The 60,948-nt window shown below is 37.6% G+C and overlaps 1 protein-coding gene and 1 pseudogene across 1 annotated transcript; both read right to left on the reverse strand.

Moving 5' to 3' along the window:
• Window positions 1-5,821: 5,821 nt before the first annotated feature.
• Window positions 5,822-7,862, reverse strand: LOC141495702 (large ribosomal subunit protein uL24 pseudogene; annotated as a pseudogene).
• Window positions 7,863-39,623: 31,761 nt separating this feature from the next.
• Window positions 39,624-57,625, reverse strand: LOC141495692 (uncharacterized). Its single transcript, XM_074197313.1, is given in 5 exon segments — window positions 39,624-49,470; window positions 49,472-51,344; window positions 52,095-52,190; window positions 52,985-53,111; window positions 57,099-57,625. Coding segments are annotated over 5 exon segments (2,502 nt in total). The 5' UTR covers window positions 57,432-57,625; the 3' UTR covers window positions 39,624-49,397.
• Between the last annotated feature and the right edge of the window lie 3,323 nt (window positions 57,626-60,948).

The raw sequence follows: 60,948 nt of genomic DNA on the forward strand, positions 1-60,948 counted from the left end.
TAGTAGAGTTTTGCTGTCTATGTCTTCCTGTAATTATTTCAGCTTCTCCTCTAAGAATTTGGGTGGTGACCCACTGGGTGCATATATATTCAATATTGAAATGACTTTATTGCCTATGGTACCTTTTAGGAGGATAAAGTTTCCTTCCTTATCTCTTTTAACACTATCTATTTTTGCTGCTGCTTTGTCTGAGATAAGGATTGCTATCCCTGCTTTTTTTTACTTCAGCTGAAGCAAAATATATTTTGCTCCAACCTTTTACCTTTACTCTATATGTATCACTCTGCTTCAAATGAGTTTCTTGTAAGCAGCATATGGTAGGATTCTGGTTTTTAATCCACTCTGCTATTTGCTTACGTTTTAAGGGAGAGTTCATCCCATTCACATTCAAGGTTATGATCACTAATTCTTTATTGCCCTCCATGCTATCTTCCCTCTGTATTTTCCCCCTTTATCCATATTCCCCACTATTTTGTTTCTGAATACCATCCCCTTCAGTGTGTTAGCCCTCCTATATCACACCCTCCCCTTTCTTTCCCCTTTCCCTTTTTCCCTTTTCCCTTCCCTTCCTTTTGTTATTTCCCCTTATTTCCCCCCACTCCCCTTCCCTTTCTCCGTCCCCCCTCCCCTTTCCCCCTTTTAATACTTGAGAGGTTAGATGTTTTATAAGTTAACTGAGTATGTGTAGGTTGACTTTTAAGCCAAGTCTGATGAGAAGAAGATTCAGGTGTTTCTCCTCTGCTCCCTTCTTCCCCACTATTACCATAGGGTTTTTTTGTACCTCTTAGTGTAATGAGATTTACCCCATTCAATCCCCTCCCTCCTCCCATCTCTTTCCTGTCCCCCTTTTTAGGGCAGTAGTGTTTTTTAAGACCATTCTATCTAAGTCATAGAATATTCTAAGTCTGTCCCTTTTAGTTCTGTATATTCTATCGAATAGAGTCAAAATTCCTGAAAGTTATTAGAATCTTTCTCCCAAGTGGGGTTAAAGCCAGTTACATCCCATTAGATAGTAGTCTCATGGATAGGTCATGAATGTCCATCATTTCTGGCTAGGTGTATTCTCTCTGTTAGAGTTACATTTCTCAAGGTTTATGAGAATCTTTTTTTTACCCCCATGCTGGGATATAGCCAGTTTCAACTTAGTGGATTGCATTTTTTTATGTGTCTCTTGAACCTCCTGTTTGATGCCCAAATTTTCTGTTTAGCTCTGATCTTTTCATCAGAAATTTTTGGAATTCTTCCATTTCGTTAAATGTCCATCTTTTTCCCTGGAAGAGAAGGCTCAGCTTTGCAGGAAAGTAGATTCTTGGCTGCATTCCAAGCTCCCGTGCTCTTCAAAATATCTCGTTCCAGGCCCTTCGATCCCTTAAAGTTGATGCAGCCAGGTCCTATGTGATCCTTGCTGTGGCTCCTTGATATTTAAATTGTTTCTTTCTGGCTGCTTGAAGGATTTTCTCTTTTATCTGATAGTTCTGCAGTTTGGCCACAACATTCCTTGGTGTTTTCATTTTAGGATCTTTTTCTGGTGGGGATCGATGTACTCTTTCAATAACTACTTTGCCCTCTGATTCCATGATATCATGGGAGTTTTCCATCACTAGATCCTGTAATATTAAGTCCAGGATTTTTTTCTCTTCAATGTTTTCAGGAAGTCCTATAATTTTCAGGTTGCCCCTCCTCGATCTATTCTCGAGGTCAGTGGTTTTGTTGATGAGGTATTTTACATTTTCTTCTATTTTTTTCTATGTTTTATTTTGTTTAACTGACTCTTGCTGTCTCATGGAGTCATTAGTTTCTGTAGACTCCATTCTTTTTTGGGGGGGGGAGTTTTCTTCAGTAACCTTTTGCAACTCCTTTTCTAATTGGTCAATTCTACTTTTGAAAGAGCTTTCCATTTGACCAATTGAGGTTTTGAGAGAATTAATTTCTTTTTGCATTTGCCCATTTGAAGATCTGAGAGATTTGTTTTCTTGTTGCAAGGTATTAATTTTACCCCCCAAATTTTCTAGTTGATTTTTAAACTCCTTATTTCTTCAAGGAAGTCTTTCTGTACTGAAGACCAGATTGTATTCTCCTCAGAGGTTCCAGGTCTCTCTCAGTTAGTGTCTTTCCCTTCCAAGAATTTTTCTATGGATCCACCTTTCTGCTGACCCTTCTTCATTTTGCTAAGACCTGAGTTTTGGAGGGGCTGGTTCACAGGGGCTTGGGATTGCTAAAGGCTTTACTCACTGAGTGCAGTTTCTCTGGCTGGCCAGGAGGTGCTGGTTTCTTTCTCTGGAGTGTCTGTGACCTTGGTTGAGGCCCTCTCCCTTTCCTTGAAGGGAGGAGTTGGAGGTATTGAATTCTTTTGCCTTCAATCAATGGTGGGCTTTACCCTGGCCTGAGGTCATTCCTCAGCTGGGCTGGTTCTTCTGCTCACACACCTGGGCCTGAGGCAGAAGTAGTTTGCATTTGTTTGTTAGGGGGGAAGTCTGAGTTGTAATGGGTCTCAGACCAGAGAAGCCCAGGGATGGTGTCCACAGCTCCCCTGCTCCAGAATTCTGACCCCATCCTTGTCCGGGATGTCCAGGGGGACAGCTCCAACACCAGCACCTCTGCTCCCCCACAGACTCATGCCCCCGTGGTCCAGCCCCACCTCTGATCCAGCAGGTCTGGCTCTCGGGCCCTCAGACTCCCGGTTCCTCAGACTCCTGGTTCCAATTCAGCTGCTAGTCTGGTTGATTGGGGCTAATCCTCCCTCTGGGCCCAGACTCACCGGCCCGAATTCAGCCACAGCTCCTGATGGAGACAAATCCCGAGGTAGATGTTCTTTCTCTTGGCTTTTCTTTCTGGGTTTTGTGGGTCAGATTTCTTTTAAGAGGTTTGTTTCATGTGATAGATGGGGAAGAGATCAGGAAACTTTAGAACTGTGCCTGTCTTCTCTCCGACATCTTGGCCAAAGTTTTTTTTTTTAAAAAAAGAAGAAAAATTGGGAAAAGGAATGAGAGTAAAACAAGACAATTATATAAATTAGTCAACAGGTTGGGAAAAGAAACACAAAAACATGGGAAAATATCCAAAACTTCACAGAGGAATTGGCCAAATGATAAAGGAGGTACAAAAGCACAGTGAAGAAAAGAATTCCTTAACAATTAGAATTAGTTTTTAGTGGGCAAAAAATTAGAAATTAAGGGGATGCCAAATAACTGGGAAATGACTGAACAAGTTATGGTATATGAATGTTATGGAGTACTATTGTTCTATAAGAAATCATAAGTGACTGGACTTTTAAAATAGCATGGGAAGACTTGCTCGAACTATTACTGAGTAAAAAGAACAGAATGAAGAGAACATTGTATACATTAACAACAATACTGTGAGATGATCAATTATGATGGAAATAGCTCCTCTCAGGAGTTCAGAAATCAGGGACAACCCTGAGAGACCTGCTATAAACAATGTCATCCATATCCATAGGGGGGAAAAAAAACTAGAGTCTGAAAACAGAGCAAACCATAATATGTTCACTTTTTTTAAAACTTCATTTATGTTTTTCCTTTCACCATTATAGTTTTTTCTTTCCCCTTAGTTCTAATTCCTCTTTGACTAATTCCTCCATGACTAAATAGCATGTCAAATAGAAATATATTTGTACAATTTTTATGTGACTGTTCACTGCCATGGGGAAAGGAGAGGGAAGGGAAGGTGGTAGAAAATGTGGAACTCATAAATATGTTAATGGATAAATGCTGAAAAACTACTATTTCATGAAATTGGAAAAATAAAATAAAGTTTCAATTTAAAAAAGGTTAGAATTGGGTAAATGAAAGCTACTGAATCCTTTAGACTTCAAGAAATAGTACAACAAAATCAAAAGAAGATAAAATTGTAAAATTTGTTATTGAAAAAACAATTGACCTGGAAAATAGGTCCAAGAGAAATAACTTGAGAATTATTGGATTATGTGAAAGCCATCATCAAAAAAAAAAGACCCTAGACATCATCTTTCAAGAAATTATCATGAAAAACTTTGTGGCCTTGGGCAAGCCACTTAACCCCATTGCCTTGCAAAAACTTTAAAAAAAGAAAAAGACAAAAGAAAAGAAAAACTACCCTAACATTCTAGAACCAGTGGGAAAATTGAAAGAATACCCTGACCACCACCTGAAAGCGGTCTGAAAAGGAAAATTCCCAAAAATATGATAACCAAATTCCAGTGTTTTCACATCATTTAGAAAATAGTGGGGCAGCTAGGTGGTGCAGTGGATAGAGCACTGGCCCCTGGATTCAGTAGTACCTGAGTTCAAATCTGGTCTCATATTTAATAATTACCTAGCTGTGCGGCCTTGGGCAAGACACCTAACCCCACTGCCTTGCAAAAACTAAAAAAAAAGAAAAGGAAAAGAAAAAAAAAGAAAATAATGCAAGCAACCAGAAACGAGTCAAATTACATGAAACCACTGCCAGGATTACATAGGTTGTAGTAACTTCTATACTGAAAAAGCAGAGGGCTTTGATATTTTTCAAAGCAATGGAATTAATATTAGAGCCAAGAGTCAACTATGCAGCAAAACCAAGTTCATTCAAGGGGAAAAATGGAAATTTAACAAAATAGAGGACTTTTAAGCATTTCTAATTAAAAAAATAGAAAAGTAAAGATCAATTACTAATGAATATTGATGCAATAATTTTTTAGATAAAATACTAGCAAGAACATTACAGCAATGTGTGTGTATGTATGTATGTATACACACACACACACACACACACACACACACACACACACACACATCACAAGGATCATAGACTCTGACCAGATGGGACCTTGTACCAAGAATTCAGGGTTGCTTCTCTATGAAGAAAACTCTTAGCATAAATGACCATATCAATTTTTCAAAAAAGCAACAGAAATCATGATTATCTCAATAGATAAAGAAAAAAGTTTTTTGTTCATCTTTTTTAAAAATATTTTTATTAGTTTTCCAATTATATACAATAGTAGTTTCTGCCTATCATTTTTTGTAAGGTTTTGAATTTTACAATTTTCCCCCCACCCTCCTTTCCCTCCCCTCCATCCCCCCCACAGTCTGATAATCTTTACTTTGTTTCCATGCTATACATTGATCAAAATTAAATGTGTTGAAAGAGAAATCATATCCTTGAGGAGAAAATAAAATATTAGAGATAGTAAAATTATGTTGTACATAAGACACTTTTTCCTTTAAAAGATTGAAGGTAATAGACTTTGGTCTTTGTTTAAACTCCACAGTTCTTTCTCTGGATACAGGTGGTATTCTCCATCTCAGGTACTCTAAAATTGTCCTTTATTATTGCACTGACGGAATGAGCAAGTCCATTAAGATTGATCATCACCCCCAGGTTGCTGTTAGGGTGTACAATGTTCTGGTTCAATTGATGGACATTCATTTGATTTCTTTCTAATTCTTTGATACCACAAACTGGGCTATTATGAATATTTTTGTATGAGTGATGTTTTTACCCTCAGAAAAAGGTTTTGACATATTACAGAACCCATTCCTAAAAAGAATAGGAATAAATGGAACTTACCACAAGGAAGTTAACTGTAATGGAGATAAGCCAAAAGTCTTCTCAATAAAATCAAGGTTGATTATTCAATATTATACTAAAAACACTAACTTTAGTAATGAGAAAAAAAAGAAATTGAAGAAATTAGAATAGGAAATGAGCAAACAAAACTATAACTCTTTGTAGATAATAAGATGACACATATACAAAATCCTGGAGAATCAACTAAAAACTATGTGAAATAATTAACAACTTTAGCAAAGTTGAAGGATATAAAATAAACTCACACAAATCCCACATTTCTTTTTTTCTTTTGTTAATTCTCGCAATTTAATTACAACCATATAATTTTTACTCTTGCATTTTCTTGATAGTTTCTTCCTTATATTTGCCCTTTTCTTTTCCTACTTGGCAAGATTTGGCTTTTCATTCAATGATCTTTTTGCCATCTTTGTCCAGTTTTAGCCTTGTGATAACCACCTTGCTGGGTGGTGCCTACATGGACAGTTGTACCATTAGCCTTCTCACACTGTACACGCTCAATGTAGAACACATATTTCTTTCTGTAAACTTGGACTACCCTGCCAATTTGCTGTCCTTTGTAGTGTACTCGAAGAACCTGGACTTCATCATCTTTTCACATGGGTATGGAGTGGACATTGTACTTCTGTCTCAGCTCCTTAGAAAGAGAAGACATAATTTTCCTCTGTATGTGGGAGGGAGCATTGAAATGCATCTTGTGGTTCTTGCTTCGGTCAGAGGTCACAAAAGGATTGAACTTCATTTTGACCTCAGAGACACTGAAGAAGAGAAAAGCTAAATCCCACATTTCTATAAAGAACAAAGTCCAGCAGCAAGAAAGAGAAATCCAATTTAAAATAACTGTAGACAATACAAAATACTTGGGAGTTAACCTGTCAAAACAAACCAAGGAAATCATCCCATCATGATCAACTCATAGCTGTGTCTTCTATCTATACTCCTTTTTACTACTTTAATAAGAAGAAAGTTCTTAGGAAGTATAAGGATCATATTCCCATAAGAAATATGAAGAGTTTAAGTTTATTGAATCCTTTATGTTTTCTCATCCATGTTTACTTGTTTGGGATTCCTTGAATCTTGGATTGGAAAGTCCATTTTATTCTATTCAAGTCTGGTCTTTTCCTCAGGTAAGTTTTAAAGTCGATAGGGGGCAGAGCCAAGATGACAGAGTAAAGGCAGATACTCTCTCAAGCTCTCCCCCAAACTACTCCAAATACCTTGAAATAATGACTCTAAGCAAATTCTAGAGTAGCAGAATCCACAAAAAAGTCAGAGTGAAACAATTTTCCAGTCCAAGAAAACTGGGAAGGGTCTGGGGCACTGGGGTTAGAGACAAGCACAGGGCAGCATAGGCCCCATTGTAGCAAAGTGACCCCAGCAATCCAGGAGCAAGAAGTGAGGTAAATGGATTCATGGCAGGAGTGGGGGTTTTCAGATCTCTCAGTCCACAGATTGCCAAGGAAAACTTGGAAGGTCAGCAAGAAAACTCTGCCACTTTGGGGTGAGAGTGGTGTCCAGTCCAATTCAGGCCTGAGCAGTACAGACTTGACCTCAGCAGAGCAGGAGCAAGCCTCAGGAACCACTTAATCAGCAGCAACAAGTGCTGTCAAAGGTCTCAGTCTATGGACAGTCAGGGGGTTAAAAGGAGATTACAGGGATCTCTTTACTGTCACTAAGGCAAAACTTTGTTGCTTTGCCCAAACTCAGATATAGGTCACAGTCTGGAGCTCTAAACTCAGGAAAAGGAGCAATAGATTTTACTGCTCTAGCAGAGTTGGGCCTCTCTTCACAGTTCCAGGGCAGAAAAACATGCTTGTGGTCACCTACACACCAGAGTACAGGCTAGGAGAGTGACACAAACCTCTCCATATATCATAAGACCTTAGAAGAATAGAAAACTTGCAGGTCCCTAGAAATATCTCTGAAAACAGCTGCAAAAACCTCATAAAACTTAGGACGCTATGCCCTCCACACTGGAAGCAGAGTCCCATCTTAACAAAGAGTTAAAATCAAGTCATAGGAAAATGAACAAGCAACAGAAAAAAAAATTCAACCATGGACAATTGTTATGATCATGAAGAAGATCAAGATAGATACACATTCAAAAGATTACAAAGTCAAACTCCTACATCCATAGCCTCCAAGAAAAATATGAATTGGTCTCAGGCCTTGGAAGAGCTCAAAAACAATTTTGAAAATCAAGTAAGGGAGGCAGAGGAAAAATTGGAATGAGAAATTAGAGTGATGCAAGAAAAGTATGAAAACCAAGTCAGCAACTTAGTTAAGGAGACACAAAATACTGAAGAAAATAACATCTTAAAACCAGACTCAATCAAATAGGAAAAGAGGTCCAGAGGAGAATAGCTTAAAAAGCAGACTTGATCAAATGGGAAAGGAGATACAAAAGCTCACTGAAAAAAATAATTCATTAAAAAAATAGAATGGAGCAGAGGTAAGCTGATGATTTTATGAGAAATCAAAAAACAACAACAATAAAATCAAACCAAAAGAATGAAAACTACATAAGAAAATGAAAATAGATTCAGGAGACATAATTTTAAAATTATTGGACTACTTGACAGCTAGGGCCAGAACAAGAAGCTAGATGTCATTTTGCAAGAAATTATCAAGGAAAATTGCCCTGATATTCTAGAAGCAAAGAGTAAAATAGAAATTGAAAGAATTTCTCAATCACCTCCTGAAGGAGATACCAAATTAAAAACTGCCAGGAATATTATAGGCAAATTTAAGAGCTCTCAGATCAAGGAGAAAATATTTCAACCAGTCACAAAGAAACAATTCAAATATCATGGAGTCACAGTCAGGATAATACAAGATTTAGCAGCTTCTGCACTGGGGGACTGTAGGGCTTGGAATGTGATATTCTGGAGGGCAAAGGAGCTTAGATTAAAACCAAGAATCAAGAATGCAGCAAAACTGAACATACTCTTTCAAGGAGAAAAAAATGGGCATTCAATGACATAGGGGACTTTCAAACTTTTCTATTTCTATATCCAATTGAGTATGTGCTATTCCCTCCTTGAGTCAATTCTAATGTAAATAAAGCTCACTCACTTTCCCTTCACCTCCCTCTCCCCTTCTTCCTCTTAACTATAAAAAAATTTTAGTCTCTTTTATGTGAAATAATTTACCCCATTCTACTTTCCCTTTCTTCCAGAATATTACTCTCTTGTGCCTTAATTTCATTTTTTTAAGATATCACCTCTTCATATTCACACCTGTGCTCTTTCTCTCTGTCCATATACTCATTCTGACTGTCCTACTAAATAGAAAGTTCTCCTGAGTTACCAGTATCATCTTCCCATGTAGGAATATAAACAGTTGAATATCATTAAATCCCTAACGATTTCCCTCTCCTTTTTATGCTTCTCCTGAGTCTTGTTTTTGAAGATCAAATTTTCTATTCATTTTTGGTTTTTTCATGAGGAAAAGTTTGAAAGTTCCCTTACTGAATGTCCATTCTCTCCCATTAGATGTTTTTCTAGTACATGTGCTTCGTTTATTTCATTTTCCTTCTCCTTTTTTTCATCTAAAAATGAAAATTCTGAACCCCACTTAAATCTTATGATTTCTTTCATAGCTTCCTCGATGACCCTTGAGGAAAGCAAGGATTCTAAAGAGACATTGCTTTCCTGCTCCCTTCTTAGGATGTAAGAATTTCATTATTATTTAGGCTCTTCTAATGGCTTAAATATATTTAACCTTCTAGCTTTTTCTTTTCTCTTATTTTGCATTTCAGAAATTTTTTAAGTCTTCTTTTCTTCATAATTGCCAGAGACGTTTTCCTTAAAGAATTATTGTTTTTTTCCAAGTAGGGTTGGATTCAGTTTTGTAGGGCTAAATTATTCTTGGCTATAAGTCTTAAAGCTTTGTATTCTGGAATATCATGTTCTATGATTTTTTTCCCTGTGTAGAAGCTGTACAAAATTGTATAATCTTCACAATGATTCCTCAATACTTTGAACTCTTCTATTCTGGCTGATTGTTGTATTTTTTCTTAGGTCTCAAATCTCTTGATTTTTGTTGATATTCCTTGTTGGTTTTCAATTTTTGACTTAATTTCAGAAGGACAAAGGTAGAATCTGTCTGTATTTGTTATTTGATTTCTGCTTCTAATATACCTGGGAAGTTTTATAATTTCTTACTATGTTATTCAGGTTTTTTTGGTTGGTTACCTCTTTTATCTCTCCTTGGCTTGTTTTCCCTTGATTTTTTAATTCTTTTGACTTTGTTCTACTCTGTCTTGTTAATTGAGTTCTACTTGCTACACTCTGTTGTTCAGAGAGACTACTACTTAGCAAGATTTTGTACTCTTTCTTCTAAGTTCTAGGGGCAGCTAGGTGGTGCAGTGAATACAACACTGACCCTGAAGTCAGGAAAACCTGAGTTCAAATTTGACCTCAGATACTTGATAGTCACCATCTGTGTGACCTTGGGTAATTCAATTAGCCCCAATGCCTCAAAAAACAAAACAAAACAAAAAATCAAATATTTGAAAGTACTTTATCTTCCCCCCCCCTTAAGAGCTTCAATTTGATTTCTTCCAAGCAGGTAGCCAACAAACATTTACTAAATACTTATCATATGGCAGGCACTGTGTTAAATCCTGGGGATAGGGCGGTTAGGTGGCGTAGTGGATAAAGCATCGGCCCTGGAGTCAGGAGTACATGGGTTCAAATCCGGTCTCAGACACTTAATAATTACCTAGCTGTGTGGCCTTGGGCAAGCCACTTAACCCCATTTGCCTTACAAAAACCTAAAAAAAAATCCTGGGGATATACATACAAGCAAAAATAAAGACAGTCTCTGCCCCAAGAAGTTTACAATCCCATTGAGGAAGATAACTTATAAAAGGAAGCTGAAAAAATTCTGAGTAGAAAGAAAGTGCTCCCCAGGAACATGTCAGGATTGATAAAATCAGATGCAGAATCTAGCAGGAAATAAATGTGACTGATCCAGAACCTTTACAAAATGGAATGCCCTATATCTTCCTGGTTTCTCTAAAACTGTCTCTAATAATTTAAAACACAATAATATTCCATTGCATTTATAATCATTTGTTCTGCTCATCCCCAAATGACGAGCTGATGAGCATATTTTTTCCCCTAGTACTTTGCTGTAACAGAAAAGACTGTTAGAAATATTTTTGTTCTGGTGAGTCCTTTTCCTCTCTTTGATTCTGATGTTTTTGGAAGTACAGGCTTAGTTGTTTTATGGCTAAGTCAAAGGATACACGCTGTTTAGTAATGGGGGGAGGCATGTTTCCACATTGCTCACTGAAATAGCTCTATTAATTCACAGTTCCACTAGCAGTACCCTAAAATGTTTGTTAATCTGGAACCCTTTCAATAGTTTTCCTTTTACAATCACCTTGTCACCTTGCCAGTCTGATGGGTTGCAAAATAGTCCAGGAAGAATTTTTAAATTCGCATTTCTCTTATTAATGATTAACAGTATTCTTCATGTTTCCTAATAGCTTGTTTTTCTTTTTCTTAGAACTTCTTGTTTTTACTGTTTAACTTACTTTGGGAGTGGCTTTTGGGTTTTTTTTTTTTTGCTTTCAAAATTCATAGCCTGGGGCAGCAAAGTGGCACAGAGTACAGAGCACCAGCCCTGAAGTCAGGAGGATCTGAATTCAAATCCAGAATCAGACACTTAATAATTGCCTAGCTGTATGACCTTGGGCAAGTCACTTAACCCCAATTCCTTAAATAAAATAAACTTTTTTTAAAAAATTAAAAATATTCATTGTCTTTAAATGCTACCTAAAAATGTTTTTTCAATAATAAATATTAAGTTTACTAATAGTTATAAAGAACTATAGTCTCTAGTGGATACTGAAACCCTAGCAAATGTCCATGAGCATTTCTGACTGATGTTCAAATAATAAAACAAGGTAATATTCCTGTCTCTTGAAAAAGTTTTAACACTATAAAGAATCACATGTTGAGGACTTATTTTGCTTCCAATAAGTAGTTATTTCTTGAAAAACCACTCATAGTAGTGTAGTGTGGTTCTCGAGGTGAGCTAGGGTATGAATACTGAAAGAATTTCATGAAGACTCAAAACTCAGAGTTAAAAGGGACAGTTAAGTTTTATTACGCAATGCCAACTTATTGTATGCAGGCTCTATCCTTAAAAGATAAGCAGCTGGGGGGGGGGGGGGGAAGCCACAGCTTGTATTAGGGACAGGACATGGTAAACATGGTAGAAATGGGACAGAGGTTGGCAGAGGCATAGTGCAAAGGATTCTGTCAGGATGTTCAAGGGTAACAAAATCAGTTTGGGTAACAGTTTGCTATCTCAATATACTTCGTGGGCTTTAGCTTCTACCTCCCTGCTCTTGTAGGATCTTCCGAGTGGTAGGACTAGGTGAAGCATCTAATTGGCAGGACACAGGATATACAGATGGTTGTTATGAATTCAAGGTTTGGTACAGGAAAGAGGACTATTCTCAGGAATGGAAGCAAAGGATGTTACAAAAACATAATTTCTCACCATTCACAAAGTCAGTACAAGATTTGACTATTTGTTCTCCACCAAGTATTTCCATGGCATCAGAATCTACATAAGCAGGTAGCAGTTAAAAGAAATCTATATAAGCAGAGAGTACACATAAAAGTCCATTATGTTGGTATAATCTTTAAAATAAAAAAAAAGATGAACAAGAAAAAGGAATGTGGGGCAGCTAGGTGGCACAGTGGATAGAGCACCAGCCCTGGAGCCAGGAGTACCTGAGTTCAAATCCGGCATCAGACACTTAATAATTACCTAGTTGTGTGACCTTGGGCAAGTCACTTAACCCCACTGACTAAAAAAAAAGAAAGAAAAAGGAATGTATTGGGAGAAGAGGAAAGGAAGTAGGAAAATAGGGGAAATTATCTCACATCATAAAAGAAAGAACTCTTAAAATGGAAAGGGAGCAGTAAATCTTAAAATATCACTCATATGGTTCAAAGAGGAAAGAATATCTAGTAACTTCATAGGGTACCCAATGAAAAGCAGTCAGAAAAGGGGATCAGTGAAATAGTTTAGGTTCACAAGACAATGGTAAATAACTATACTAATCTACTGTTTGATAAACCCAAAGGTTCCAACTTCTGGGACAGTAAGTCACAATCTGACAAAAACTGCTGGGAAAACTTTTTTTAAACTAGCATGGCAGAAAGTAGGCATAGACCACCATCACATGTCCTTTACAAAGATAAGGTCAAAATTAGACATAAAGGGTAATACAATAAGTCAATAAAAAGAGCAAGGAATCATTTACCTGTAAGATCTATGAAGAAAAGGAAAATTTATGACCAAAGAAGAGATAGAGAATAGTATAAAATGCAAAATAGATAACTATGATTGAATTGAAAAGTTTTTATATAAACAAAACCATACAAAAAAAGATTAGAAGGAAAGCAGAAAGCTGGAAAACAATTTTTATAGCCAATGTTTCTGATAAAGGCTTCATTTCTAAAATATATAGAGAACAGAATCAAATTTAGAATTTAACCACCATTTCCCTAATGATAAATGGTCAAAGACTATGAACAGGCAGTTTTCAGATGAAGAAATTAAATCTATCTATAGTCATTGAAAAAGTGCTCTAAGTCAGTATTGATTACAGAAATACAAATTAAAAGAATTCTCACAACTGTCACATTGCCTAATTTTATAGAAAAGGAAAATGAAAAATATGAAGGAGATGTGAGAAAATTGGGACAGTAAAAGCATTACTGGTGGAACTCTAAACTTATTCAACCCTCCTGGAGAGCAACATGGAACCTTGCCCAAAGTCCAATAAAAATATGGTGACCTTTGATTCAGCTACTATTACTATATCTATCCCAAAGAGATAACAAAAATGGGGAAAAGATCTACATGTACAAGAATGTTTTTATGGTGGTAGCCAAGAATTAGAAATTGAGGGGATGCCTACCAATTGAGGAATGGCTGAACAATTGTAGTATATAAATATAATGGAATATTATTGCTCTATAAAAAATGATGAGCAGGCAGATTTCAGAAAAACATGGAAAGACTAATGTGAAATGAAACTAAATGAAGTAAGCAAAACCAGGAGAACATTGGACACACTAATAGTAACATTGTGCAATGATCAACCATGACAGACAGTTCATATCAGCAATGCAACCATCAAAAATTTTTTAACAACACCTGATATAGAAAATGTCATCCACATCCAGAGAAAGAACTATGAAATCTGAACGCATAGAATCTGAATGTAACATACTATTTTCCCCCTTTTAAATCTTCTTTTGTTTTTTTCCTTCTCATGGTTTTCCCCTTTGTGTTTTGATTCTTCTTTCACAGCATAACTAATATGGAAATATATGTAACATGATTGTACATGTATAGTCTATATCAGATTACTAGCTATTCTGGGATAAGGAAAGGTAAAAGGGAGAAAACTTTACAAATATGAAAACTAAAAATCACCTTTCCATATAATTGAGAAAATGAATAAATGGCAGGGCTTGCAATGATCTTAGAGAAATCAAAAGTAAAAGTAAAACCAATTAGAAGAGATAATCAGGGAGACTACAAATTGCTAAAAGGTCCTAGAGACAACAAAGTAATACCAATATTAAATATATATGCATCAAAAGACATAGCATTAAAATTCTTAAAGGAAAAATTAAATGAGTTACAGGAGAAAATAGTAAAACTATGCTAGTGAGGCACCTCAAATTTTCCCTCTCAAAACTAGATAAATCTAATCAGAAAATCAAATCAGAAAGAAGCTAAGAAAATAGAATTTTAGAAAAGTTAGCCATGATACTTTCTGGAGAAAAATGAAAGGAAACAGGGGAAAAACTTTTTCTTTCAACTATACAATGGTACCTTCACAAAAACTAAAAATGTATTATTCATCATAAAACCTCACAGAGAAATAATAGAAAAGCAGGAAAATTAAGTGCATTCTTTTCAGATCATAATGCCATGAATATCACTTTCAATAATGGACCTTTGAAGCATCATTTAAAAACTAAATGTAAACTAAATAACCTAATCCTAAAGTATGTGGTGGTCAAAGAACAATCAATAATTTCATTAAAGAGAATGACAGTAATGAGACAACATACCAAAATTTGCGTTATGCTACCAAAGCAGTATTTTCAAGAAAACTTCTATTTTCAAACCCTTACATGAATAAAATAGGAAAAGTAGATCAATGAAATGGGAATGTAACTAATAAAACAGATAAGCTAAGTGAAATGGATGAATTTTTACAACAATGTAAAATTTCACAGATGAACAGAAGAGATTGAAGAATACTTAAGTAGCTATATATTAGAAAAGGAAATTAAACAAGTCATAAATTAACTCCCTAAGGAAAAAATCCCCAGGAATAGATAGATCTTCAGTTGAACTCTACCAAGTTAATATTGTTTGAATGATTTGAAAAAGAAAGATGTTAGGTAAAGAAGGAGTCCAACCAGGGCAGCTGGGTGGTACAGTAGATAGAGTGCAGGTCCTGGAGTCAGAAGAACCTGAGTTCAAATGTGGCCTCATTGCCTTACCCAAAACCCCAAAAAAACAAACAAAAAAAGAAGTCAAACCAAATACTTCTTTTGACTTTTTTTGGTATGAAACCAGGTAAAAATTAAAAAGAAAGCAACAATATCAATTTCCCTAATGAATATCAAGGTAAAATTTTAAACATATTAATAGGAAATTCCAATGATGAATGACAAAACTCAAACATTATATCTGAATGTATTTATATTAGGAATTCAGAATGTATTATTAGTAAAACTATGAGTATGTTGACCATTTTGTTAGTAACAAAACCAATTTTTATTATATATTACTGTATTATATGTATATTATATAAAGTATATTATATACATATATAAAAATTATAAATACATATCAATTGATGTAGAAAGCTTTTGAAAAATACAACACCCTTGACTACTAAAAAACTTAGAAAGCATAAGAATAAATGGAACTTTCCTTAATATGATATGGAGTAAATATCAAAAATAAAGAACAAGCATTACCTGACTTCCTAAAAATATCAGAGGTGAAGCAAGGATAGCCATTATCCAACTTTTTAAATATTGTTCCAGAAATGCTAGCTATAGTAATAAAACTAGAAAAAGAAAGGAATAATGTAACACAGAAACAAAATTATCACTTTACAATGATATGACAGTATACTTAAGAAAACCATAGAGAACCAACTAAAAAACAAGTAGAAACAATTAAGAAGTTTAGCAAAATTGTAGAATATAAAATAGACCCACATAAATCATTAGTACTTCTATGCATTACCAACAAATCCAGTGTCAAGAGATAGAACTGGAAATCTGATTTAAAGTAACTGCAGATGTAGAAGTCTCTCTGCCCTGACATACCTAGGAATCAGAATAACAGAAATAGGACACATTTTTCAAATAAATAAGGGCAGATATAATTGGAAAACTATTAATTCATCATGAGAAAGTGGACGAACAATTAAATTATTTATTCAGTAACACACCTATCAAATTACTAAAGAATTTTTTTTCTCTACACCTAGGAAAAATAGTAAAATTTATCAGAAACAGAAAAATGAATTAAGAAAACTGCACAAATGAAGTCTAGTAGCACCAAATTTCAAACAATATAAAAAAGCAGTAATCATCAAAACAATCTGGAGATGACAAAGAAATCTAATGGTTGATCAATGAAATAAATTGGCTATGGGAAATATGTAAAATTATGTATTTTGTTCATAATAATGTAGAGATTCAAAAACTCAAGGATGCAAGCTTTAGGGACATGAATCCATTATCTGATGAAAATTGCTGGGAAAACTATAAAGTAATCTAACAAAAACTAGCCATAGACCAACATCTCACAAGATAAACCAAGATAATGTCAAATTGTACATAATTTAATTATAAAGGATGCTATCATGAACAAAGTAAGAAGAATTTACCTGCCATAAATATGGATAAGGAAAGAACTTGTGACCAAACAAGAACCACAGATAACCATATTCAGCAAAAGGCATAATTCTGATTATCTGAAATTTAAGTCTTTGCAAAAACAAAACCAATGCTGTCAAAACATAAAGGCGAACCAGAAAATGGAAAAAAAATATATAAGGAAATGAGCCAAATTTATGAAAGTCATTCCCCATGTGTGGGATAAAAATCCACTTAAAAAAATAAAGAGACTCCTCTGAACAAATAAGAAAGTTTATTTTTGGCTTTTCTCAAGAAACGGGCACACTCCAAGTTTCGCAAAGGTAGTGAAAATCAAGGAGCTGCCCCAAATTGACAGTCAAGCAAGATTATAAGGCCTAATGTGATCCCTTCCTCCTTCCTACTGTCCCTCTCTGTCAACTCATTGCTTAGTCTTCGGAGTTACATTCTACTTGTGAAAATGTACCCCAGCAACAAAGAAAAGAAAGGTTTTCATAAAATATTACCTCACCATCCAGATGGTGAAAATAACCTTCAGGATTAAAACTATCTTATTGAAGTAATAGTCTACTTATCATCAAGCAAGAGGAGTCTTATGAGCTTCATTGGAATGCAAGGTTGTTCTCATGGGAACAGTCTACAGTTCACCCACTTAAGATACTGTTATAAACTAGGCGACTAACTAAAAATGCAAGGTCTCTCTGGAAATATCCACTATTTCCCCCCCTCTAACAGAATTAGGAGGGTGCCTGGCTTGGAATGCAAGGTCTCTCTTCCCCTTTCTTCTAAGAATAGTCTAAGAGTAATTGTCTTTGTTTTAATGACTTTTAACCCTGAGAGGACTTCACTAAGAATATTAACTCTTAAGAGGGAATATCCCACTCATCCAGTTGAAAAAAAAGTTAAAGGATATGAACAAGCACTTTTCAAAAGAAAAAAATTAAAGCTACCTATGTCCAATGGAAAAAAAATGCTCTAAAACCCTAAAAAAGAGAAATACAAATTAGAACTTAGAGACTGAACTTTACACTTCTCAAATCAGTTAATATAAGACCAAGGGTCCAAGAAAACTTGGAAAAAAATTGTCTAAACTGAAGCAAAGTAAACTGAGAACAATCAAAAGAACATTCTGTATAGTAACAGCAGGATTACTCTGCCCATATAATGATCCAAGAAAATTTCATTATTCATGAAGAAAAATGAAGAGAACTGATGAACTCTGTCTGCTGATTAAAGCATGTTTCTTCACTTTATTTGATTTTTCTTAACTTTATTAACATAGAAATGTTTTGCATGACTTCATGTGCATAATGTGCACTGTACTGCAGGCATTCTTAATAGGTGGTAGAAAGGCAGGAGGGAAATACAAAGAATTTGGAACTCAACATTTTTAAATGTTCTGCAATAATCAAATTAAATGTAAAGTAATTTCTTCGTAAGTGTAGGGCAAAAGGGCGATGTATACTTTTTAGCTCTAACTTATGCTTCTCTGGTGCCCACAATTTCTAGGATTTCGCTATATGAACAAGGAATGTCTCACTTGATCCTGGAATACTAAGTATTCTGGAAAGAAGTAATGTTTGACTCACCCTTGCAGGCCTGGCTGTCAGGAAGGGGCCATTCCCTCTTGCTCGGGGCTCCCTCCGGAGGCGGAGGTTCTGGGAAGGAAAAGAGAAGCGAGGTTGGGGGGGTCTCCCCGGCTCACTTCTGCCCCAGGGAGATCAGGGAGGGGGCGTGGTGGCGGCGGTGTAGGAAAGGGCCAGAAGGAAGCAGTCATTTCTCCTCTGGGACAACATCTCTTTAGGGATAAAAATAGAATGGGGGGGGCGGGGAAACGAATCTTCATCTCTCAAAATCTGAGGAAGACATCCGGGAATGGCTAGTCGCCCGGAGGATGCTGGGAGGAAGAGGAGGATGCTGGGAGGAGAAGAGGTCGCATCTGGGCGGGGCTTGGCTCCAGCTCCGCCTCCAGGCACCACCCAGGCCAGGCCCTCCACCGCTGCGCATGCGCGGCCACAGTCATCCAGTCCAGCAGGGACTTGTGCCGTGCTCGGGCTCTGCCGCACCCCCGGGGCCGCTTCCAGCTGGGCCTGGCCCGCTTGTGGCTTCGGCTTACAGTGGAGAGAAGAGGAAAACTGCCGCAACGAAGCCAGGAAAAGGCGCAGAGAGGACTGGGTGGAGGTCCCGTGAGGGACGGCCCACGTTCTCCTTGAAAAACGCTTCCAGGATGATGGCGGCCTTTAGAGAATGGCAGTCTGAAGCCTGCTGCCCCTTCTGCGCATGCTCGTCTGGCTTCCGGCCCCGCCCCTCTGAAGCTGCTGCCCCTTCTGCGCATGCTCGTCTGGCTTCCGGCCCCGCCCCTCTGAAGCTGCTGCCCTTCTGCGCATGCTCGTCTGGCTTCCGGCTCCGCGCCTCCCTTCATCCCGCCCTTGGCCTTCACAGCCCCGGGGGGCCTCAGAACTGGAGGGGCCGCCGGGCTCCTCCAAACGGGCTACCTCCCCGCAGCCGGGCCGCAGGCTGTGAGGCAGTGCCAGCGACGGCCAGCAACTTCTCTGAGGAAGAAAGCAGGCGTTGTCTGAGGGAGGCGCAGAGCGCATGCGCAGCCGCAGAGGCGCCACGGAGGAGGCGGAGCCAGGGGCGGGGAGGGGGCGGGGCCCGCCCAGAGCAGGCCCCGCCCCTCCCAGAGCTGGCCCCGCCCCCGCTGCTGACAGTGTTTTGTAGAACCCCGTGGGGTGACTGGCTGATGAGGGACTGACCCAAGAGCATTTTTTTTTGTTTTTTGCAAGGCAATGGGATTAAGTGGCTTGCCCAAGGTCATACAGTTCAGTCATTATTAAGTGTCTGAGGCCGGATTTGAACTCAGGTCCTCCTAATTCCAGGGCCGGTGCTCTATCCACTGGGCTACCTCACTGCCCCGACCCAAGGTCATCAAGGTGGAGACAAGGCTATGTGGTCAGCAGGCCAGGGAAGCTTTGTTCCCCACTGGGAGCCTCCCCTTGGTCCCAGCACCCCCAGAAGCGGGCACCCTCACCATCCTCCTCTTGCACCTGTGGAAACCAAGCGAAGGGACTTACCTGAGCCCCGCCCGGAACTCTCTATCCACCTCAGGGAGACACGCAGGGTCCCTACTCCACGCTTCTGCTCCGTTCTCGTCCGGCCTGTAGTTCTGGATGCCCAGGCGGGGCCTCCCCCCGCCCGCATCCCGGGCCTCTACCACCACCCGGACGCCAGGGACCCTGGGGGACAGTCTGCCACTGTGGACTGAGCCCAGCCCTGCCTCCCCCCAGCACAGCCTACTGCCAGGCCTGAGGTCACCCTCCTGATGCCCCAGGGCCTTCTGGAGGATGGAGGACAAACCCCAACCTACCGCCTTCCAAGGCTGTGCCAAGTCCTCCCTTAGGATTGAAGGAACAAGCAGGTGTGACTTCAGAGCTACTGACTGGGATATGTGCAGCATCAGAAATAACAGGAGAAGAAAGGAAAGAAACTGTTATAAATGGCTCCAGAATACTTAGTACAGAGTGATTAAAATGGTTTTTATTGTTATCTTAACAAAGTGACACACTTCTCTCATGGTGGGAGAGCGGGGCAGGGGAAATCTCAAAATAAGGGGCTGTCTGGGGGAAAACAAAGCTGCTGCCATGTAACCTGAATGTACCGTAATAAAGACTGCTTTTAAAACTTCCTCTCTCCCCTCGTTGACTCGTTTCTCATCAAGACTACAGATGGCTGTAGGCAAAGGATGCTCCAGAGACCAGGATTGGTAAGACCCCAGCTGCCCACAGAGAAAATCCATGCAAGTAGTGCCCAAACAGGGACAGGGTAGGAAGTGGAACTGGGATCCCTTAAGGGAAGGAGAATCAAGTACCCCTATAAGCTAAGGAGCACATAGCTAGATAGGGAAGATGGGGAATAGTTTACCCATAATAAAACCTGAGGAGAAAGAAATCTGGACAAAGCAGATTTATAAATTAGTAAAGAAAAATGGGTTGTCAGTACATTTAAAGGATATTAGGAAATTCATTGAAAAAATCTTGGAAATTTCTCCATGGATCAAACATACAGGGATTGATCCAGAGAAATGGCATGTGATAGGGGAACAAATAACTAGTTATGATAATAAAACCCCTAGATTGTTAGAAGATAAAGACTTTATTCTATTTGGAGTCATCAAGGCAGCTCTTATAGGACCAGACAAGCCTCTGAGGAATTTTTCAGCTAAGTGTCAAACTGAAAGTAATGATTCTCTAGAGGAGGTTTTAGATTTAAGCTCCCTCCACACAGATTCATGTCCTCCTCCACGGGCTCCTAGTTACAGGTCGATTTACCCCCAACCTAGGGAATTTAGAAAAACAGCAGAATGTAAATTAGCCCCCCCCCCCAGAAAAACCCATTTGAAAAAAAAACAAGCCTTTGGAGGAAAGATACAGCTTGTAAAAGGCTTTACTGGCTGCCTGTGAGAGAGGAGAAGACTTGGAGGGTTGGCATTTATGCCCAGTTACTGAAATAGCTGACCCCAATGCTCCAGGAGGATGGCAGAGGGTCCATGCCCCCCTTGATTGAAACAAGTCACTAAACTTAAAGAAGCTGTTACTAAATATTCACCCACTGCTCCTTTAGTGCTTTTACAACTGGAAGGATTAGCATCCAATTATATTTTAGCACCCAATGATTAGAGGACTCTTGTTCAAGCATACTTAACAGAGTTTGGTCTGGAATTCAGTTTCTTGAAAATTGTAAACGGGAAGCCCAAAAGATAATTGGGGTGGCCATTAGCCTGTTATTTTTTCCCAATTAAGTGGCACTTTCACTTATGACACTACTGCCTCCCAATTGAACTTCACAGGGGGTGATTATGCTGTAATTTCTCAATGTGCCCAAATAGCTTGGAAAAAGATTCAATTCAAAGAGAAAAGAAATCCTTAATGATGAACAGACAGGGTTCTAATGAACTTTTTACTGATTTCGTTGCAAAAATGCAGGAAGCTGTAGCTCGAAGTCCAGGAGATATAGAAGGAGCTGACAAATTATTAAAAATGATGTTGAGGGACAATGCTAATCATGACTGCAAAAAGGCTATGTTAGGGTTAAAAAAGGATGCTGATATCGAAGAAATGATACAAAGATGTGACAGAATTTATTCCCAAGTATATCAGGCAGAGTTATTAGCAGGAGCCATACAGCAAAAAAACTGGTGCAGACATGTTTTAACTGTGGGAAGCCTGGACATGTTAAGAAGGATTGTAGAAAAGGGAAAACAGTGGGGAATTGCTTTAAGTGTGGCAAGCCTGGACATTATTCTAAACAATGCAGAAAGAACCAGGGAAACAGGGTGAGGGGCTCCTCGAGAGCCCAAGTTTTTCCAGTTCAAGCTGTTCAAATAGTGATACCACAGGCAACCGGGACCTCTACTACTTCCTTGGAAGAGGAGTATTGCACCATCTTGGTCAATAGGAAGTATCCCAACTAATATTCAGCTTAAGGGATTTTAGAATAATGGCCCATGATACAGCTGATTCACCCATTCAACCTGTGGGAGAAAAGGTTTTGGTAACTGGGGACTCCAGTTACACACCTGGGATAATTCATACTATTATAATAGAGCCTGGTCAGTCATTTATAGTTTTTACAAATCCACATGACAAGGATACTTACATTAGTCAAAAAAAGAACTGTTGCAATAGGGTCTCCCCTTAGATGAAGTTGATGTGAATTTAGTTCAGGACATTACCTTATGCAAGCCCTAGTGCACATTAAAATTAGGCAGAAGACTGTTTAAAGGAATGTTAGATACTGGGGCAGATCGAACAATGATCACTCAGAAAGACTAGCCTGATGAATAGCCCACTGAAAATTTAGATTATTGGGTTTCTGGGGTAGGACACAATGATCACTCAGAAAGACTGGCCTGATGAATGGTCCACTGAAAATTTAGATTATTGGGTTTCTGGGGTAGGAGGTAATCAAACAGCTCAACAATCTTTGAACTGGCTTAAATGGGAAGCAGATGGATGTAGTGGACTCATTAAACCCTTAATAGTTCCAGGATTGAGAATGAATCTCTGGGTTAGAGATTTAATGAAACACATGAATATAAAACTGACCAATGAAAATTTTTAGGAGGGGTCACTGAAGAAAGAGGCTATTAAACTTCATGTCCTCCATTAAAATGGAAAAAATGACAATCCCAGCTGGATAGATCAGTGGCCCCTGATCTCAGGGGAAAAAAAAGGATAGCCTTAGGAGAATTAGTAAATGAACAATTACAGAAAGGCCACCTTAAAGAATCTTTCAGCCCTTGGAACTCTGCTATATTTGTATTAAAAAGGAAATCAGGAAAATTTAGGATGTTGACTGACCTTAGGGACGTTAACAGATCCATACATACCATGGGAGCCTTACAACCTGGCCTACCCTCCCCCAATATGGTCCCTAAAGAATACTAAATCTGGATTATAGATATCAGAGACTGATGTTATAGTATCCCCCTCACCCTACGGATAGAGAATGCTTTGCCTTTTCAGTTTCACAAGTCAACATGAAAGCTCCTATGAAAAGATACCAATGGAAAGTGTTACCTCAAGGCATGGCCAACAGTCCCACTTTGTGTCAATGGTTTGTTGATCAGGCCATGGTCACAGGATTATATTATTTATTATATGGATGATATCCTAGTAGCAACCAAAGAGCCCATCACTTTATAAAATATCAAATTGTTATGTCAAAAAAGTCTGAAAAAATTAGGCCTTACTATTGCAAAAGAAAAGGTACAGGTCACACTTCCATATCAGTTCTTAGGATTTGAAATGAAGAATACTGTTATTATACAAAAACCCCCTTCCATAATTAAAACAAAGATTAAGACTCTAAATGATTTTCAGAAGTTAATAGGGACTATTCAATGGGTTCGTCACGCACCCCAATTCCCACTAGTTTGATGAAACTACTATATGAAATTTTGAAAGGGGATTCTAACCTTCAGTCCCCTCGTGCATGGATAGCAGAAGCTGAAAAGGCTTTACAAGACATCAATAAATTAGTGTCCAAATCCATCACCACCTGCATTGACTTAACTCACCCCTTAGAAATTACTTTGTTTATTAAGGAGAAACCTTTCTCTGCTATCCATCAGGGACAAAATATTATAGAATGGGTTTATGCTAAAAGTAGTGCAAAAATAATTCAAGAGAAAATAAGGATGTTAGGAAGACTAGCCTTTGAGTACAGTCAAAAGGCAGTGACTCTGGCTGGCCAACTTCCTAACTTGCATTATGGAATGACTAAAGAGATGTATGAAAAATAACTACAGACTGATTTAAATTGGACTATTATTTCTCACTGGGCTACCTGTGATGAAAAGACCCCTTTAAAAACATTTCCTTTATGGAATGAGTGGGCTAGTGGATATGTTAGAAAATATCAGGAATCCCCAGTTGAAGGATATAATGTATTCACAGATGCCACTAAAAATAAAAGGGCTGCCATCTTTCACGAAGGCTTCAGGAGACAAGTCGTGTTAGATACTCCTTTTGATTTTACCCAAAAATATTGTATGCAATAATCAAGACCCTTGAAATATACTCTGAACTTATCAATATAATATCTGATAGCATGTATGCTGTGCAGGTCAATAAGAGAATTGAGGGTTTGTTACTGAAAGATGGCAGTTCTTCCATTGGAAAGTTATTAACACAAGTACAAGGAGTTATCCAAGACTGGATTTCCCCTTTTTACATTCTTCATGTTCAGTCCCATATGGACAACCTGGAACCTATTTTCAAAGGAAATAAATTAGTGGATAGATTAGTCAGTTTACAGGTTTTAGATTCCCCCTCCTTAGCCCATGATCATTTTCACCTTCCTTCTCATGCTATATGCTGTCAATGTGGAATTTCTAAGGAACAAGCTTCAGCCATAGTTAAACAATGTCTCAATTATGTCCCACTTTCACCATCAGTAAAGAACGGAGTTAACCCCCGTGGGACCGTGCCCAATGAAATATGGCAGATGGATGTTACACATTTTCATGGGGTGGTTATTCATTTCAGTAAATATATAACGGTCACTATACAAGGAAGTGAGAAGTTTAGGCATGTCAGGAATCATCTCTATCATTGTTTTAGCATAATAGGGACTCCTATTGAGATTAAAATGGACAATGGCTCAGCTTATATTTCTAGCATGTTCAAGAGCTTCATAAAAGAAATGGGGATTCATCATGTCACTGGCGTTCCTTACAATTCCACTGGCCAAGCAATAGTGGAATGCGCTAATGCTCCGTTGAAGGCGAACCTCGCTAAACAAGAAAGGGGAAAAGGAAAATTGAAACAGAGAGATTTAGATAGGGTATTATACACATATAAAATCTTGAATATTAATAAAAATTCGGACTTGTCTCCCACTATTACGCATTTTGTGATTTGTAAAAAATGGTAGAGGTAACACACAGGGTATAAGAAACAAGAAACACCAGAATGGGTAATGTTAAAGGATGTTAATAATACTTGGAGCAGCCCTTAGATGGTTCTTGTCTAGGGGCCAGGTTATGTTTGTATCTCCACATATCCAAACCAGGAACATTGGTGCCCAGTAAAAGTGTCCAAATTGTACATCCAAAAGAAACACTGGAAGCATTGACGGAGATGGAGAAGGAGAAGATTGACAATGAGGAGGCAATATGAATGTAAGAGCCTTCTGGCATTGATGATGATGCTCCAGATAACCCCCTCTGCTGGGGCACAGTGGACGCTCTTACATAACCTTCCATGGTCAGTATTAACCACATGGGGACAACCATTACCAACTATCGGGCAGCAAGGCAATGCCTCTAGGTGGTTACTTGAGGAATTTGGCCTTGCTCCCCAGAGGAAAGCAGGAGAGATGACCCTGAGATTCAACTTTACAGGGCAGTCTGCCAACATTCCTTTTTGTGTCACGTGGAAGAAACATAATAAGTTTCTGTCAGACTTTATCCAATCATTCCATAACTCATTGGACATAATCATGCACTGGAAAAGGTGTTCTTGTTGTCTATTAATGAAACCTCTTGTCCTATGAAAGTTTCTTTAGAATTTGGAGGACTGCCCCCTTGCCCACACATCAATGCTTCTTGGGGACTGTTACCACCTATGGGACATTGTCACACTGCTAATCGATCCTATACAACTACCCAACCTGTGTTACAATCTTGGCACACAGGAGATAGGGTCACTATAGTTTTTCCTGCGTGGATCACCACGTCAGGCATTAGTCCTGGGTATGAGACAATCTTTTGAGCATTAACTCCTGTTATTGTGAACACACGTAATTCCCAAGGCATTTGTGGATTAAACTATTCAATGATTCCTGGAGATGTATGGGACTCTCAACAGGGTAGACCATTTCCATGTCTCAATGAGGGCCTGTTTGACAAGAGGAATACATGCCTTTACATGGGGTTCACAGTCCAGTATAACACCATTAAGAATGATTTACAATGTCACTTATAGCAATTGTTATGTGAGTGAATGTATTGGATCAAGAACAAACGAGAATGCCTCCATTTTTATCATTAAAAGAATGGCCCTGATGGCCACTCTGGTCACTATCACCAGATGGTATGTTAGCCCTGGAGATTAAGTAAAACTTGGTTTCTGCAGTAGCAAAAAAGAAACTAAAAAGATGTATTAGCTGTGTAGTTTTAGGTATTATAACTTTGATCTCTGTGATTACTTCATCCCTTAGTATAGCAGAAAGTATTGCTACAGTCAAGAATCAAATAGTATAGGCCCAGTATTTGAATGACTTGGCTGCTAATGTATCACAAGGCTTTCAAATGCAGGCTTTCATTGACGATAAGATTTATAAGGATATTAGAACTTTGAAAACTGCATTACTTGAGGTTAGAGAGCAAGTAGATGCTCTGACAGTGTTAACTAAAGCTAAGTGTGATTACTGGTTTTCCTATATTTGTGTAACTCTGGAAGTATAATGAAACTTGGAGTGATTGGCAAAAGACAAAAAATCAATTGAATGGAGTGGGAAATCATTCTGAGAGCCTAAATATTGATGACCTACAATACCTTGCAGGTCAGATTGAAGAGGCTCCTCATAAGGATTTGGATTCTGATAAAACTACCCAGGACATTGTGTCTTTCATTACAAATCAACCTTATTTATAATGGGGTCAAAAACTTCTGATAGGGATGAGTTTGGCTTTGTTCCTGCTGTTTTTTTGTTATTTCTTGTCTTCCTGTAATCTTCTGCATATCTACCTCCACTCTGAAAACCTCTCTAACCTGGGCAGCTTCTGAAGCCTGGTCATTTGCTTTTAAGAAGCAAATTCCTTTGAAGGGTCTTGTGTAATTAATATCTCTGTATATGCCTGCTCGGATCTTTGCCCAAACTAAAAAGGGGACTTGTTAGGGTCTCCTGGGTCAAGTAAAGAGCACATTCTCATGGTGACTGAGGGACTGAAGAAGAACTTGGAATCCTGAGAATTAAGGAAGTGCTGAGGGCCTCAGGCTCTTTGTACCCCAGATGATCCTGGAACTTGTACAGATGCAAGCAGAATGTCCTGGCTGGGACCTTCCTTGACCTGGTTGGCTGAGTCCCAGTGTGCATGAAGGCTGCACGAGCATGGCATGAACAGAAAGAGGGATAAATAAGGGGCTGTCAGGGGGAAAAGAAAGTTGCTGCCATGTAACCTGAATGCTCCGTAATAAAAGCTGCTTTTCAAACTTCCTCTCTCCCCTCATTGACTCGTTTCTCATCAAGACTACAGCTGGCTGTAGCCAGAGGATGCTCTGAAAACCAGGATTGGTAAGACCCTGGCTGCCCACAGATAAAACCCGGTCAGTTAGGTCAAGGTAATATAATAAAAATGACAATTCTACCCAAATTAAATTATTTATTCAGTACCATACCAAACTACCAAACAACTACTTTACCAAGCTAAGAAAAATAGTAACAAATACATCTGGAGCAACAAAAGGGCAAGAAAAGCAAGGGAACTGATCCAAAAAAAAAAAGGTAAAGGAAGGTGGCCTAGTTCTACCAGATCCAAAACTGTACTATAAAGCAGCAGTTATCAAAACTGCCTGCCACTGGTTAAGAAATAGAGTATGGCTCAGTGAATTAAGACAGGTTCAAAAGAAACTGCAATAAATGACTACAGCAATCTACTATGTGACAAACCCAAACACATCAGCCTCTGGGATAAGAACTTACTACATGACAAAAATTGTTGGGAAAACTGGAAAATAGTATGGCAAAAACTAGGCATAGATCTACATCTCACACCCTCTACCAAAATAAGGTCAAAATGGGTGCAGGATTTAGACAGAAAGAACGATACCATAGATAAATTAATAGACAAAAAAATACTCTGATCTCTGGAAAAGAGATAAATTTATGACTAAACAAGAATTAGAGCACATTATAAGCTGCAAAATGAATGATTTTGACTATATTAAATTAAAAAGGTTTTGCACTAATAAAATCAATGCTGCCAAAATTAGAAGAACAATAGAAAGCTGGGAAACAATCTTCACAACCAGGAGTTCTTATAAAGGTCTCATTTCTAAAATAGAGAATTGCATCAAATTTATAATGTCACAAATGATTCCCCAATTGATAAATGGTCAAAGGAAATGAATAGACAGTTTTCAAATGAAATTAAAGCTATATGTAATCATATGAAAAATACTCCAAAATCACTATTGATTAGAGAAATGCAAATTAAAACAACAATGAGGTATCATCTCACACCTATTAGATTAGCCCAGATGAGAAAAAGGGAAGATGATCAGTGTTGGAGAGGTTGTGGGAGGATTGGGACATTGCTGCATCACTGGGAGAGTTGTGAATGGATCTAACCATTCTGGAGAACAATATGGAACAATGCCCAAAGAGCAATAAAACTTTTCATACTCTTTGACCCAGCAATTCCAATTCTAGGACTATATCCAGAAGAAATTATAAAAAAAAATGGGAAAAATCCAACATGTTCCAAAATATTCATAGAAACTCTTTTTTGTAGTGTCAAAGAATTGGAAATGGAGGGGATGCCCAGCAATTGAGGAATGGCTAAACAAGTTGTGGTACATGAGTACTATGGAATATTATTGTTCTATAAGAAACAATAAATGGTTGAACTCTAGAGAAGCATGTAATGACTTATGGGACCTGCCTGATGTGGTGCAAAGAGAATAGAGCCAAGAAAACAATTTACACATCAAATATTATGAGGTGAACAACCTTGATGGAAGCAACCCCTCTTGGCAGTCCAGAAAGCCAGGAAAAATATATTTAACAGATTATGGATTATATTATCCCCAACCAGAGGGGAAAAAATACCATAACACAGAAAAAAAACACCCCTACCAAAGTTGATGAACACTTTATGAAAATTATTTCTTATGTATCTCTTTCCCTTAATCCTCATTCCTCATGCCAAAAATTACTAATTTGTAAATATATTTAACAAAATATGTATGCAAAATATTACCCTGACTGTTCCCAACTGAGGGGAGGGGGCTAGGAAGGGAGGGTGAAAGGAAACTTTGTAACTTGGAAATATGTATGTACAAATGGAAAGGAAGGAAGGAAGGAAGGAAGAGAGAGAGAGAGAGAGAGAGAGAGAGAGAGAGAGAGAGAGAGAGAGAAAGAAACAGAAAAAAGAAAAAAGAAAAAAGAAAAGAATTCCTTAAAAAGCCAAATTGACTAAATGAGGGAAAAAAAGAGGTAGAAAAAACTCAATGAAGAGCATTCCTTAAGAAAAATTTGAATTAATGATTCTATGTGTGAAATTTAGATGATTACTATATTTCATACATAGAATCATTAATTCAAATTTTTCTTAAGGAATGATTGCTGATTGGTTAATAATACAGAATTTAATCAATAGAACCAGAAATAAATTAGAGTTAGAGTTCCCCTCCACTACCTTAGTTTAGAAAATTTAACCTCCTTTGTTTTCTGGGATATAGCCTGCACTCTTACCCCAAAAGGGAGGAGGGAATGTGATAAATTGTTCTGCCTGATCCTGAGTTAAGGGTTACCTAATACTTAACTTTCTAAGTTAAAAGTTGCCCAAGCGAGACTTTCAAGAGGATGTTGATCTACTGAGATCCCCTCCTGTGAGTCAGGGCTGTCTTAGTGTAGCTTTTATACCAAGAATCATTTCACTGTCGAAAAAGTTGCTCACTTCAAATGCATCCTTGTCTACTCAGGAGACCTGGATCTCAATTACTGGAAATTGATATTCTTGGTAGAAATAATATGAACAAGAGGTGGCTAGGTGGCGTAGTGGATAGAGTACCAGCCCTGGAGTCAGGAGTACCTGAGTTCAAATCCAGCCTCAAACACTTAATAATTACCTAGCTGTGTGGCCTTGGGCAAGCCACTTAACCCCAATTGCCTTGCAAAATCCTTAAAAGAAAAAAAAGATTACTTGCCAATTAAAAAAAAAAGAATATGAACATACTCAGTGGTATAAATACAAAACATATATAAAGTGTGAGGTGGAGAGATGATGGCAGATTAGAGGGAGTACTCTCCCTACTTTCCCCCCCTAAAAAAAAAACCTTTAAAATAATGCATCAAATCAAATTTTGGTGTGACACAACCAACAAAGGATCTGGATGAGACATTTCTGCAGTCCAAGGTAAACACAGAGGATCAGAGGGAGGAGTCTATGATAATGGGGTGGGACCTGGCCTGAAGCACACATGGTAGCATGACCAGCTCTTGGCCTTAGAGGAAAAATGGTGCCAAAAGAAGCAGTAGCAATGGTGTCAGTTTAGAGAGCTCTTACTGTTCAGAGACAGTGGGGAGACTGAGAAACTGGTCAGAAAGAGATGACAGGGGACTCCTGTGCGGGTGATATTTGCAGGGCAGGGTTCACTTGGCCAATCCTTTGTGCATTACATTACCCAATTCAGGGTTGCAGTTTCTGGGACAAGGCAGTTGGAGGCCAGTAACAATTCCAGAGCAGAGAGTCTTGATTCTGGTGATAGTCACATAAATAGAGCATTGGTGCTTGCAAACCAGAACATAGAAGAGGAAAGCAGTGATCATACCTCTCTGAAGATCGCACTACCCAGGAAGCACAAAAAATTTACAGACCCATAGACCTAGTTTTTAAAACAACAGGAAGAAAAACATCCCAAAATTTGAGAGAACAAAGTCACAACCTGCCTGTCCTTCACCACTGCCAGGTGAATACTGTCCAACTGTAACATAAAGTTCAAAGCCAAAAAATAACCTGGAAAAATGATCCATCAACATAAAAAAAAAAAGAACCTGACCCAAAAAATCTACTATTGAGGCATGGAAGATCAAGACATAAACTCAGATAAAGAAAACATCATTAAAGGATCAATGAACCGACCTGCAAAGAAACAGGACAAAAAGTCTAATAGATATTCCAAGAAATGCTAAGGAAAAATGATGAAAATTAGTAGCAAAAAAAAAAGATTTTTTTTTAATTCAACAAGAGTAGAAAAGGAAAAGTTGGGAAAAGAAATATGAACAATGCAAAAAAAAATTATGAAAAGAGACTACTTGGTTAACAAAAGGGAATGAAGAAAATGACTATTTTAAAATCAAAATTGGCCAAATAGTAAAAGTGACACAAAGGCTAGGTGAATAAAATTATGATTAAAACGTAGAATTGGTCAAGTGGAAGGAAATGACACTCGCTAAGACATCAAGAAATAGCAGCCAGAACCAAACAATATAAATTCAAGCTAAAGTCAAGATCACCTAAGATTTAGTATTTAACACGTTAAAGGAGCAGAAGGCTCCTTTATACTATCCTATATCCCAGAAGACAAAGGAACTAGAATTATAACAAAGAATAATCTACTCAGCAAAACTGAGTATAAGAAGAAATGGAAATTTAATGAAAGAGAGAACGTCATAGCATTTCTGAGGAAAAGATCAGAGCTCAATAGAAAATCAGACATTAAAACATAAGAGAAACATAGAAAAGACATGTGGAAAGAGGAAATAAGGGACTTAAAAGTTAAACTGTTATCATAGGAAGATGATATATGCAAAGTTTAAGGACTTTATTGCTGTTATGAAGTTAAAAGGAATCTACATAAACAAAGGACAAGAGTAAGAGTTGATAATGTTGGGAGAACCCCAAAAATATAGAGGGTGAGAAAGAGATATGCAATAGAAGAGGGAAGGAAGTAGAAAAATGGGGGAAATTGTCCCACATAAAAGAGGTGCAAAAAAAAAGTACTCTGATACTGGAGGAGAAAAAGTGTGGACAATGCTTAAACCTCACTCTAATCTGGTTCAAAGTGGAAAGAATACACAGAAACTCAGTGGGGTAAAAAAAGAAAATCACTCATCCAGTAGGGAAATAAGAGAGGAAGGGGCTAAGACAAAAGTGAGGGGGTGGTAAGAGTAGGGATGACAAAAGTAGACATAGATGCAAGAAAGACTTTTGAAGACAGACACAATAAAAAAGGGAGAGATAAATTTAAACAGAAGAAAATAGAACGAACAGAAAGTTAGTAATGATAGCTGTGAATGTGAATGGAAAAAAATTTACATATAAAATGGAAGTAGAATGCAGAATAGAAAAAAATTAGAAACCTTAACATAACAATATGCAGTTTACAAAAAACACACCTGAAAGAGAAAAATACACAGTTAAAATAATGAACTGGAGCAGAATCTATTATACTTTAGCTGAAGTTAAAAAAAAGTTTTTGTTTGCTCAAGAGCAATTATGATCTAAGACCAAGCAAAGCAAAAATAGATCTAATTAAAAGAGATAAACAGAGAAACAGCTTGATAAAAGTTATATAGCCAGTAAAAACAGTACTTAACATGCACCAGATGACATTGTATTCAATTTCTTAAGATAAAATTAAGTGAGTTGTAGGAAAAAATAGAAAGTAACACCCTGCTAATGGGGGACCTCAACTCTCCTCATTGAGAACCAGATAAAGCTAACCACAAAATAAAAAGGAAAGAAATTAAGGCAATGGCCAGAATTTAAGAAAAGTTAACTATGATAGAGAAAATTGAATTTCTTTTTTTTTTTTTAGGGTTTTTTTTTTTTTTGCAAGGCAAATGGGGTTAAATGTCTTGCCCAAGGCCACACAGCTAGGTCATTATTAAGTGTCTGAGACCAGATTTGAACCCAGGTACTCCTGACTCCAGGGCCAGTGCTTTATCCAGAGAAAATTGAATTTCAAGAAAAAACTGAATGGGCACAGAAAGCTATATGCTTTTTTTTTTCTCAGCTGCACATGACTGTTATAAATGGCTCGAGAATACTTAGTCCAGAGTGATTAAAATGGTTTTTATTAAGATATCTTAACAAAATGGCCCACCTCTCTCATGGTGGGAGAGGGGGTGGGGAAATCCCAACATACAAGCTCTTTTATGCACTTTGAAAGACTTTGTTCCCACCCCTTTCATGCCAATCATAGGCTGGGGTCACAAATATAACTGATACATTGGTTCCTATATATTTCCCCACCCTGCTCATTATACTAATTATACTAATTATACTAATGAGCAAGGACAGATAGATCTCTTTGAGCATATGCAAAGGAGAAGGTCAAAACTAGGTTACTCTTGACCAGTTAAGGACTAGTTTCTCCTAATCTAGTTTGTCATTTCTGGAATGGGATTAGGAGAACTCTCCCAGTTTTATGATTGACTGGGGCCATTCCCCCTTTGTAATGGATTCCCTAAGGTCTCCCCTCCACACCCTGTGAAGACCAACACCCTACATTCCTCACAACTCACCCCATTTTTTTAGGGTTTTTTTTTTTTTTGCAAGGCAATGGGGTTAAGTGGCTTGCCCAAGGCCACATAGCTAGGCAATTATTAAGTGTCTGAGACCAGATTTAAACCCAGGTACTCCTCACTCCAAGGCTGGTGCTTTATCTACTACACCACCTAGCCGCCCCTTTTTTTTGTTTTGGTTTTGTTTTCCCCTTTTCTTTTTAATAACAATTGGGCTTTCACAATTCACCAGCAGTGTCTTCCTCAAATTAATTCACAATACTCATCCTTAATAGCACTACTGACTTTTTTCTATCAATATTTTTACCTCTTCATTATTAGAGCCATAAACCAGTCCTAATTTGCTGATAGAATTTTGTACTATTTTGTACTATATTAACTGGATCATACACAGGAGACACACATGGCTAATAGGATAATCCCACTTAAGGCCAATAGTAAGATACCCAGTAACTGTTTCCACCATGAACCAATAAACCCATTCATCCAAAGAGGTAGTAAAGGGGCTTGTCCAGGTTTGGACTGGCACATGTGCCAACTTTCTGATATCCCTGGTTATTTCCTTTACCACCTTCCCATTGTCATCCATCTTTATACAGCAATTTGATAAGTTCAGTTTACCACAGACTCCTTCAGCCAAAAAGTAGTCTAATACCAATCTATGTTGAATAATCATCTCTTTTGTTATCAAATCTTGATCAGTCAGAAAGTCCAAGGCCTTAGCTGGGTGATTGGTAATTTTTCCACTACAGTTTGGAGTCTTATTAGTCTATTCAGGATATAAACTGGGGCTCCATGGCCCCAACTCCCATCCTGTGCCCAGGTAGTAGGCCTTTAAGTCTAGATAACAACTCCCTGACCAACTCTTTGGACAACTGGGTGTAGGCAGTAGTCCTACAAATTCAATAATGTCCCTCTAGTGCTAGTTGGTCTTCCAGGAATATAGTTTCCAACAAATGGATAATACTGTTCCTCTTTACTTCCAAGGCCCCTCTTAAATACGCCATATAATCATCATGATAATAGGTACATTTCTAAAGTTACTGTACCTCCTTCCACTGCAAGTTTTTATACCAATGTCTTTAGAAAGGTCTTCCTGGCTCCAAAATTGATCAAACTAAATTCCTGATTTTGTGGCATTGGATCAACCCCAAGAATAGCTAATATACCTAGTGATGTTTCTTAAATTATTTTTCTTGCAAATGGCCATTTCAGCATTTTCCTTGCAAGTCCATACTAACTCATAATCAGTTTCCCTTAACAAATGCCCCAGTTTGTGCATCTTTACAAGGGATTCAGGTACCATCATTCATCTCACATGAGTCTGAAGCCACCTATCTCTTAAGTTGTACAATCCAGAATATATGCACCCCGCCTCTGGACATGTCCAGACATTTGCAACTCCCCAGGCAAATATCCTGGCCAGACAGTTAAAAACAATAGCCACCCTGTACTGACTCAGTCATATGCCACTGATGTCTCTCTCTCCTCTGGATCAGAATCTTGTGCTACAGTGCACCTCTGACCAAGGACTGAGAAACTAGGCCAGACCTAGGGGTACCATCACCCAAGGCTAATTCTCAAACTGCTGTGAGCTATGGGAAATCCAACAGTTAGCCACACCAAAAGACTTGGCATTGACTTCTGACAGCTAGATCCTCCTCCCACCTTTACTAATAACCTGTTGTCTAAATCAGAGATAGGACTCACTTCCTAGATAGGATATACAGACTCATGTAGATATAATAATGCCACCCAATCATCTCCCTCTTTCTCTCTCAATGGAGAACATTTTCACCCTGCCTCCCCTCCTCCTTTCCATAAGAAGGGCATAAGTAGGAGTGTCACACTTACAGAGTCAAGGGGAAGTTACAGATAAACAATGTACACATAGTTGAGAAATGGTGGAGATGAACTGGTCCAGTGTCTCTCTTCTCCTTCTCTTCTCTTCTCTTCTCCTTTGGAAGCATCCAATGTCCTTCAGCATCTTCTGAATCTGTTCCAAAAAGTCCTCTCTAACTCAGGTGATTAGTTGAGACCTTGTTTTCTGGTAGAGAAACTGCTTAACCATCTTATTCAGATCAAAACACATGTTTCCATCACAAAACAATGAGATTCTGGAGCTTATTACAATTTACATTTTGCCTCATTGCCATATTGACACACATACTTCACTTTTTTTTTAAAGTTTTTGCAAGGCAATGGGATTAAGTGGCTTGCCCAAGGCCACACAGCTAGGTAATTATTAAGTGTCTGAGGCTGGATTTGAACTCAGGTACTCCTGACTCCAGGGCCAGTGCTCTATCCACTATGCCACCTAGCTGCCCCCAATACTTCACTTTTAACACAAACTTCCATTAGTATTTTACTACATGAGCAAACTCCCAATGAGAATGATCACACTGACTCAAGCTTGTAACACATACATTCAACAAATCTTTGTTCTAAGAGTAACCAGCATCTGATTTAAAATAAAGCCATTTTAACCTTTGCTCTTGTTACAATAATGACTCACACATCCTTAACCAAAATGAATTTCTTCTCCAAATATTCCCATATTTTCCTTTTCCTTGTATACTTATTTAACTCACACTCCTTTCCTTAAACTAGAACTTGAAACTTTAATAATCCTAAGAATTTCCCATTCTTCTTACCTAAATATCCCCTCCCCTCTAACACAAAAACTAAGGAAACTTACTTCCCTCTTAAACATGTAGCTGATAGAAGGTGTCAGAGTCAGACACCTAACCTATCACTGACTATTAGATCCAATTCACTTAAAACTTCTTTTTTTGGTTTGCTTAGTAACTAATTAAAAGATCCAGGACGTTAAAGTAAAATTCCTTTATAGATATAAGTATTGAATGTCAGTGTCCAGGCAGGTCATGTGGGTAAATCAAATGTCTCAGGCCAGATTTATTCTTCCAGGTGAGACATTATCCAAATGTCATTTTGTGGAAATCAAGTCAAAAGGGTCCAACCTCAGCCATATTGAGAAGCTGCCCCTTTGGCTGCATATCCCTGTTACCTATTGTCTTTAGCTCATTGGCTTCCTTGGCTCCAAGAACATGACATTTACCCAGTAGCATTTCCTCTTGTTAACTATCCTGGTATCTGACAGAAGAGAAAATTGATTAAAAATCCTATGAACTAAAATAAAATCTAAAATCTAAAATAAAATTGTTTTACCTAGTTAGAACTTCACCTAGTTAGAATTTCCAGTGAATACAATTCACTAAATTCCAATTATAATTTTAATGGAGTACTAATTAATTCCCTACCTAAAGCCCTGAGTATCCTTCCTGGGTCTTTGCCTAAAACTAGATATTCTAACTATGACTGGCCCTACAGGCCTCATCTTCTACTTCTCATTAGAGACATCCCTTTGTCTGAAATCATATCTACTTCATCTCTATATAAAGATGGCATATCAGATTCCCCTAGGCTAGAAAAAACTCCTTCTAGCCTGTTGTATTTTACAACAAATTAACACCTCCTTTGCCCAGGAAATTGCAGAGAAATCTCAAATTATCTTGTGTTTATCGTTCCTGTATTACAGAGTGCTCTTACTTCAAAGCAAACAACTACCACTTTGGAATACATACATACATACATATATATTTCCAAAATATTCCCAATTCACATACATAGCTAGAAACTTCTATACATAAACTCGATTACTTACTAGCCATCCTCAACATGCAAATGGTTATTTTTGTTTTGGCAAGGCAGTTGGGGTTAAGTGACTTGTCCAAGGTCACACAACTAGGCAATCACCAAGTGTCTGACGCCCCATTTGAACTCAGGTGTCCTGACTCCAGGGCTTTGTGCTCTATCCTCTGCACCACCTAGCTGCCTCCTAACATACGAATTACTCTTCAGAATTCTTTGAAACCATAAGAACATCTTAGGTAGCTTTAAATTTCCAACATGCATTATTAATTTCAATATAACAAAACAGCAATAAAAGTAACACACGAATTACTAAATTGAACTAAGCAATCCTTCCATTATTACATTATTCATGAAGCCACAGATCTATCCAAGAAAGCGTCATACTTTTTCATATTTTCCTTATTGCCCTTCAAAGTCATCACATTAATCCCAGGCTTTAACAATACAGTATTTAAATAATATATTCACAATAGATAAATAAATATTGCAAATATAATCTCTTTGCAGTTACAAAAGAATATCACATAACTGATAAAAACATCTTATTTATCAATAAGTTATCTTACAATAGGGCCCACATTTGCAATTTGTTCAGAGCCCCCCACATTAGCTGCCTGCAGTTAGTAAGAGAGAAGTCTACATTCTTGACTTCTTTAAAATTAAACATACATTGTTAATATACATTAATCATAAGATTCCTAAACATCTCATTTCCCTTAGAACAGGAGCAAAATGAATATCCTACGATATTTATACTTTTGTCTCTACCCAGATTCTCAGAATCCAATTTCATACATATAATACATTTAAAACCCCGATGTAATTACAGCTAAACTACCCAACAGTTTAGTTTGATTAAAAAAAAAAACTTTAGAGTACCTTATACAGAGAATCCAGCACTCACATTCCAAAAGCTCTATCCAAAATAAAAATACAATTGTTAGCATTATTAGGTTTAACATATATCCCACCACCCCTCCCCCAACCCAGGGAGAAAGTATGGGATCTTTCCCAGACACTCAAAAGGATAAAAAAAATCTTCCGTCCTACAACTTCTCAATCTTTCCCTTAAAGGTTCTTTCTTCTCTTAAACTCTTCTAAACTCCCCAAACCACAGCTTTTTCTCTTTAGGAATCCCCTCCCCTTCCCTTAACTCTACATACCTTGCACAGCTACCACTGGCTCAGTGAAGGAAGGGCTGATTTACACATGGGGGACACGACACACTATTTCCTTCTCCCCCACCTTCTGAAACTCCAGGGGCCAACACCCAACTATCCCTCTTTTAAAACTTAAGCTGGGTCCTCAGACCAAGAAATGACTAAAAGAGACACACCAGACAGGACATAGAACAAACAGACACACTACCATGGGAACATTCAAACTCTGTTTCCAGCTAGCAGCCATGTGACTCCCTTGCCCCCCAAACCTGGAGGCACCTTTCCCCTTTGAAGATTTTGGGAAAATTCCTGAAGAGAGAACCCAAATCCCTCTCCTTCAGGGCACCCTATCATCCTCTGGCCTCTCCACTTCTCAAGTCAGTCCAGGGTGGTTCTGGCCATCTATACCACCCTGGAAATCACCCCTTTACCACGGTTCTATTCCCACTCTTGGTTCCAAACCCGGACCAAAATTCTCAGGAATCTCTGAGATATTTCCCAGCAAAGAACACCAAGAAAGTGGACTTGAAATCAAGACATTTACCCATATTATTTTCTTGTGTTCTTCCTGGAAAATACCAGGAAAAGAGATTTAGATTAGTATACTGAATGAGCCCCCAAATTGTTATAAATGGCTTGAAATTCTTAGTTCAGAGTGATTAAAATGGTTTTTTATTAAGATATATTGACAAAATGGCACACCTCTCTTTGAAAGACTTTGTTCCTGACCCTTTCATGCCAATCATAGGTTGGGGTCACAAATCTAATTGATACATTGGTTCCTATATGTTTCCCCACCTTGCTCATTATACTAATGAGGAAGAATAGATAGATCTCTTTGAGCTTGTGCAAAGGAGAAGGTCAAGACAAGGTTATTCTAATCTGGTTTGTTATCTCTGGAATGGGATTAGAAGAACTCTCCCAGTTTTGTGATTGACTGGGGCTATTCCTCCTTTGTAATGGATTTCAATGGGCCCCCCCTCCACACCCTGTGAAGAACAACACCCTTTATTCCTCACAATGACACTTTCACAAAAATTCTCATATATTACAGCATAAAACACCTAAATACAGAAAAACAGAAATATCAAATACATCTTTTCTAGCCCTTATATAATGCAATGAAAATATCTCAATAAAAGACCTTTGAAGCACTGACTAAAAATTAATCGGAAACAAGTTACTGAATCCTAAAGAATGACAAGATAAAAACAAAAATCAGAAAAACAATAATTTTTTTAAATAACAAGCCAACATAACAAATTTGTGGGATGAAGCTAAAGCAGTATTTACAGAAATATTTATATCTCTGAATACTTATATCAATAAAAAGAGTAAGTACAGATTAATGAATTGGATATGAAACAATAAAAGCTAGGAAAAGAATGAATTAAAAATTCCTCCATTTAAAAATCAAAAGAAAAATCCGGAAAAAGCAAAAAAAGACACTGAACAAATGATGAAAACCAGGAGCTAGTTTACACAAGAACTAATAATGTAGAGAAAATAGTGATTTATTTGATATTTTTTAAAAGTCAAATTACCAGGATCAGAAACACAAAAGGTGAATGATTCATTAAAGAAGATGAAACTAAAATCTTTAAGAATTTTATCTGAAGATATACCAATAAAGTTTACAATCTAAGTAAAATTGATAATTTTTTATTTAGGTTTTTGCAAGGCAATGGGGTTAAGTGGCTTGCCCAAGGCCACACAACTAGGTAATTATTAAGTGTCTGAGGCCAAATTTGAACTCAGGTACTCCTGACTCCAGGGCCACTGCTTTATCCACTGGGCAACCTACCTGCCCCAAAATGGATAATTTTTTACAAAAACAGCCCAAGTTAACAGAAGAAGAAATACAATACCTTTTAAAAACACTATCTTAGAAAACAAAATTGTTTTGGGTTTTTTGGGGGTTTTTTTTAGGATTTTTCAAGGCAAATGGGGTTAAGTGGCGAGCCAAGGCCACACAGCTAGGTAATTATTAAGTGTCTGGGGTCAAATTTGAACTCAGGTCCTCCTGACTCCAGGGCTGGTGCTCTCTATCCACTGTGCCACCCCTAGAAAACAAAATTGAACAATTCATAAATGAACTCCCTAAGAAATTCCCAAGACAAGATGAATTTTCAAGTAAATTTAAAGACTTGTAAAGGACCTTTTTAAGTTATTAAAAAGGCCAAGGTCTCTCATTGCATCCAGGGTCATTTTCAGTTATCTTGATCTATATCTGGCCACTGAGCCAGATGGTTCCAGAGGAGAAAGTGAGGCCAGGGACTACACAACCCTCTTTCATTTAAAATCAAACAACAACCAACAACACCAAAATTTAAAGAATAATTCCAATAATTTTTAAGCTATTGGAAATAATGGATAAAGAAAGATTCATGCAAAAATCCTTCTATGACACAAATAATATTTTGATACCAAAACTAGGGGGGAACAAAAGCAAAACAATAAAATTTCTGTAATGACTATTAAGAAAGTAATTTAAAATAAAAATTAGGGAGTTTCCAATTAATTCACAAAGCACAACTAAACTGTATTAATATAAGGAATGAAAGGGTGGTTCCACATTAGGACAATAATGAAGTCCATCTACCTGGAAACACCTAGAAACTAGAGGAACATAATTACAAAACACTTTTCACATAAAGACAGATCTAATCAACTGGAGAAATATTGATTGCTCATGGGTAAACTCAGCCAATATAATAAGAATGACAATTCTACATAAAATAATTTACTAATTCAGTGCCATGCCAATTAAACTATCAAAGAAATATGTTATAGAGTTGAAGAAAAATGTAATTTATAAGGAAGAAAAATGGATCAGGAATATTAAGGAAATCAATTTAAAAATGTAAAAGATAATAGCCTCAAGAGAGAAAACCCCACTAGAGTGAAAATACTTCAGCCTCCTAGATGCAGCCCCAGGGTGCCTGGAAGCCATGTCTCACGGCAGCAGGGGCAATTTCCTGACCTACACCTGGGGAGCACCAGGCACAACTTGGGGGATCAGTCAGGGGGACCTCTGCCAGAGCAGGCACAAGAAGCCCAGGCCATCAGGGCGTTGGTGGCCCAGGCTGCCCAGATCCAGGAAACAGAAAAAAGCACGGAGCCAGCAAGCAGAAGCTTCCAGGCAACTGATGCCCATTGAAGGTAGGGGAGACTTCCAAGATTTGTCCTCTGTACCTGGAACAGGACTCTGGGGTTCTGACAACATTCAGATCTTGATTGCAGTCTAGGCCCCCCCCATAGACCTGCTCCCCCCTCAGTCCCATGGCAGAGGGGTGCACTTGTGTCATTCACAGACCAGGAGGGAAGACAGAGCTTCACACACTGAGATCCCTGGGGGGTGGGGGTTCCAATAATACTCAAAAGCTCAGGAAGTACCCCAAAACTGGGCACAGGCTGGAGAAATGAGTAAATAGAGAAAAAAGAGGAACATCATTGAGAAATATATTGTCTATGATCCCAAGAAGGATCAAAATACTCAATCTGTAGATGAGGAAGTCCAAGCTCCTGCATCTAAAGACTCCAAGAAAAACAGAAATTGTGCTCAGGCTATGACAGAGCTCAAAAAAGATTTTGAAAATCAAGTAAGGGAGATAGAAGAAAAATTGGGAAAAGAAATGAGAGAGATGCAGGAAAAACATGAAAAAGAAGTCAGCAGCTTAGTCAAGGAGATCCAAAAGAGTGCTGAATAAAATAACCTGTTAAAAATCAGCATAGGTCAAATGGATAAAACAGTTCAAAAAGTTATTGAGAAGAATGCTTTAAAATACAGAATTGACCAGATAGAAAAACAAGATAAGAAAGCTCTCTGATCAAATCCCTCAGATGCAGAATGGAGCTAAACAAAGCTGATGACTTTGCAAGAACTCGAGAAATAGTACTTCAACACCAAAAGAATGAAAAATTAGAAGAAAATGTGAAACATCTCATTGAAAAAAACAACTGATCTAGAAAACAGATTCAGGAAAGATAATTTAAAAATTATTGGGATTCCTGAAAGTCATGATCAGGGAAATAAAGCCTTGACCTCATTTTATAAGAATTCCTACAGGAAAATTGTCCTGATATCCTAGAAGCAGAGAATAAAATAGAAATTGAGAGAATCCATGTGTCTCCCCCAGAAAGAGATCCAAAAAAGACAACCTCAAGAAATATTATAGCCAAGCTCCAGAACTCCTAAGTCAGAGAGAAAATATTACAAGCAGTCAGAAGGACACAATTCAAATATTGTGGAAATGCAGTCAGGATCACACAGGACTTAGCAGCAACTATATTAAGGGCTCATAGGGCTTGGAATATAATATTCCAAAAGGCAAAACAGCTTGGAATGCAACAAAGAATCAACTACCCAGCAAAACTGAACATCCTCTTCCAGGGGAAAAGATGGATTTTTCAATGAAACAGGGGAATTTCAAATGTTCCTGTTGAAATGACCAGAGCTGAACAGAAAGTTTAAACTTCAAGTACAGGACTCAGGTGAAGCATAAAGAGTGGAAGAGAAAGGTAAATTATGAGGGATTTAATGATGATGAACTATGGGTATTCCTACATAGAAAAATGATATTGAAAATACTCTTATGAACCTTCTCATTCAATAGAGCAGGTAGAAGGAGCTTTTATAGATGAAGCACAGGAGAGAGCTGAATTTGAAGATATAATATATTGTAAAAATTGAGTCAATGAGTAAAAGGGAAATGTACTGGAAGAGAAAGGAGAGGTGGAATAGGCTAAGATACTTCATATAAAAGAATTTTTTTTTTTGCAATGATATAGAAGGGGGAAGGCGAGTGGGAATGAGGGAACCTTCACTCTCATCAGAAATGGCTCAGAGAGGAAACAGCATGTATACTCAATAGGGTATAGAAATCTAGAAGAAAAAGGAGAGAAGGGGGACAGGGGGAAGGGAGAAGGAGGAAGATGTGGGTGATAGAGGAGAGGGTAGATCATAGGAGACAATAGTCATATATAAAACATTTTCTTTTTTCCTTCTTGCAAGGGACTGGGATTAAGTGGCCTTTCCAGGACTATGGGGCTGGGTGGTTGTTGGGTCTCAGGGGTGGTATGTGGGCTCAAGGTCTCTTGGCCCCAGGGTTGATAAGCAGTCCACAGTGCCACTCAGGTACCCTACAGCACATTCTGGAGGAGGGCCAGAGTGAAAGGAAAGAGAAAATTAATATAAGGTAGTGGGGAGAAATGGATGGAGGGAATTACAATCAGCAACAACAGTAGAAAAATATGGAAGTAACTTTTGTGAAGGACTTATCATAAAGAATGTGACCCACCTGAGACAGAGCTAATGGTATCAGCAGACTGAAATATTTTTTTTCTCTTTCTTTTACTTTATTTCTCATGAAGGTCTATATGTTTTAGGGGGTGGTGGTATTAAGTTTACTCTTAAGCAAGAATATTTTAGTAATGTATATAAAAAAACATCATTTGTACAAAAATAAAAAAAATTTAAATTCTAAAAAGACTACAGTTGTGACAAATAATCAGGTAACTAGCTCAGAAAAAATATAGAATTTATATTATTCATCAAGCAATAGATCCTTCAACCATAAAAATTCACTGTCTACTGCTCTCTCTCTCTCTCTCTCTCTCTCTCTCTCTCACACACACACACACACACACACACACACACACACACACACAGATACACTGACACACACATTCCAAGGAGATATATTTCACTTTTTCCCTTATAATTTTCTTCTTTTCTAAATATATAGCAAGTTATAAAGTAAATCCTAATATATTTAATGTTTACTTTTCAAAATTTCTAAAAACAAATAAAAATTGAGCAGTTAAAAAAAGATAATTGCCTCACTGTGCAAGATTTCAACCTATAGTAAAAGGAATAATGATCAAAAGAATCTTGTAAGAGCTCAAAAACAGAGTGGTTGATCAATGGAATAGATTTGGCATGCAATAAAGAAAAGTACATGACCATAGTGATCTAGTACTGGAGAAACCCAAAGATCCAATCTTTGGGGGCAAGGCCCCACTCTATTACAAGAACTTTAAAGCAGGCTGGCAGAAACTAGGTATAGACTAATATCCCATATTGTATAACAAAATAAGGTCAAATTAATGGTAATATCATATGCAAAGTTAGGGACCAGTTTATCTGTCAGATCAAAGGGAAGAATTTTTGACCAAACAAGAAACAAAGCAGAAGAGAAATTAAAATGTATAATTTTGATTATTTGAAATATAAAAGGTTTTTATAACAAAAATAAAAAGGCAATTGGAAAAATGGAAAGTTTTTACAGTAAGTTTCACTGATAAAAATTCATTGCTCAAATACAGAGGGAACTGAGCCATTTCCCAATTGAATAATAGTTGGAACATGTGAACAAGTACTTTTCAGAAAAAATGAAAATTGTCATTAGTCTTGTGAAAATTTTGCTTTAAATCACTTTAAATCACATTTAAAGAAATGCAAATTAAAATACCTTACAACTATCAGATTGGCTACAATGACAGAAATAAAAAATGATGAATGCTGGAAGGGATATGGAAAATTAGGGAAACTAAATGTTGTTGTGATAGACTGCTTCAAGCAATCTGGATAACAATTTGGAATTATAGCTTGAAGAGCTCTAAAACTTGCAGAACCTTGGACCAAGCAATAACACTATTAGATCTCCATCTCAAAGAGACTAAAGAAAAAAATAAACTTAAATGTAAAAAAAAAAAGTTTGTACCAGGTTTGGAGGTATAGAGGTTTACTTGGTTCAGTTTTGTTTGGGGCGGGGGTTGTGGTGACAAATAATAAAATGGGGATGCCCATCTCCTAGGAAATGGTTGAATAATATGGTAAAGGGGGTGCATGCAGAAAAATCTAGGAAGATCTCTATGAACTAAGGGAAAGTTAAATGAGCAGAATCAGGAAAATTCTGTACACAAAAACTACAGTATTATAAAACTGAGTGACAAAACAAGCATCTGTGAACAACATATCTACTCTGATCAATGCAGTGATCCATGAAATTTCCTAAGAATTCGTGATCAAATATGAAGAGAACTGATTAAGTCTAAAGGCAGACTAAAGTATCTTTTCTATTGTTTTATTTTTTATTACCTTTTTTCCCCAACATGCTTAATATGAAAATGACTTGTAAACCTCAACATGCATAATAGGCATCATATTGCTTGATCTCATGCGTAAGGAGTTAAATGGAAGGAAATAATTTGGAACTCAGAATTTAAAATTGAACGTAAAAAATGAAATTAATCTGTTTTGTGGGGAGAAGATAAAGATCTCTATGGTATCTTTTAGCTCTAAATATATGATTCTCTGATGACAATTTCTAGGGTTACAACATATGAGAAAAATGTGTCCTTAGGCTGAGATGGTATTTCAGGATAGAAAAAACTGGCACTCACTTGCAGGGTCTGGCTATTAGGAGTACAGAAGCCATTCTCTAGCTGGGAAAGCTAACTTTTTCTCCGCCTCAACACTCTGGGGATGTTTGTCACTGATGCTCAAGTACATTCTGCCTTCCCACTAATTTTAGTTCTCCTCCTAAAACTTGTTCTTGTGTGGGTGGAAAGCTTGTTTTGAGGTGGCAGGGATGAGGAATATAAATGCCCAAACTTCTTCATCTGATCTACCAATGTCATTCCTTCGAATTTATTATTCCTATTTATATGTAATTATTTTCCTTATGTTTATTCCAAATTTAATGGTGGTCAACTCATTCCACCTCAGGAGGCTGGGACTCTAAACCCTATAGAATTCCTTTATTTAAAATTTTATTTTGTCAAGATATTAGGAGACACATTGTTTTCCAGAGTTAAGGTCTAGTAAGCAAGCTGAACTCTTGAGCTTGGTATAACAATCTTTTGCCCTCACCCTCTGGCACAATCCTGTAATTATTGTATAGCCTTGAGCTCAGACAAGCATAGGATAAGCTCAGACACAAATTCTGGTCATGATGACCTGCTATAAATCAAACTTGTCTCATAGTTGCTGTTACTCTTCATCATCAGAGCTAGTTAACTGTATAGATGTTAGTACAAGAATGGAGATCTTTCCACACTGCCTTTGGTATTCCAGAAAAGGCAAGGCCCTAACGTGTCATGTTCCCTTCTTGCTTTCACATAAGTTTCCCTGACTTTGAAATTAAACTTGTTTTATTCTTCTCTTTTGTCTACCCTGCTTTATTCTGCTCTGGCCAGCCACAAATTAGAAGCTAGTTTGGAGCTGACAATTTTGTTTGAGCAATTATTTTTCCTTCTTCCTCAATGTACAGATAAGAAAAATTAAACTTTCCTATCATATAGTCCTACAAATTAAATTTTCATATTGGTTACACCCAAAAATCTAAGTCTCATTCTATATTTTAAATCCATCTCCTTTGCAGAAAAAGAGGGGTACCATACTTATCTTTAGTCTTCTTGAGTCATGGTTTACTAGGACAAAAATTTACAAAGGTTGTTCATCTCTATGAGTGAGGAATATAGGGACTTCCACACAGGTCCAGACCAAAATAGATACACAAAGAAGTCTTTCACCTTTCCAAAAAATTTTCTATACAAATTGATATTTCTAAATGATAGGTCAAACCATATCATTCTGTTCCAGGGAGTCATCAGCTTTCTTATTGCCTCTAGGATAAAGTACTAACTCCTTTTTAAAGACAATCAGAGTATGACTCAAGTCTGTCTTTAGAAGCTTACCCTTCAGGAGAAGGAAAAAAACCATTGAAGTGGGGTTGGAGTTCCAGAAACAGCCTACTTGTAGTTGAGGAGATAGAAGTGCTGGAACAATAGATTTGTAAGTACTGATCCTTGTCAAGGTTTTGAGAGGGAAAAGACCAGGTAAGGACTCTCCTCCAAAATAGGTCAACTAGTAGAAAAAACTGGTTTTCTGCATTATGCGCCTCTCAAAACTTCCATTAGTCTAGAGCCTAAGCTTGGACCTCCACAAATGGACTTCCATTAGATTTTACACCCATAAACCTAGGATTAGGGAGGCAGGTAGAAATTTTAGGCTCTTAATCTCTGTTGCCAAAAAACCAAAGTCTAGAAATTCAATAATCTGGTCCATGTTGTACATGATTCCATGCATTTTTTTAAACATTTAAATAAAAATATTATTTCTTTTCAGCCCCTCCCTCACCCACTGATAAGGCAAATATCAATTAAACTTGTGACATAAGACTAAAAAATTTCAATAGTAATCATGTAGAAAAAAAGCAGTAATAAAAACAAAGAAAATGAAATATTTATGCTTCAGTTTATATTGAATTTTTCAGAATGCTCTCTGGAGTTAGATAGTATGTTTCATCTTGAGTCCTTTGGAATTATCTTCATAAGAGTAGCTAAGTCTTTGACAGCTGATAATCATTACAATACTGTTATTCCTATGTACAATGTTCTGATGCTGATCACTTTGTATCCTCTCTATTTGCAAAACTTTGCTGTCACAAAAATAACCACTATAAATATTTTTATACATATAAGTGCTTTTCTTTTTTCTGTGATCTCTTTGGCATGCAGCAAGATAAAAGGAATTGCAGAGTTTTATAGTCCACTGGGCACAATTCCAAATTGTTCATAATGGTTGAAACAGTTGAACTGTAATTAAGGTCCTTATTTTTTCACATTTTCCCCCCAATATCAGTCATTTTCCTTATCTATCATGCTACCCAATCTGATAGGTGTGAGGTGGTAACTGAGTTTCATTTGCATTTCTTTAATCATTGCTGATTTATGGCATTTTTCCTCCTAAGACAATGGATATCTTTGATTTCTTCAGAAAACTCCCTTTTCACACTCTTTAACCACAATGAGAATCTCATTTTTCTGCTTATATAGTACCAAAGCCTGTGACTACTTTAAAGTGTAACAGGTATTCTTGTACTTTACTGGTAATGAATTCCTTCCCTTTGACATTCAGAACATTGGACAGAAATCACATAGTATCAATATCTACCATAGATCCTCACCAAGCTTGTAGAGTTTTTTTTTTAATGTTTCAGTAACTACACTGAAGAACATGAGCAGAAGCAGCACTGGGAACATTAGGAAAACAGCTCAAATTATAATGCTTTCCTCCAGCCTGGTCAACAAGTAGTTATGACACAACAGGCTTATCTGATGGCCAAGAGGGCATGCATATGCCTCTTGCAAGTCATCTGCCCAGGGATCAAAGTTAATACCAAAGGGTCTCCCAATACCACCACCCTTTCAGTATTATCTGGCTCAATCACTATTCTCTCTACATACTACAAGGCCCATGGGAGGTTAGTATTTATTTTTCTCCTACTGGAGGATTCTACAGAGGGGAGGGGTATCTCCTTTCATGGGGGCTAAATAAGGACCCATGGAAATTCCTACAAGAACTCAGAATCATAGTGAAGACAACTATGGGATCCTCCCACATTCCTTTCAAACTACAAGGTATAAATTCTCTGATGGTAATTCCAGGAGTGCCCTCTCAAAATGCCTTCCACAAGCTTCTGTTTCTCAGAACAGATTCCTTGATGCTAGAATAAGTTGTGTTCTCTGACTGAAGGCATTCCATATAAATGATATTCATAAATTCTCCTCAATATCAATGCTCTAATGTTGAGCAAGTTTTATAGTCAGAAGGAAAGTCTGCTCACAAAAAGTATATTCAGGTTTCTCTTCAGTATAAATTCTGTGATGTCCACTAAGTTCTGAGTTAGTGATATTCATAAAGAATCTTTCCAATATGAATTTTCAATGCACAGTAAATTGCATCTTGTTCCTTAAGGCCTTCCTATATTCTCTACATTCATAATCTTTTTAACCAGTATGAATGCTCTGATGTATGGTTAAGCTATGCCTTACTTCTGAAGAACTTTCCACATGCATAAGATCATTTACCAGGATGAATTCTTTTATAGTTAATAAAGAAATCTCTGAAGTATGCATTGTCTGAAGAAAGAAAAGTGATGGCCTTTGTCTAAAGGACATATTAAAAACTCTGAACAGAAAAGAAGATCCTAAAAATAGATGAGACTAATGGTGTCCCTCACCAAATAAGGCTTTAATTAACAGAGAAAACAACAGCTATGAAAACATTAGCACTAGTAAATTCTACATTCATAAAGTTTCTCTCCAGTAGAAATTCTCTGAATCAGAGTAAGATATGACTTAGTATAAATGTTTTCCCACGTATACCTTAATGATAAGATTTCTTTCCAAAATGAATGCTCTGATACAAAGTAAGATGTAGCATCCTTCTAAAGGCATTCCCACTTATACTATGTTCATAGGGTTTCTATCCCTAATAATTTCTTTCATGTTTTATAAGATTTAACTTGTGAAGGAAAGACTTCCCATGCTCCTTACATTCATAAAGACTGTCCAGTATGAATTCTCTGGTGCACAGTAAGCTTTGTCTTCCTCCTGAAGGCCTTCCCACATTCACTACATTCATAAGGTTTCTCTCCAGTATGAATTCTCTGATGCACAGTAAGTTGTGTCTTAAGCCTGAAGGCCATCCCACATTCATTACATACATAAGGTTTTTCTCCAGTATGAATTCTCTGATGCATAGTAAGCTGTGTCTTAAGCCTGAAGGCCATCCCACATCCACTACATTCATAAGGTTTCTCTCCAGTATGAATTCTCTGATGTCCAGTATGTTGTGTCTTACTCCTGAAAGCCTTCCCACATTCACTACATTCATAAGGTTTCTCTCCAGTATGAATTCTCTGATGCACAGTAATATCTGCTTTACTCCTAAAGGCTTTCCCACATTCACTACATTCATAAGGCTTCTCTCCAGTATGAATTCTCTGATGTACAGTAAGCTGTGTCTTAAGTCTGAAGGCCATCCCACATCCACTACATTTATAAGGTTTTTCTCCAGTATGAATTCTCTGATGCACAGTAATATCTGCTTTACTTCTGAAAGCCTTCCCACATTCATTACACTTATAGGGTTTCTCTCCTGTATGAATTCTCTGATGCACAGTAAGACGAGGCTTCCTCCTGAAGGCCTTCCCACATTCACTACATTCATATGGTTTTGCTCCAGTATGAATGCTCTGATGGAAAGTAAGTTGGGTCTTACATCTGAATGCCTTCCTACATTCACTACATTCAAAAGGTTTCTCTCCAGTATGAATTCTCTGATGTAGAGTAAGCTGTGTTTTAAGCCTGAAGGCCTTCCCACATTCACTACATTCATAAGGTTTAGCTCCAGCATGAATTCTTTGATGTCGAATTAGTTCTGAATTGTAGTGGCAAGCCTTTCCACACTCTTTACATTCATAAAGAATCTTTCCAGAATGAACTCTCTGATGTAAATTAAGTTGTGTCTTACTCCTGAAGGACTTCTCACATTCACTACATTCATAAGGTTTCTCTCCAGTATGAAGTCTCTTATGCAAAGTAAGATGTGACTTCATCCTGAAGGCCTTCCCACATTCATTACATTCATAAGGTTTCTCTCCAGTATGAATTCTTTGATGTTTAACAAGGTCTGAGTTGTAGAAGAAAGTTTTCCCACATTCCTTACATTCATAAAGACTCTCTCCAGTATGAATTCTTTGATGAACAGTAAGATTTGACTTCCTCTTAAAGGTCTTCCCACATGTATTACATTCATAAGGTTTCTCTGTACTATGAATTCTCTGATGCATAGTAAGCTGTGTCTTAAACCTGAAGGCCATTCTGCATTCACTACATTCATAAGGTTTCTCTGCAGTATGAATTTTCTGATGCATATTAAGCTTTGAATTCCTCCTGAAGGCCTTCCCACATTTATTACATTCATAAGGTTTCTCTCCGGTATGAATTCTCTGATGCATGGTAAGCTGTGCCTTAAACCTGAAAGCCATTCCACATTCACTACATACATAAGGTTTCTCTGCAGTATGAATTTTCTGATGCATATTAAGATTTCCCTTCCTCCGGAAGGCCTTCCCACATTTATTACATTCATAAGGTTTCTCTCCAGTATGAATTCTCTGGTGCATAGTAAGCTGTGTATTAAACCTGAAGGACACGCCACATTCATTACATTTATAAGGTTTCTCTCCAGTATGAATTCTCTGATGTTTAATAAGATATGAGTTGTAGATGAAAGTCTTTCCACACTCCTTACATTCATAAAGAATCTTCCCAGTATGAATACTCTGATGCAGATTAAGTTGTGTCTTACTGTAGAAGGACTTCTCACATTCACTACATTCATAATATTTCTCTTCAGTAAATTCTTTGCTCCCTGAAAGGAAGAATAAAGAACTGATTAATCCTACCCCTTCCCTTTCTGAAAATGTTTCAATTTTTCTCTTGCCTTTCCACTTGAAAACATTGGTCTTACTACTTATTTGCTGATTATTTTCAGTGAATATATGACTCAAAATTAACATATATATAAAATGACTTAAAATGAAATTACCTAGCAAGATTACTTAGATTAATTTATTCTAATTAACTGCTAGACATTTGATGAGAAAGAAAGAGACATGGAATAAATAGTAGAAAATAAAAATAGGAGGACAGAGGGTCATATCAGACAATTGTTGCCATAAATGTCTGTAAAAATCCAACAAATCTTCTTTGGAAGGAATTGGGTAAATTTGTGATAAGTCAGATACAATTCCAAAAACGTAAATGATTGAGACATACACGGATTTTTTCATAAGAAAAAATATCAATAACTATCTGAAACAATAATGAAACTCTGGCAATCAAAGACAAAAAACTCAGGACAATTTGGAGGTCTCCCCAAATAGTCATCAGATTAGAAAGACATTTTAAAATAATAAATTTTTGGAAATTAGGTTGAAATAGGTACTTATTAAGCTACTGATGCCAGTTTTCTGAAAAGGAACAAAGCAATTTAAGCTTTAGCTACAAAACTTCATAAGCTTTGAACATCCTGTACAATATGTTAAAAGAACTTTGACCTAAAATGACCAACAGAGCAGTATTTTCCAAAGACCCATTTCTATGATTTATATGCAGTCACCTGTACAGATGCTTTTAGGAATATCTGCCTCTGGCATCCAAGATGATTCCTTTCTTTCCAAATGGTAGATCATTTCTGGTTTGGAGACCACAAATCCTGTTTGTTGAAAACAAAAAAGTGCTAGCTAGGTACATTCATCTCAGAATTCAGTAAAAAAGCATAAAGATGAAATACTTCTCTCAACTCTTAGTAGAAAATTGGGGGAATAAGGGTGCAAAACATAACTTATACCATCCAAGGCACTATGTTAGCTGATTTCATCTGTGATAATTTTTTTCAACCAGGGATGACTCAATAGTCTAGATGGAAGAAGACGTTGGGTTTGATTTTCCTTGCTTTTTATGTAATGGGAAGGGAAGGAGATCTTATTTTTTTTTAAAGAAATCTACAAAATAACAAAATTATTGAAAACTAGTTCAAACATTTTTTGGGAAAAAAAAGTAGGCATGCTAAAACTATCCCAAAGATTAAGAACAAGACCAATGAAGGATATGCTAATATGTTGGAATGGGTTAAAAATAGGACTTATGAAAAATAATTTATTGATTCAGCTTGGACAATGGGAACATGAAACATAATGGAGTTAAATAGAAAATCTTGGATTTGAAGTAACAGAGAGGAAAAGATACACTCTCAAGAATAATAATAAATCAAATAGGCATGTACTAAGCAAAGACCTTTCTCCTCGAAATAGGTAGCACAGTTCTCTTTCTCCAGGCTACACTAGAACTAAAAATAGCTTCCTTCTGTCTGCCAAAGAATAACTTAAAATCTTGAAAGTCTGAATTGTGTGTGTGTGTGTGTGTGTGTATATATATATATATATATATATATATATATATATATATATATATATATATCTCAACACTGCAAAGTGAAGTTGGTCTTACCCAAAGAGACCAAGTTGCTGTAGTTCTCCAGCATCACCTCCCTGTACAAGTTTTTCTGTGATGGGTTCAAATTAACCCATTCCTCCCAGGTGAATTCCACAGTCACATCCTGGAATGTTACCGATTCCTGAAACACCAGAAATATTTCTAATTACCCACATTAACTCTAATTATTATGATGTTTGCTTATGAACTCCTTGTCAATAGGAATTGTTTCAGATACTACAGTGACTGGTGTATAACAGACACTTCAGAAGTCCTCTCATTAGACTCTAAGTTCCTTAAGGACAATGGCTACTTTTGCTTTTCTTTTTATCTTCAAAACTTAATACAGTAGATGCTTATTGTTTTTAATGGATCCAGGGACATCAGTTTTAACTGTTTATTGCTTGCTTAATTCTATTTTTACCACATGAATATGATTATGCTCCATGCTCCTGGAACCATAAGAGCAAAGATGAGCATGGATGACTACCATGTATCTACAATACTGTGGAAACATTTGTTACAGTTGAAAAGGAAATTAACCAGTTCATATATTTAGAACTGAAAGAGACTTGAGTCCAACTTTCTCATTTTTTAAATTAGGGAAATAACTTGAGAGGGAAAGTAACTTGCTGAAAGTCAAAAGGGAGGAAATTACATATCTGAATTTTAAGTTTTCTCAACTGAAAACCCAGAGAAATTTTCACTATACCATGCTGCAATTCCCTTTCTCTATAACCAGAACAAGGTCATAGGTGAGTTTATACTCCAAAACAATGATAAGAGCACTCTTTGAGGGCAGCAATAAACAGAAACAATCTGTATTTTCACCAATAATGAATGATTAGGAAAAAATGACTTATGATAAAATAGATTTGTTAAATAGTATGAAATGACAATTATGAGGAATTCTGAAAAGCACAGGAAATATGAATTGACTTGCAGTATGAAATAAGCAGAACCTATAGATTATACAGAAAGACTACAAAAATATATCTTTTAAAAAGCAAAAAAATGTTGAAGTCTAAGTAACTAGAAAAACTGTTACTGCATCTTAATAGCAGAGAAAATGCACCCCTCAACAGGAGAATATTTTTATGAATTATCCAATAGATTCACTATAATTGGTGATTTTGTGTAACTGTGTTTCTTTTTTATAAGGGAAAGTAAGGGAAAAAATATCAACATAATGACTAAGGTGAATAGGAAAACTGAAGCCTTTTCCAATGGCTCACTAAACAACTCATTTTAAAAATATATTCTAGGAATGTGGCAGAATATGAAATCACTGGTCTAAGCTTTGCAGAATCTACTATATTTTTTGAAACTTGGCACAAGTCCCATTTTTCTGGGGTACCAACACCATTCTCCAAGATCTTTCAGGGATATCTCAGAATGGCAAAGCAATCAAACCAACTGTAAACTTCTTTCAAACTGCTGAATCTTGTCTATCTCCTTTTACTTTAACTAACAACTTCTTGTTGACAACTTAGGGACTCTCATTTCTACTTCAAACAACAATTGAGTCGCTTAGCCTTCTCTTAGGCATCCCTTATCATTATCCTATTTTCTATTATCTATTTTTAAAAATCATTTTTGTAATATATCACCAAAATCAGATATTTTGGGTCTGTATTGTCTCTCCACTGTACTTTACATTGTTTTATTTTTTTAATTCATCTTCAGTTAATGGTTCTTAAAGATATCTTATTATCCTGATTAGTTATGCTTCAAGTCAATCAGCTATTAGCAATTACAGCTGATATCTCTTATACTTTATGTTTCTTCCTTAAGGATATGATTTCCTCTCATCATATTCAATTTGGATCAATGTATACCATAGAAACAATGTAAAGACTGGCAAATTGCCTTCTGTGGGGGTGGGGGGAGGGAAGTAAGATTGGGGAAAAATTGTAAAACTCAAAATAAATAAAATCTTTAAGTACAAAATAAAGGAATGAGCCTGCAAAAAAAAAAGTAAGCTCACTGAGGAGGATCTATTTCATTTTATGCTTTTGTATACCCATCCCAGTCTTTATGCTTAATAAATATTTGTTGAATTGAATTGGAATAAAAACAGCAATTACAGCTAAGTCTCAATTAGTCTTTTCTTTATACTTTGCTGCTTCTTGCTCCATTCAATTCACTATAAAGTAGTACTTTCCCAAAATGTAGATTTGAATCAAGGACTTGAGTCTTAAATTCTTAGTAGATATCAGATAAAGATATATGATCTATCATGACAGTAGGAGGGGGATATTCAGCAAAAGATATTCTCATCCTTCCTCCTTAAGTACAGAAAGGGGGGCCATTTATTAAAACGTATTTTCTAGCACTCCTATTTCCCTCATCAAATTGGGAAAAAGTGATGAACAAAATCCTTGTAATGAAGACACACACACACACACACACACACACACACACACACACAAACAAAACTCTGAAGATGATATGAACCTTATATAGTGGAAATAATGATGAACTCTACCAAAGTTGCTGAATATAAAATAAACTTATAGAAATCAACAACATGTCTATGTACTAACCAGAAGCAAGAGAAAGAAAGAGAGATTCCATTTATAATAACCACAGACAGTATAAAATACATGGGAGTCTCCCTGCCCAGATTCACCCAAGAACTACGTGAACATCACTATAAAACACTTGTCACACATATAAAGACAGAAGCTAACAACTGGAGAAATATTCATTGCTCTTGGGTAAGTTACTCTAGTATAATAAAAATGAGAATTCTACCTAAATGAAAATACTTATTCAGTGCCATACCTTTCCTACTACCAAAGAATTTCTTTATACAGCTAGTAAAAACAAGAAACATTATTGGGATGAACAAAATATCAAGAATACCAAAGAAATCAAACCAAAAAAAAAAAAAAAACTGTGAACAAAGGGAACTAAGTATAACAGATTACAGACTATATTAAAAGAAGTAATTATTAAAATAGCCTGGGATGGACTAAGCAATTCAATAGTTGATGAATAGAAAAGATTCAATACAGAATAAATGAAAATAAAGACTATAATAATCTAGTGTTTGAAAAACCCAGAGAGTAAAGCTTTTCAGGTAAAAACTTGCCATTTCATAGAATTTGCTGGGGAAAAAAAACAGAGCAGTCTAGCAAAAAAACAGGTGTGGATGATGTCAAATGATAAGATAAAGTCAAAATAAGTACATGATTTAGACATAAAGAATGGTAACATAAGCAAAGTATGTCAGCATGGGAAAAACATAACTTAAAAATCTAGGGAAAAGAGAAGAATTTATGATCCAAAAAAGATAAAGATGATTACAGGAAATAACATGCATATTTTTAATTATATGAAATTTAAAAGTTTTTCCAGGAACAAAATGAATGGAGCCAAAGTTAGAAAGCAATCAGGAAAAAAGGAAAAAGTTTCAACAGCAAAATTACTCAGAAGATCAAACCACTGTTTTCTCAGTCACCAAAGACGGGAATGGCTAAATAAGATATGGGATAAGATTGTGAGGGAATACTAAGAAATGACAAGGGGGTAGGTCCAGAAAAACTGGAAAATACTTCTATGAACCCAACACAGTGAAGTGAGCAGAATCAGGAGCACATTGTGCCTAGAAAGGGCAATCCTGTAACAATGATCAACTGTGAAATACTTGGCTGCTTTTCATCATGATGAGAATGTATGAAAATTCTAAAGGACTCATTTTGCAAAGCAAATGGGGTTAAGTGGCTTGCCCAAGGCCACACAGCTAGGTCATTCTTAAGTGTCTGAGGCTGGATTTGAAGTCAGGGACTCCTGACTCCAGGGCCGGTGCTCTATCCACTGTGCCACCTAGCTGCTGCCCCTTCTCTTCACCTATGTAATGGGTATCTTGTTGCTTACCTCGTCCATGAGCCAGGAAAGAGTTGGAGGGAGGAAAAGAATTAGGAATCTAAAGTTTAAAGATAAATGCTAATTTTGGGGAAGGGGGCAATGAATATAAACATGATCTCTATGGTATCTTTTAACTCTAAATATGTTTCTCTAGAGCACAGTCACAATTTCTGGGGTTATGGCAGAGCAGGAAGAAACGTCTCCTGTGGTCCTCGGGCTGAGATGGTATCTCAGGAAAGAAGCAATTGGTACTGACCTCGCAGGGCCTGGCTGCCAGGGCAGGAGCCATGCCCTCTTGCTCAGTCTTCCAGCTCCTGGGCCGGGGCAGAGTTCTGCGGAGGGGAGAACCGTTACAAGCCGGGGTCACACTCTGGTCTCCCTCAGGGACCACGGGGGGACAAGGAGCGGACAGACACGACCCCCCATCTCCTGGGCGCCCGGGCAGAGATGACGCGGGGGGAGGGGGCCGGCCAGGACCAGGGGCTCCTTCCCTGAGGCCCCGCCCCGCCCCCACACCCCCGGTGGAGGGCCTGTCGGGGGGCTCTGGGACCCGCGGGGGGCGGGGCGGGGTCTGAACCCCCAGACTCATCTGCGGGGGCAGAGTCTGAGCCGTGCCACCTGCGGAAGCCGCTGAGCCCCGTGTGCCTCGGTTTCCCCATCTGTAAAACGAGCTGGAGAAGACCACGGCAACCACCCCGGGGTCTCGGCCAAGAAAATGCCCAACGGGTCACGAAGGGTCGTCACGCCCGAGCCAGCCGTGCCCTCCCGCCTTCGTTTCTGCGCCTGCGCCGGCGCGGAGCCCTCCCCCAGCTCCTCCCCCACAAGTTCCCCGAGGCCCGTCGCCCTCCGGCGGAGGCTCCTCCCCACGCGATGCCGCGGCTTCGCCCGTCCGGAGGCGGCTGGGCCCGGCCCGGCGTGCGGGGGCCCCTCACCCGGCTTCGGGGCACCTCCGGACGGAGGAGACAACCCGGAGCAGGAAAGAGGACTGTGAGGGCGGGCCGGAAATGACGGTGGCCCTGGGAAAGACTCCCGAGCAAGGCCTTCTGGGAGTCGTAGTCTGGCGGCCGCTGCCTTTTCTGCGCATGCGTGGCCTCTGGCCCGGCCTCGCCGCCCCGCCCCCCGCCACGCGAGCTCCCGGCGCTGAAGCGGCGGCTCCGAGGAGTGCAGGGCGGAGCAGGAGGGAAATAACGGGGGTCCGGGAGGTGCCGCCCGGGGGGCTACATCTGAACTGGAAAGATGTGGAGCGTGGCAACTTCGGGGAGCCACTCTGGACGTGGGGGGTTTGAAAGGAAAACAAACCCCTCTCATCTCTAATATGATAAAACACGTGTCTTCTGTTTCTGAGGGTGGGGAGAGGGAGAGAAAACCCTTTAATGGGGGGGGCTCTTGGCCAAATAGAGGGTTTAGATGGCCAAATTAACCCCTTTTCTTTCTTTTTTCTTTTTTTCTTTTTTGCAAGGCAATGGGGTTAAGTGGCTTGCCCAAGGCCACACGGCTAGGTCATTACCAAGTGTCAGAACTCGGGCACTCCTGCCCCCAGGGCCATACTCCATCCACTGCCACCTAGCCGCCTCATACCTTTTTCTTTTTCCCCAGACTGGTTCAATCATTAGCATCAAACTCTTTAGAGTGCTGATAAAATATTTTTTCTAAAGCCTAACTTCTTTATAAAAGTGCAGACAGCAAATATATATATATATATATATATATATATATATATATATATAAATATATATATATATATATTAAAAGTAATGGAATTTCCCCAAGAGGGATGAAGAAGAGTAGTTTAGGAAGTGAAGTGTAATTAAATTCACCCAGCTCCTAAAGGCAACAAAACGTCAGTATCCAACCTGACAATTGGCTTTAAGTGAATAAAAAAACTTACACAAGCCTCCAACTTCTCTCATTAAATTCAGGTTTGGATATGAATCTATTCTTCATTTCTATTTTCCATACAGGTCCAAATTTCCCATTCCCTTTACCCACTACAGCTTCCAACTTCCATCATGCTTTTCATCCCTCCTAACTAGGAAAACTGATATTAGTCTCTTTATAAATAAAATGTAAGCATTCCCCATTCTCCTCCATTCCCCATTTTGTGGAATTCAATAAGATTCATGAACTAATAAAAGTCTGCTTATATTCTACAGAAAGAATCTGCAAAGATTACATATTTAAAGATAGAGTCAACTCAGTCTCTTACTTTCCCTCCCCTTGAACTACTCCCATGTTTGCTACTGATGCTCAAGTTCATGCTGTCTTCCTACTAATTTCAGTTGTCTCTCCACAACTCTTTCATGTGGGTAGAGAATCTGGTCTCTGGTAGTCTTCATCTGGGCCACCACTGCCAATCCTTTGAATTCATTCCTCTTATTTATTTCTAATTAATTTATCCTGTATTTAAGGGTGGCAGATATTCCAATTCAGGAAGCTTGGACATATTATAAACACTAATTTTAGAATTTTTTAACTTAAAAATATATTTTTATTTATAGCAATTATTTTTCCTTTTTCATCATTGAAAAAGAAAACTTTATGAACATATAGTCAAACAAAATAAATTATGCTCACACCCATAAATAAGTCATTCTATATATTAAATCCATCATCTCTACAGAGATGAGAACCATACTTAACTTCAGTCCCCTTGAATCAAGTTATGCCTAGGATGATAGTTTACAAAGCAGCTGTCTATCTCTGTTAGTGTAGATAACTTCCATTCAGGTCCAGACCAAAACAGACACATAGGCAGCCTTTCTCCTTTCCAACACATTCTCTATACAATTAAATTGAATATATCATTCTATTCAGTCAATAGTTTTCTTACTGACTTTAGAATAAAATGGTAAGTCATTTGTTGAAGCCCATCAGATTGTGACTCAATTCTATTTTCACAAAATGATTTCATATAGCTAACCCTGTAGGAGATGGCAAGATGCATGAAAAACAGTGAAGGGCTGGAAGAGAAGAGCAACTCCAGAAACTAAGCCTATTGGCACACTTGTGGTTGAGAAGCCAGAATTGCTGAAACAATGAGTTTGTAAGTAATAATGTTTGTCCTCGGAAGAAGACTACAACATCAAGAAGATGACCACTAATAACAAATCCTATTGTATCAAGGATCATTAGGTGTACTGATATCCTAGAGGGAGAAGATTCACATTTGTAGAGGTCTTAACATTATTGATAAGGCATAAGTTCCTGGATTTGGGAGGAGTTATCCCACCTGGCATATCCTTCTGGACATACCTCCTAGTAGGTGTGTCTAATAGCTAGTCCCATCTTAAATAGACCATTCCTTTCTTTGATGGAGAAGTAAGTTCTCAGATCTGACCTTCTGATAGTGGTAGGTACAAGGACCCAGTTCCAAAGCTCTATCTTTGGGGTTTTGGTTCTCTAGCCAATTTAATTATTATTCTTAAGGGCCAAACTCACAGTTTCTCACTAGGTAGTCAAACCCTTTGTAATCTGTTAACAGGATTGAACAAATCCAGAACTCTTCTTCATAACTTCCACTGGTTTGCTAAAAGTTTTTTGATGGTTTATTTTTGTAATCATTAAAATGATCTTAATAGATTAAAAGAAAATTTTTGCCCCACAAACTTCTAGTATGAGGAATACTTGGTTCAGATTTATATCCTTCTTTTGGGAGAATAAGAGAGGTTTGGGATTCTTTTGTTCTAATAGATAATGTCTAATTCAATAGTCAATCACAAAAAAGTATAAGTTTGTAACTTAATTTAATGAAGAGAATCACTTGGGTTGAAATTAACTCTATAGCTTGGAAAGCTTTATCCATACTAGGTATTGTATGGATTATGGTTGAAAGGTAAATGAAAGTTGGGTGGTCTGAATGAGTAATTGGTTTGAAAGATTTGGAAGTAGAAATTAAATCTGGAGGGAAAATATGAAAGATAGTGAAAAAAAATTAAAATGGGAATAAAAATGGAGGACATGGGCATAGCAAAGTAAAATGATTCGAGCCCTTCTTGTCTGTGGACTGTAGGTTTGAATACTTACCTGCTTCAAAGTACCTAACGTCAATTTTATAAACAATGTTTCAGAAATACTGTTAGAAAATTTTGTTTTTTTCATTCCTAAAT

The sequence above is a fragment of the Macrotis lagotis genome, chromosome 1 (genome assembly GCF_037893015.1).
Source record: "Macrotis lagotis isolate mMagLag1 chromosome 1, bilby.v1.9.chrom.fasta, whole genome shotgun sequence".
Classification (NCBI taxonomy): domain Eukaryota; kingdom Metazoa; phylum Chordata; class Mammalia; order Peramelemorphia; family Peramelidae; genus Macrotis; species Macrotis lagotis.